Genomic DNA, 72,089 nt, shown 5'->3' with positions numbered 1-72,089 from the left:
CTGCTGCTGACGTCAAGAAATTTGTTCAACTGGACTCTACTGCCAAGAATATCATCTGTGGTCACCTGACCAAAGGACAGTATGGCCGTGTGAGTGCTTTGAAGACATCTAAGCTGGTCTGGGACTGGCTCTCCAAGGTCAATGAAGGCATCTCAACCCAGAGAGATCAGAGAATCAGTGTCCTTCGCAACCTCTTCAACCGCTTCAAGAGAAATGACAATGAGAATGTCCAGCACACTTTTGACCGACTCACTGACATCACAAATGAGCTTCAAGCCCTCGGCGCTACTGAGATCACCAAACATGAAGTCGTCAAGACACTACTAAGATCACTTGATAGTTTGTTTGACATCCTAGCCCTGATGATTCAAGAACGTCCTGATTTCAACACACTCGATCCATCTGACATACTTGAGAGGCTCAACACACATGAGTTTCAGCTTTCTGAGAAAAGAGATATCTACGGTCCAAACTATAGGCGAACTCGTGCCTTGAAGGCAAAAGCTGTCTCCTCATCTGAAGAAGAATCTGACAGCAGTTCTGATGATCCTGAAGATATTGGAAGAGAACTTGCTATGCTTGTGAAGAAGTTCCAAAAATTCACCAAGAAGAAAGGCTTTAGAAAGTCTTCGCAATCAAGCTCAAGGAATGACGAAGCTTCTGCTCACGACTACAAGAAGAAAACATGTCAGAAGTGCAAGAAACCTGGCCACTTCATCTCTGAGTGTCCACAGTGGGACAATGAGAACAAAAAGAAGAAGAAGAGCAAGGAATATGGCTCTAACGACAAGAAGAAGAAGAATAAATACTCAAAGTCTTCGTCCAAGTCTTCCTCAAAGTCTTCATCACACAAGAAGAGCTCATCTGGCAAGGCACGTGCGTTTGTTGGCAAGGAAATGGACTCGGAGGAGGAGTCCGCTTCTGAGGAGGCAGAGGTGGAGTCTGAGGAGGAGTCCGATTCAGGCGTCGCAAGTCTGGCTACAGCATACGTTGCCAAGTCCATCTTCAATACTGAAGACAATGACCTCGTCACCGACACCGATGCAAATGACAAGGACTACTCCGCTTCTACCTACTGCTTCATGGCTCGCGGTGCCAAGGTAAACACACGCACTACTCACTATCAAACATCTAGTGACGATGACTCTGATTGTGATTCAAAACCCAGCTACAAAACACTTGCTAAAATTGCAACTGAACAGCAGAAAGCTATGGAACATATTCAAAAACTGTTAGACAGAAGCGATGATCTATTAGGTGCTGAAATGACTCGATCTGAATCCTTAATTGAAGACATAAAAAATCTTCACGTTAAGTATCAGGAACTTGAAAGTCGTCATGAAACTCTCTCAACAACTCATGAAAAGCTTTCCTATGATTATCTTCAAAGGAAGCAAGATCTTGAGAAATTGAGAGCGGTTCATGAAGATCTTCAAAAGGAAAATGAGTCACTTCACTCCAAACAGATCAGTCCCGCTCAGGAAGGATTTGAACCACCATGTCTTAAATGAATTGAGCGTGATAATGCTACTTCTGTTGCTGAATGTTCTACTGCTACTACTGTTGCAATATCTTCAACTGTTGATGTGGTAACTAACCCCTCTGCTGAGGATACCTCTGCTATTGTTGATGAGAATGCTAGGTTGAAGACATTGCTTGAAACAGGGTTGTACAAAAGTCTTAAAGGGCATCAGACACTTTGTGATGTCCTCAAAAAGCAGATTCTGAACCGAAACCCGAGGAAAGAGGGTGTTGGGTTTGTAAGGAAAATGAATGCTGATGGCTCTTACTGGAAACCTGAGCAGTACCCCAAAACCATGTGGGTTGCTGCAAAGGAACCTTCAGCAGACCCATCCAATCTATCTGGCTTCACCTGTACTAACCCCATTATCATTGATGAATCCTTTGATGCAAACTATATACTGTTTAAGAATCAGAATGGTGAAGTGTTTGCCAGGTACATTGGTACTAACTGCAGGAATGGACCGCCTATGAAGAAGATCTGGGTTCCGAAAAGGTGTTTGGAGAATCTTCCTGTGAATGTCATGACACCTCACGTGAAGAAGACAAACCTCAGACCAAAGGCTTCATACGGTCCAAAGGCTTCATACAGACAGAGGACTCACCTGAGTCGCACTAACGCAAATGTTTTGCAGGGAAACCATACTCAGGCATATGAATATGAGAGCGGTTCATCAAACCGCCATGTTCATAAGACCAAGAACTATTCTGCTTATTCTTATGAGTACTATTGTCCACCTGCAAGACTGTTTGCTAGGGCTCCAAAGCCAAAATTCTCAGATGCTGCACTTAGACTTATTGCTTCTCAGCCACCCTTGAAGATGTGGGTGGCTAAGAAAGCTTAACTCTCTTTTGCAGGGAAAGGTCTCCAGCAGAAAACCAAAATCGTCTGACGCCATTGCTGGGGACCTTAAACATCTTGTAGGGCGCAAGATCAAATGCCCGAATGGTCTTACTATGTACTTCATTCCTGAATCGCTTGCTACTCTCCCTATTAGTCCTAATCTGGATCTAAGCTTTCATAACCCATTGGTTCGTCAAATGTTTTTGCTTCACAATGCTCTTGGTGAAGCCTATCCCCCTAATTGCACTATAGGGTACGACACCAGCGTCTTTAGAATGGATTATTGACAGTGGGTGTACAAATCACATGACTGGCAAAAGAAGTCTTCTTATGGACTCAACCTTACGTCCATCCGACAAGAGCCACATCACATTTGCTGACACTGGTAAAAGTAAGGTATTGGGTCTAGGTAGAGTTGCAATCTCAAGGGATCAACACATGGACAAAGTCATGCTTGTTGAATCCCTTGGCTTCAACTTAATGTCTGTCTCAATGCTTTGCGATCTGAACATGATCGTAATATTTGGAAAATATCATTGCCTTGTACTAATGGAATCTGACAAGTCTCTAGTGTTTGAAGGGTATCAAAAAGATGATCTGTACGTAGTAGATTTCTCAGCAGGACCACAGCTTGCCGTATGTCTTCTAGCAAAAGCTTCAGAATGCTGGCTCTGGCATCGGAGGCTTGGGCATGCTGGCATGAGGAACCTCCACACCCTTGCGAAGAAGAAGCATGTCATAGGCATCGAGGGCGTCAAGTTCAATAAAGACCACTTATGCGGTGCCTGTGAAGCAGGGAAGATGACAAGGGCCAAACATCCTTCGAAGACAATCATGACCACTACTCGACCCTTCGAACTACTTCACATGGATCTTTTCGGTCCCACTCATTACTCAACTCTTACTACTACTGCATGCCTCTATGGTTTCGTTATTGTTGATGATTACTTTAGATACACTTGGGTGCACATAATCCTTTACAAGACTGAAGTGCAGGATGTCTTCAGACGCTTCGTCAATCGAGCTATGAACAATTATGGCGCCAAGATAAAGCACATCAGAAGTGACAATGGCACTGAATTCAAGAACACTGGCCTTGATACATATCTTGATACCTTGGGCATAACACATGAATTCTCAGCCCCGTACACGCCACAGTAGAATGGCGTCGTCGAACGCAAGAACAGAACACTCATTGAGATGGCCAGAACGATGCTAGATGAATACAAGACCCCAAGAAAATTCTGTCCTGAAGCCATTGATACTGCATGCCATACAATCAATCGTGTTTATCTTCACAAGCTTCTGAACAAGACATCTTATGAGCTCCTTACTGGCAAGAAGCCAAATGTCAGTTACTTTAGAGTATTTGGCGCAAGGTGCTGGATCAAGGACCCACATCACACCTCAAAGTTTGCACCAAAAGCATATGAGGGTCTTATGCTTGGATATGGAAAGGATTCGCATTCCTACAGAGTCTTCAATCTCTTTCATTACAAAGTGGTTGAAATAGTGGATGTGCGGTTCGATGAGACCAATGGTTCACAAAGAGAGCAACTGCCAAATGTGCTAGATGAAGTTCCATCCAGTGAATCAATCAAGCTAATGGGAACTGGAGAAATTATACCTTCTGAAGCTCATCCTGAAGAAGAACTTATCATCTCAGCACCTGATCAACATGAAGACAATGCTCAGCCTGAAGACATTCCTTCTAACAACGACAATGAACAGCAAGAGCAAAGTCTTCGCCCTGTACATCCTCGCGTTGCCAATGAAGTGCAGATTGAAAGAATAATTGATAGCATCAATGCACCCGGTCCACTCACTCGTTCAAGGGCAACTCAGCTAGCAAATTTCTGTGGGCACTTCGCATTCATCTCAATAACAGAACCCAAGAAAGTTGAAGAAGCCTTCATGGAACCTGAATGGATTCAAGCTATGCAAGAAGAGCTTCAACAGTTTGAGCTGAATAATGTATGGGAACTAGTTAAGCGTCCTGATCCACGGAAGCACACTATAATAGGCACCAAATGGATATACCGCAACAAGCAAGATGAGCATGGTCAAGTTGTCAGAAACAAAGCTCGTCTCGTTGCTCAAGGATATACTCAAGTGGAAGGCACTGACTTCGATGAAACATTTGCTCCTGTGGCTAGACTTGAAGCCATACGCATACTGCTGGCCTATGCAAATCATCACAACATACTTCTATATCAAATGGATGTGAAGAGTGCTTTTCTCAATGGCAAGATTGAAGAAGAAGTGTATGTTGCACAACCGCCTGGCTTTGAAGATCCAAAACATCCTGACATGGTATACAAGCTCAACAAGGCACTGTATGGCCTCAAACAAGCCCCTAGGGCCTGGTATGACACACTCAAATACTTCCTGAAGAGCAAAGGCTTCATACCTGGTTCCCTAGACCCCACTCTCTTCACGAAGACATATGATGGTGAACTGTTTGTGTGCCAAATATATGTGGATGACATTATCTTCGGGTGCACCAATCAGAAGTACAGTGAAGAGTTTGGATATATGATGCAAGAGCAATATCAGACGTCCATGATGGGAGAGCTGAAGTTCTTCCTTGGTCTTCAAATACGACAACAACGCAACGGCATCTTCATATCTCAAGAGAAGTATCTCAAAGATTGCCTGAAGAAGTTCGGTATGCAAGACTGCAAAGGCTTCACAACACCAATGCCAGCCAAACATCATCTGGGTCCCGACGACAATGGTAAAGAGTTCGATCAAAAGGTATACCGCTCCATGATTGGTTCTTTACTTTATCTATGTGCATCTAGGCCAGATATTATGCTTAGTGTTTGCATGTGTGCTCGATTTCAAGCGACACCAAAGGAGTCGCATCACTTAGCTGTGAAGCGAATTCTTCGATATTTGGCTCACACCCCAACTCTAGGATTATGGTATCCAAAGGGCTCAGAGTTTGATCTGGTTGGATTCTCGGATGCTGATTATGCTGGTGACAAAGTTGATCGCAAGTCTACATCAGGCACATGTCACTTTCTGGGACGATCACTTGTATGTTGGTCTTCAAAGAAGCAGAACTGTGTATCTCTCTCCACTGCTGAATCTGAATACATTGATGCTGGATCTTGTTGCGCTCAGCTTCTGTGGATGAAGCAAACACTCAAGGACTATGGCATTCATCTGAAGCAAGTGCCACTTTACTGCGACAACGAAAGCGCCATCAAGATCGCCAACAACCTAGTTCAGCACTCGAAGACAAAGCACATTGAAATTCGTCATCACTTTCTCAGAGATCATGTTGTGAAGGAAGATATTGATATCATACACGTCAACACTGAAGAGCAATTGGCAGATATCTTCACCAAGCCCTTGGATGAGAAGAGATTTTGCAAGTTACGGTGTGAGCTAAATATCCTGGAATCCTCAAATGTCCTGTGATCAGGCACACATCCTAACCCTTATGCATATTGATGACTTAGATGTGCAACACACGAAGTAAAGTATATCTTCAATCAATGAAGACATACATTCTAAGTGTGAATACATTAATGTGGAATTTGACTTTGGAGCGCCACGATAATTGTGCGTCGTGTCTGGGTCTGATACTTCCTATACGGTGGGTAACGCCACCACCAAATGTTCTATTTTGAAGTGTTTCACTCATGGCGTTACCTTGCAATGTCTTCACATTTGGTTTGGCTTCGATCTCAACATATCTTCATGATTATCTTCACTATGTTGATTATATAGATATATATATATTAGTGTTATGTCCTCTACAGCATTCACTTATAGCTATGTCTTCATTGTTGAATCTTTTGAACTAAGTGAATGTGATCGGACCCTAACCTCTCTATGCTTTCTATCTCAAATTCTATCTCTCCAAATCATATGCATTCTATTGAAACTGTCGAATGTCTTCTCTGCGTCCTTGTCAGCAGAAGATACAGAGACAACCATTAAGTCCGTTTTCAATGCTCATTCCTCCACATGAAGTAGGAACGACCACCCGACAATCAAGGCATGCATGGGACGTGGAACAAACCCCAAAATTCCGCATAATGGCCACGTGTTTCTCAGATGTGAATCGCCAGGGGGCACCTGTGTAATAGCACAGTGCCGCCCATGTACCTATAAATACACACTTCACAGCGGTCATTATCTCTTCTTCCACTCTCGCACAAACCCTAGCGCCACCGCTAGCCCTCGACGACGCCGGCGACGAAGCGCTTCGCTGCCGCAACCTCTCCGACGCCGTCTTCACGCCGACCGCGGACATCGTCTTCTCCGTCGTCGCCGTAGGTGTCCTCCGTCGCCAAGTTAGGGCACGGAAGATCGAACTGCTCGGCCTCATCTTCCACTTCGTCTAGCAGTTCTTAGTGTGGTAAATAAAACTTCCTTTTTACATCACTGTTGATCCTATGGATTTGTCACTTTCTACCACAAGCAGTTTCTATTCACACAAGTTAGATCTCTCTCATATTGCATCTCATAACATGCCTAGTATATTCACTTATGCTTCACAAAGTAGTTAGATTCCTCACTTGTACTGATCTGTGGATTCGTACAAATCTGGAACCAACTCCTTATCTATGAGTGAATGTCTTCGCAAAATGAGGTCAATGTCTTCTAAATTGATTTATCTTCAAAATCTTCTGAGAATGCATATGACCTCTTCCCCTTCCCTCGCACCTTAATGCTGTCACAGGTACATGTCCGTGGGAGAATCCTTTGGTTCTCATAGTCTGCATTCATTTGCAGAATTCTTACAGCATCACATTAATTCTCCCGAAGCCAGTTCCTGTTGGTCCAGCAAGCGAAAACCTTTGAAGCCTTTGAACGTGTTGAAGCCTTTCAAGTTAAAGTTTATGGCTTCAGAGAAAGCAGCAAGGAAGGGTGGCAGAAAGAGTCGTGGAGAAACATCCAGAGATCTGCTAGATGAACTCTCAGAACTGTACAAGACAGATCCTGAAGAGGATTACAATCAGCGCAAGACCCGAATTCAATGGATTCAAAGATATTGGGCAGAACAATGGTTCAAATACCGATTTGTAACCCAAGAATATGCTGAGGAAAATGCCATCAAGAGACCGTGGGGAGACATCCAATACAAGAATCTTCTACCCAGGTCCAGAGATGAAGCCATTGCTCAAGGCTTCTATCCCTGCATGGTCCGTGGGCCACAGCCAGCTGATGCACACCCATCGTCACTACTATGGTGTCGTGACGACAATCTGTTCAAGCGCAACTTCCAGTTTGCCCAGAACTCAGCGAAGCAGAACAAGAAGACTTTGGGGCTAGACTTCAACCCTGGTCCCTCAGCACCAAGGGCAGATGGCACACGAGATGCAGAACCCAATGTCATCGGTCCTTTCAACAACCTTGAAGGCCTCATCACCCGCATCTTAGTTCAAGGGACTGTAGTGAATGAGCCTGCAGCTGACGCTGAATCAGAAGAAGCTCCTGCAGCGCCGAAGACAAAGAAGATGAAGAAGCCTAAAGCTTCAAAGCATGTCCCCTCACCAAAAATCTCAAGGGCGAAGCCACTGGCAACTGCACCTCCTGAAGACAGTGTGCAGTCCGAAGACTTATCTCGCATCTCCAAGCCCCAGAAAGTCAAGATGCCTCTACCTCACACCGGACAAGAGCTAACTGTTGCTGCCATTCTGCGCAATGACGACATTGATCTGTCAAGTGATGAAGATCTAGCAGATGACGCTCTTGAGCAACTCATCAAGAGCAAAGAAGAAGCAGAAATCTTCAATGATCTGCCTCTCTTTGATGTGACCATCATCCACAACTTCATTGACGAGTGGTTTGACACGCCAAACATCAGCTTTGAAGATCTGCAGCTACCAATTGGCCTCAGTGTCGCCTTCCAAGGCGCCATTGCTTCAGAACTTGCTATTGCCCAGCGCATTGTTGAACTGAAGCAAAAGATTGACTATGAAAAGGCTTAGTTCAAGAAGCATATGGCCAAGCTCAGCGTGCAGGAAGTGAAGAACTTCAAGAGTATGATGCATGAGCTCAAGGAAGCCTTTGTAAAGAAACGTGCAGAAGCTCAGGGTTCGCGTGAGCGCATGAAGACTCTGGCTGACAGATGTGTGCAAGCCTACAATGAGGCTGAGAAGCGCAAGGCCCTTGGGCGTCCTGGCATCGACCCCAGGATGGCAGAAGAAGAAGAAGCCTGCTACGGCTGAACCTGATGCACCAAGGCAGGAAGCAGTTCCTATTGTCTTCCCAACTAAAATGACTGGCTCGAAGCCAAAAAGCCGGTCAACAGCTTCAGAGCTCAAGAAGACAAGGACTGCTGAGGCTGAAGCTAGGAAGAGGAAACATTCTGAAGCCTCTCCAACTGCCCCCTCCAAGAAGAAGAGGAAGACCAAGAAAGATCGGGCATCTCCCACAGAGCCCTTGATAGTTGAACCCATTTCTATGGTCTATCCTGAAGCTGAACGCCAACTGACCATCCATGAGCCTGCTTCCACAGAGGCTCATGAAGCTGAAGACTTTCCAGTAGCTGATCCCATCGCTGCTGAAGACATTGGTCAACATGACAATGTAGAAGATGGTGCAGTCCTTCCTCAGAACAGTGAACTCATCAGCATTGGTCGTCCACTGATGCCAATTGCACAGGATGCTTCATGGGCAGATCGCCCACAAGAGGAAGAAGACTATGAGGCCCAACCCACTCCAACTCCACAAGCGTCGCCCGCGTTGCGCAGGCTTCGCAAAGGTCCAAGGCCTCAAGTCTCTGCTGAAGACAATCCGGCTGCATCAGCCGCGGAAGATGAAGTCCCACAAGTTGCCACTCCACTGTCCCACCAAGAAGCAGTTCTCAAGGAGAACGTGCTTGAAAATCTTGCGGCTGCCACAACCACCAATGAAGCTAATGTGGAGCCCTCCCCAATGGAAAAAGAAGACAGCGAAGCCACTGATCCCGTCACTTCTGTTCCTGAGTCTGCTGCTGGTCCACAGTTCGACTATCATGTTGAGCACAGGCCTCAGGTACAGAAGCCAATCCCAAGATTGCCAAGGTTCCCAGGTCCTGCATCAGCACCTGGCTCCTTCAATATCAATGGCTTCAGGGCAGACAACACATTCTTCGATAGCTCCAGAAACCCCTACTCAAGGGAAAGGATATCATCTGATCGGTTCTGGAGCTATCCTCAGCGAAGCTATTACTCATGCATTCTTTACAACCAAGGTCGCATCTTCCCACACAAGCGCCTTGACATTGAAGCCATAGCTGGTCTGCCCTGTCTGGAAGAAGCTTTGGATTGCTTCAAGGAAGTTGGACTGCTGCCGTTCGTTACTGACCAAGAGCATTGGAATGAAGAGATGCTGCTCCAATTCTATGCCACACTTCACATTCGCGGGTACAGCAGAGATCCGAAGACTTGGGTCCTGGAGTGGATGACTAGAAACGTTCATCACGAAGCCATTGCATTTGACATCATTGAGCTCACTGGTTTGCCCACTCCTGGCGATCTCTACGAGCATGGTTGTCAGCTGCATAGTGAAGCTATTGAGAGCATCTTTAAGAGGCCAGAACCTGATATGAGTCATATGCTCAGCATGATGAAGCCATTGCCCCAAGATGCTGCTTATCCAACAGAGTTCTTCGTTGAAGACCTTGAGTATCTGCCAAGAACCATCTATCACATCATCAGGCGAACTGTCTGGCCCATCAAAGGGCACTCTCCAAATGCCAAGCTTGAGGGTGCAATGAAGACTTTGGTCTTCTATATTCTTCATGGAAAATGCTTCAATGCACAAGACTTATTCATCCGCCAACTTGCTACATCAGGCTCTGATCTGTTTGGCTTGAAGTTCTACGCCCCATGGGTAATGCGGCTAATTAAACTTCACTCCGATATCTCATATCAGCCATCTGCTCGCAATCATAGGATTTTTCTGCCTGATGTGGATATCTCTACGGAAGCCATCTATCCTAAGCCTGCAAAGGAACCTCTAAGTCTTCAGAATGCAGAGCATCAGAGTTTCTCACAGAACATTGAAGGAGTTGAAGCAGTCACTCAGGTGTATCCTTTGGCTGGCACTACACGTGCACCACACCCTGCGTCTACTGAAGCCACTGATAGTACAACTGCTCCAAGACCCAAGAAGCGCACTCGTGTTCTCAATGACCGAGAGCTTCTTGTGGCTCTTCATCAGAAACAGGATAGGCATCATGACTGGCTGAAGCGTCAGATGAAAAGCCTCTTGGTGGAAGTTAATCGCATTCGCAATCTTGCCACCAAGAATGCTTTCGTTGCCCATGAAACCTGTCGCCGTACATGGAAAGGGCTAATGATGATGTGTTCTGAAGATGATCTCCAAGAGGATGGCTTCACTGAGCGATTCAAGTTTGACTCCACACCTCCTCGAAGAGCTGTGCTGCTAGGAACTCCACCCCTTGAAGACTCTGAGTTCTCTTCATCTGCTGCAACAGTGACTGCCAGAGTTATCGAGGATGAAGATGATGCTACTTCACCACCACCTCCTTCAGCACGCGTCAACTCTGCTCCAAGCTCTTCAGCACCGCCAAACACCACCAACGACCCTGCTACTTCACCTACTCCGCATGGGAACGAGTAGATGCTCTATGTCTTCAAACCTTTTTGGTCCTTACTGACAAAAGGGGGAGAAGCATATGAGGTTGATAGTCTTCAAGCGGGTCCATATGGGCGGGTGCTTTATATTTTGCTTCGTGCTTACAACTCTCGTTTTGCTACATTTGGTTCTTTGAGTTGTAACACTTAAACTCGATGGTCGTCTGCTACTTATCTGCCACTTTGTTTTGCGATGATAAATTCCGCATGAGCGACGATAAATTCCGCACTTAGATCATTCTGTAGACGTCCATTTTCCATTATGCATGTCATTATATTCATATACTTTCACATGCATAGTGGATTGTCATCATAAGTTGAAGTGGATCTCCACAAGTACAACCTGCCATGTGCATTTGCATTCCAAAAGCAAATTACCTATATGCACATCTTCAGGGGGAGCCCTTGCAACTTATGAAGACAATTCCTTATCCTTTACAATTTCACAGATTATATTTCCCGTTGAAAACTTCAACTAGTTTGTCATCAATCACCAAAAAGGGGGAGATTGTAAGTGCATCTAGTGCCACCCCTAGTTGGTTTTGGAGTATTGACGACAAACCTAGTTGAGGGACTAATGTGTTTGTGAGAATTGCAGGATAACACAGGTAGAAGTCCCTCATTGATTTGGTTTTCCTACCAGAGATGACCCCTAAAAATGTATGAAGACATTGAAGTCAAAGGTGGTATATGAAGATATTCACATTGAATACTATGACAAGAGAAGACACCACATGAAGCCTATGGAGCTCGAAGACTTAGATCTTTCGTAGTTCTTTTTCTTTTGTGTTGAGTCATAGGAACCACCGTACTGTTAAGTGGGGTCCAAGAGAACTAGTCAGACTGACTGAAGTGATGCCTAACCAAAAAACCTATGACTTCGAGTGAAGACTATGAGAGCGAATCTTGTCCAAAGTCGGACAAGTCAGCTTTGCTTGTAGCCCAAGTAAAGTTGTCGTGTGAGTTTGAAATCTGACCGTTGGAACACGTGTCAGTTCCTTAGTGACCCAGGGTCATTTCGGACAAATCAGGTCGGGTTGCCAAGTGGCTATAAATAGCCCACCCCCCACAACCATAAATGGTTGGCTGCTCAGATTGAGAATACGGCTTTTGTCGTTTGAGAGCAACCCACCTCGAAGCCTTTGAGAGAGAATTCCTTGTGAGGATAAAGCCCTAACCACCCAGAGCCAAAGAGAATTGGGCATCACTTATGTCTTCTTGTCTGTGTGATCTGAAGACTTATTACACTTGAGGACTGTGCATCCTCTAGCCGGTTAGGCGTCGCGTTCTGAGCATCCAAGAGACATTGTGGATTGCCGGTGAACGAAGTCTGTGAAGTTTTGGGAGTCTACCTTGAAGACTTACCAGAGTGATTGGGCGAGGTCTGTGTGACCTTAGCTCAAGGGGATTACGGTGAGGACTGGGTGTCCTGAGCTGCGTGTTCAGGACTGGGTGTCCGGGACTGTGTGTCCTAAGGTTTAAATACCTAGCCGCCCCAACCAGAGTACAGTTGTCACAGCAACTGGAACTGGTCCAACAAATCATTGTCTTCAACGAGTCACTGGTTTCATCTTCCCTTCCCTCTACTTACTGTTGCTCCTTGTGAAGTCATTGTATGTTTGCACTATCTTTTGTCTTCACTGAGTGACTGCATGCTCTGTATGGCTTCATAATATCTTCCTACCTGATCCTTACTACATTGCTTCTATTAAGTCATTGTGCTTTCACTTCATTGATGTAGGATCAAAAGTATGTCTAGAGGGGGGTGATTAGACTACTTGACCAATTAAAAACTTAACCTTTTCCCAATTTTAGTTCTTGGCAGATTTTAGCTATTGTAGGACAAGTCAAGCAATCATCACACAATTCAAGCAAGCATGCAAAGAGTATATTGGCAGCGGAAAGTAAAGCATGCAACTTGCAAGAATGTAAAGGGAAGGGTTTGAAGAATTCAAACGCAATTGGAGACAAGGATGTTTTTCCCGTGGTTCGGATAGGTGGTGCTATCCTACATCCACGTTGATGGAGACTTCAACCCACGAATGGTAACGGTTGCGCGAGTCCACGGAGGGCTCCACCCACGAAGGGTAATGGTTGTGCGAGTCCACGGAGGGCTCCACCCACGAAGGGTCCACGAAGAAGCAACCACCCACGAAGGGTCCACGAAGAAGCAACCTTGTCTATCCCACCATGGCCATCGCCCATGAAGGACTTGCCTCACTAGCGGTAGATCTTCACGAAGTAGGCGATCTCCTTGCCCTTACAAACTCCTTGGTTCAACTCCACAATCTTGTCGGAGGCTCCCAAGTGACACCTAGCCAATCTAGGAGACACCACTCTCCAAGAAGTAACAAATGGTGTGTTGATGATGAACTCCTTGCTCTTGTGCTTCAAATGATAGTCTCCCCAACACTCAACTCTCTCTCATAGGATTTGGATTTTGTGGAAAGAAGATTTGAGTGGAAAGCAACTTGGGGAAGGCTAGAGATCAAGATTCATATGGTAGGAATGGAATATCTTGGTCTCAACACATGAGTAGGTGGTTCTCTCTCAGAACATTTGAGTTGGAATTGTGTATGTGTTCTGATGGCTCTCTCCATGAATGAAGAGGAGGTGGAGGGGTATATATAGCCTCCACACAAAATCCAACCGTTACACACAGTTTTCCAATCTCGGTGGGACCGAATCAACAAACTCGGTCGGACCGAAAAGGTAAACCTAGTGACCGTTAGAGATTTTCGGTGGGACTGACATGCAACTCGGTAGGACCGATATGGTTAGGGTTTGGGCATAACGTAATCTCGGTGAGACCGATCACACAAACTCGGTGAGACCGAGTTTGGTAATAAGCTAACCAGAGAGTTGGTCAGGAAAACTCGGTGGGACCGATTTGCTCTTTCGGTGAGACCGAAAAGTTACAAAAGGGAAACAAAGAGTTTACATTGCAATCTCGGTGGGACCGATTCGCTCTTTCGGTGAGACCGAAAAGTTACGGAAGGGAAACAGAGAGTTTGCAATCCCATCTCGGTGAGACCGAGATCCCTATCGGTAGAACCGAATTGCTAGGGTTTGGCAGTGGCTTATGACAAGTGAAACTCGGTGGCGCCGGATAGAAAGAATCGGTAGGACCGAGTTTGGCTTAGGGTTTTGGTCATATGTGGATATGGGAAAGTAGTTGAGGGTTTTGGAGCATATCACTAAGCACATGAAGCAAGAGGCTCATTAAGCAACACCTCATCCCTCCTTGATAGTATTGGCTTTTCCTAAAGACTCAATGTGATCTTGGATCACTAAAATATAAAATGAAGAGTCTTGAGCTTTTGAGCTTGAGCCAATCCTTTGTCCTTAGCATTTTGAGGGTTCCACTTTCACATCCATGCCATGCCAATCATTGAGCTTTCCTGAAATAGTCATCTTGGAATAGCATTAGCTCAATGAGCTATATGTTGTTATGAATTACCAAAACCACCTAGGGATAGTTGCACTTTCAATCTCCCCCTTTTTGGTAATTGATGACAACATATAGATCAAAGCTTCGACAAATGATAATAAGCATGAAATATATTGTCGCTTTGAGAAGTATGTGACAAGTAAGAGCTCCCCCTAAATTTGTGCATATTTAAAATTTGCTTTGGACTGCAAATGCACAAAGAGTTAGAGTCATGGGTTACTCTTCCATGTCACATACATCTTGGTGGAGCGCTTAAAATGATAAGAATGAAATACATGCACTCATCACCAAGAATAGTGAATGATCACATAAGATAGATAAGATGATAATATTAAGCAAACATTAAGTGTAGCTTATGATCAAACACATGATCATCAATGTCTCACGAGCAATGACATAGTATCTCACACAAAAGCAAACAAAGTTCGAAAAACCACCAAATAAAACAAGAGAGAATAAAAGCAACACTCTCTCTCGAAGCCTATGATCTATACATTTTCTCCCCCTTTGGCAACAAGTTACCAAAAAGTTCCTAGAAAATGCATAGTGCTAAGTCGGCACTCAGGCTTGATCTTCAGGTGGTGGTAGAGTCCGGAGCACTCCAAGGACGAAGCCTTCTGTAGACGTGGTCGGAGTAGAGGCTGAAGTGGATGCTGGAGCTGGTGGAACTGAGGCTGTAGCTGGTGCAGACGTGGTGGCTCTGGGGTCAGCAACTGGCACTGCAGACGACCTCGGACCTCGTGGCACTCTGGCAAAGGCATCAGTTGTAGTCTTGCCTCTCCTCTCCTGCATGTCATCCTGGAGCTGCTCCACTGCAGTCTGAATCTCTGTCACTTTGACATCCAAGTCATAGAACTTTTGTTCCATGATCCTCTCTAAGCTTGCCTGGTTCTGAGTTAGGGTGGCTAGTCCTTGCTCAATCCGCAGGGTGGATGCAATCAAGTAACCAAGCTGCTCTTGTTTGGTTTTCAGGAAATATTCAGATGCCTCCTCTTGAGTAGGCATCTTGGCAGCTTTCTCCTTCCTCGCCTTCTCCTTCTTGGCTTGTGCTTGGGCAGATGATGGCTCATTCTCAGTCATGACCACTTGATTATCTTCAAAGTCTGGACGGATGGGCAGGTGTTCCTTGTCCAATAAGTATATGCCCGTGCCCATCTTAGAGTTGATGAGCTCCTGAATCTGTGGGGCATATCCACAGCTCCTCTTCTGGTCTGCTGCTGTCCTCTTGATTGTTTCAATCATAAGGCTCATGACTTTGAATTTCTGTGGCACGTCAAAGATATGAAGCAAGTTGATCGCGTGGCCCCTGATCATCTTGTGATCTCCAGACTTGGGCAATAGGGTGTGCCTAAGAATCCAGTTGATGGTTGGCAGCCCTGACAGAAGATAGTGTACTGAGCCAAACTTGAACGTATCAAGTGCTTCATTTGGAATCTCCTTGTACATGTTTGACATTGAGTTGTGGTCCATCTTTTTCTTGGCATAAACGTCCAAGTCATCGTCATGCTCTTCTGGGGCATTAATCAGCTGAGCCCATTCAGCAACTGTAGACTGGTACCTCGTACCCTCTGACATCCATACAATCCTGCCATCTGGATAGAAATGGGCTGTGGAGTAGAACTGCATGATGAGTTCCTCGTTCCACTTTGTGAGCTTCTGCCCAACAAAGTCCTCTACTCCACATGCCTTGAAGCTGTCCTGCACTCCAGGGTAGTACTCTTCGTTGTCCTTGATGTATTGCCAATCAACCCATCTCATATCACAGAAAATTGGCTTCTTGTCTAGCAGCATTGTCTCATAAAAGTCTTGCTGCTCCTTGGTGTGAAACCTGTAGTCAACTGCAGTCCTTCTCCTTGAAGCATACGGGTCTGCTTCTCTCCACTTCCGGAGCCCTGAATCTCTCCTGAGTTTCATATCCTCAGCCACAGGATGAGCATCGTTGTGGTCTGGGATCTTGGGCTTGAGTTTTCTAAGAACATCCTCTTCTTCTTCTTCTGCAGCTTCAGGCACTGGGGCCTTGTTCTTCTCAGTAGCTGGGATGTTTCTTGTGTTCCTCTTTGGCTTTGGCTTTGGAGCTGGCTTGGCCTTGGAAGCAGCTGCCCCTGTTCTTATGGCATCACCCATCAGCTTGGGTGCCTTAGGTGCTGGTGCAGCTACCTCTTCTTCTTCCTCCTCATCTTCCATGATGGAAGCCTTGCCAAGCACTCTGGCTATAGTTTTCTTCACCCTTTCTTTCCTCTTCTTGCCTTCAGCAGCAACTGGCTCAATGGGAGTGGGCTTCTCAGTTGAAGCTCTGGCCTTTGACATAGGCTGCCTGCCTGCTGGCCTTTTGATCTTCATCCCTGGTTTTATGCCCTGTGCTGGCTCAACTCTCTTGGAAGTTGCTTCCTCTTCTGCCACATAATCCTCATCTTCTGAGTCTGAGGTTCTCTTCTTTCTCTGTCTTGTGGCAGCTTTAGGCAGATTGCTAGGGGTGCTCCTGCTGCCATCATCTGAGGAAGTTGAGGGACTAGTGCCCTCACTCATCTGCACTTGCTGCTCTGACAAGTTCTGGCTATCACTTTGGTCTGACATGATGCAAACTCTGACTGCTGACCCTGTGAATAGGTTATAGATGAGATAGAGTGGATAAGCATCACAAAATGCAGAGATTTTTGCAAAAGAATAATTCAAAAACTTAGTTTTAGTTTCCCACTGAAAGCATCTCGGATCTACCGATTTCTAAACTCGGTGATACCGAAGCAGTTTTGGCACCTAAACTAGTGAACTCGGTCAGACCGAGTCACAGTTTGGTGGCACCGAGACTGCTAGGGTTTAACAGAGTTCCAAAATCGGTCACACCGATAAGTAATTCTCGGTCAGACCGACTCTCACTTGTGCAATGGCATAAGCCAAATCGGTGGGACCGAGTTTTTCAACTCGGTGGGTCCGAGATGGTTTCGGCGGAAACCTAACCCTAAAATTTTCGAATTAAACCTAATCTACGAGTTCATTGACTGGATAGAAGTTTAACAAACGTGGCAAGAATCATGATGATCACAATGTGCTAAGAATCGGATTGGGGAATAGCACAAAGATCGAGTCCATACCCTAGTTCGGCGGAGACTCGTTACGGCGGCAACGGCGGGGTTGAATATCCGTTGACGGCGACGGAGACCAGCGACTGGAGGCGGCTGGCGGCGAGGAGACGATCCGGAGACCAAGTTGGCAGAGCAGGCTATCGCGCGGGCGAAGGGGTTCGGAGAAATTTCCAAATTTTTTGCCCGTGACTATATATAGCCCGACCCTGTCGGTGTGACCAAATGGAACAACTCGGTGGCACCGAGATGCAAAACTGTATACAGTTGTTGCAACTCGGTGTGACCGAATGGTTCAAATCGGTTGCACCGAGATCGAAAACCTAGATCAACTTAATGATCTCGGTAGGACCGAAAGTAGGGTATCTGTCAGACCGAGAATCATAAAGAGGTTTTGGAAGTTTAAGTCTATGACGAATCGGGGACTCCGAGCGCTCCTCACACAGAGTGGTTCGAATCTGACTTGATCAAATTTTGTGATGCAGCATGAATAGAGTTTGAGACGAGAAAAACATAGATAGCTAGAGGAGGTTCTTAGGCATTCTTGTCCATCCACTTGGCAAAAGGAAATAAAACCAAACAATCAAAACAACAAGTGGATGTCCTCGAATGAGTAAAATATGCAACCAGCATGCTCACACAATAAGATGGCAAATGAAATATGTGACAAAGCATGCACAACCAATTCTAGCATCTATCAAGAAATTTGCGATGACAAGGTCATATATATATGAGTATATTGACTTAGGAGTCAAGTGAGAACACTTGATCATAGGTCATACTCATCGTTTAAGCTCAAGTGGGGTTACCACTTTTACATAAAGCATTGTTGTGTTCACATCTTTAGAGTTGCTTTAGCTCAAGTCTTAGAGTAAAGCTCCCCCTAGATGTGATATCCCCCCTTAGAGGGATGAACTAACCTCGGGTTTTGTCGATGATGACTTCATGTAGATGTTGAAGATGTGGATGCTCAATGTTGATGTAGATCACTTGGAGCTATCCATTTGAGTGAATTGCACTTTCAATACCTACATGGGTTAGTCCCACAAGGAACAAACAAGGATATCCATAGACATAGAGTGATGCACACACAAGATGATGTCCATGAAAACTTTTAGGTTACCTTGTCCCTTGTCTTACCAACAAGAGGGTTTGTGACTCCTTGAACTAGTGCAAGATGTGGAAGTTGATTGCACTTGTTCTTGCCAAAATGATAAGAGTGAAGTATGTTGGCGGAGTCACCCTCAAGAACTCTCTAGTTCTTCTTCTTTTGGATCCACACCATCTTGATGGGAATCCTTGGAGTTGTAGTCGTACTTGATGAAGTGGAACTTGAAGTAGTCTTGGGAATCCACTTGACTAAGGTCTTAGGATCTTCTTCAAATGCATCAATTTCCTCTTGAAGCTTGTCCTTGCCTTTTTGCTTGTAGTCTTGTGGTGGAAGATCATCTTGAGCTTGTGTCCCCTTGAAAGAAGTATCATACTTCTCTTGTTGAGGAACAAACTTTGTCTTGGGGTATTGATCTTCTTCCCACTCAACTCCATTGGCATTGAACTTTCGTTCAAAACCAACACCTTGATTCTTCCGGTGCATTCCTTTCTTGCGCACAATTTCCTCGAATTGCTTACTCCCGGCAAGGCTTTTGTACACTCCTTTCTCTATATATCCCTTCAATAAGCTATTTTCTTGCTCAAGTGTAACTTGGCTAAGAGAATCATTAGTGGAATCAAGAGAACTACTAGAAGCAACAATATTGGATTTAGCATGATCATTGTTACTGCTAGAGGAAGAATCTTTCTTGTTCTTGTTACTAGACTTGACTTGAGGCATGTAAGTGGATAAGAGTAAACGCTTGGCAATGTAAGAAGAACTTTTCTTGCGGAGATCATCATTGATTGCTTTTAAGAACTCATGCTCTTGCTCAAGATTGAGCTTTTCAAAGCGTAATTTCTCATGAGCTCTTAAAAGTTCTCAATGATCTTCGAAGATAGTTTCATGAGCTAACTTAAGAGTGTTTAGTTCTTTAGTTAGAGCCTCAATCTTCTCCTTATCATTGTCATTCGTTTTATCTTGATTAGCATGATTAATTGACGTTTCATCATAGTATTCATCACTAGAGTTGTCAACAAGCAAATCATCACCTAACAAGTCATCTTCATCACTATTGAAATCAACATACTCGGGGTGTGTTACCTTAGGACCTTTGGCCATGAAGCATCTTCCAATTCCTTCATTTGGTGAGTCAAATATGTCGTAGGAGTTGGTTGACTCAAGTGCTAGACCGGCAACACCTTCATCTTGAGTATCTTCGGAGTCGGAGTGATAACTTCTCTCGGAGTGGCTGTCGGAGTCGGAGCCGGATACCCATTCACCAACATGAGCTTGATGTCTTCGTTTTGTGTAGCTCCTTGATGATTTTTCCTTCCTTTCCGAATCCTTGCTTCTCCGTGAGTATCTTCGTTCATAACGATCATCTCTACTCCTTCTCTCTCTTGGTGGTGATTCTTTGCTTCTTCTTTTTGGAGAATCTTCTCTTCTCTTGTAGGGAGCCGTACACTCATTGGAATAGTGTCCGGGTCTTCCACAACTATAGCAGTTTCGCTCTCGACTAGAAGATCTTTTGTCATTGTAGGACCTTGACTTGAAGCTTCTATCTTTGCTTCTACTCTTGTAGAACTTGTTGAAGTTCTTCACCATTAAGCTCAATTCTTCATTGAAGTTTTGTTTCTCACTTGATGATGTAGGGGCTTCACATGAGGCTTTGTAGGCACCACTTGATTTGTTGTGAAGTTCCTCTTTATCCTTAAGTGACATCTCATGAGCAACAATTCTTCCAATCACCTCCGTTGGCTTGAGATCTTTGTAATTGGGCATCATTTGGATCAATGTGCACACGGTATCATATTTTCCATCCAAGGCTCTTAGAATCTTCTTGATGATGAATCTATCGGTCATCTCTTCACTTCCTAAGCCGGCAATCTCATTTGTGATGAGAGCAAGCCTAGAGTACATTTCAGCGACACCTTCACTATCCTTCATTTTGAACTTGTCAAGTTGACTTTGAAGCACATCCAACTTGGATTCCTTGACGAAGTCGGTACCTTCGTGCATATCAATCAAAGTGTCCCAAATTTCCTTTGCATTCTCAAGACGGCTGATTTTGTTGAATTCTTCGGGGCACAATCCGTTGAAGAGAATATCACAAGCTTGAGCATTGTATTGCAACATCTTCAACTCATCCGCGGTAGCTTCACGGTTTGGTTCTTTCCCATCAAACAAGTCACCTTGCAAACCAACACACACAATAGCCCAAACGGCGGGGTTATGTCCAAGAATATGCATTTTCATTTTATGCTTCCAACTAGCAAAATTAGTACCATCAAAGTAAGGACCTCTACGGTGATAATTTCCCTCGCTAGACGCCATACTCTCCTAGGTTGTGAAACCAAGGCTATGACCACCAAAAGCTATGGAGATCAAAGCAAATGGAGACCAAAGCTCTGATACCACTTGTAGGATCGAAAGTATGTCTAGAGGGGGGGTGATTAGACTACTTGACCAATTAAAAACTTAACCTTTTCCCAATTTTAGTTCTTGGCAGATTTTAGCTATTGTAGGACAAGTCAAGCAATCATCACACAATTCAAGCAAGCATGCAAAGAGTATATTGGCAGCGGAAAGTAAAGCATGCAACTTGCAAGAATGTAAAGGGAAGGGTTTGAAGAATTCAAACGCAATTGGAGACACGGATGTTTTTCCCATGGTTCGGATAGGTGGTGCTATCCTACATCCACATTGATGGAGACTTCAACCCACGAAGGGTAACGGTTGCGCGAGTCCACGGAGGGCTCCACCCACGAAGGGTAATGGTTGCGCGAGTCCACGGAGGGCTCCACCCACGAAGGGTCCACGAAGAAGCAATCTTGTCTATCCCACCATGGCCATCGCCCACGAAGGACTTGCCTCACTAGCGGTAGATCTTCACGAAGTACGCGATCTCCTTGCCCTTACAAACTCCTTGGTTCAACTCCACAATCTTGTCGGAGGCTCCCAAGTGACACCTAGCCAATCTAGGAGACACCACTCTCCAAGAAGTAACAAATGGTGTGTTGATGATGAACTCCTTGCTCTTGTGCTTCAAATGATAGTTTCCCGACACTCAACTCTCTCTCATAGGATTTGGATTTTGTGGAAAGAAGATTTGAGTGGAAAGCAACTTGGGGAAGGCTAGAGATCAAGATTCATATGGTAGGAATGGAATATCTTGGTCTAAACACATGAGTAGGTGGTTCTCTCTCAGAACATATGAGTTGGAATTGTGTATGTGTTCTGATGGCTCTCTCCACGAATGAAGAGGAGGTGGAGGGGTATATATAGCCTCCACACAAAATCCAACCGTTACACACAGTTTTCCAATCTCGGTGGGACTGAATCAACAAACTCGGTCGGACCGAAAAGGTAAACCTAGTGACCGTTAGAGATTTTCGGTGGGACTGACATGCAACTCGGTAGGACCGATATGGTTAGGGTTTGGGCATAACGTAATCTCGGTGAGACCGATCACACAAACTCGGTGAGACCGAGTTTGGTAATAAGCTAACCAGAGAGTTGGTCAGGCAAACTCGGTGGGACCGATTTGCTCTTTCGGTGAGACCGAAAAGTTACAAAAGGGAAACAAAGAGTTTACATTGCAATCTCGGTGGGACCGATTCGCTCTTTCGGTGAGACCGAAAAGTTACGAAAGGGAAACAGAGAGTTTGCAATCCCATCTCGGTGAGACCGAGATCCCTATCGGTAGAACCGAATTGCTAGGGTTTTGCAGTGGCTTATGACAAGTGAAACTCGGTGGCGCCGGATAGAAAGAATCGGTAGGACCGAGTTTGGCTTAGGGTTTAGGTCATATGTGGATATGGGAAAGTAGTTGAGGGTTTTGGAGCATATCACTAAGCACATGAAGCAAGAGGCTCATTAAGCAACACCTCATCCCTCCTTGATAGTATTGGCTTTTCCTAAAGACTCAATGTGATCTTGGATCACTAAAATATAAAATGAAGAGTCTTGAGCTTTTGAGCTTGAGCCAATCCTTTGTCCTTAGCATTTTGAGGGTTCCACTTTCACATCCATGCCATGCCAATCATTGAGCTTTCCTGAAATAGTCATCTTGGAATAGCATTAGCTCAATGAGCTATATGTTGTTATGAATTACCAAAACCACCTAGGGATAGTTGCACTTTCAATTGAACACTTGACTATGGCTTGCCTAGTGTAGTCTACCTTTCGCTGCATGGTAATAGGTTTATTTCTATCGTTTGTCTTCATAACTTCCACGTTTTGAGGACTTTCATAAAAATCGCCTATTCACCCCCCTGTAGTCGATATAACGCACTTTCAGAGGAGAATAAGAAGGAAAGGGGGGCCGGCCCCCTAGTCCAACTCGGTTTGGGCTAGGGGGCGCGCCCCTAGTTGGCCGCCTCTCCTCTTCCTCCACTTGGGCCCATAAGGCCCAATAACCCCTCGGGAGGTTCCGGTAACCGGGATCCGATAACCCTCGGAACTCATCCGGTGTCCGAATATAACCTTCCAATATATCGATCTTTACGTCTCGACCATTTCGAGACTCCTCGTCATGTCCATGATCATATCCGGGACTCCGAACTACCTTCGGTACATCAAAACACAAAAACTCATAATACCGATCGTCACAGAACTTTAAGCGTGCGGACCCTACGGGTTCGAGAACTATGTAGACATGACCGAGACACGTCTCCGGTCAATAACCAATAGCGGAACCTAGATGCTCATATTGGTTCCTACATATTCTACAAAGATCTTTATCGGTCAAACCGCATAACAACATACGTTGTTCCCTTTGTCATTGGTATGGTACTTGCCCGAGATTCGATCGTCGGTATCTCAATACCTAGTTCAATCTCGTTACCGGCAAGTCTCTTTACTCTTTCCGTAATGCAACATCCCGCAACTAACTCATTAGTCACATTTCTTGCAAGGCTTATAGTGATGTGCATTACCGAGAGGGCCCAGAGATACCTCTCCGACAATCGGAGTGACAAATCCTATTCTTGATCTATGCCAACTCCACGAACACCATCGGAGACACCTGTAGAGCACCTTTATAATCACCCAGTTACGTTGTGACATTTGGTAGCACAAAAAGTGTTCCTCCGGTATTCGGCAGTTGCATAATCTCATAATCTCATAATCAAATGACAACTCATGTCTAGGGTTAGGAAACTTAACCATCTTTGATCAATGAGCTAGTCAAGTAGAGGCATACTAGTGACAATATGTTTGTCTATGTATTCACACATGTATTATGTTTCCGGTTAATACAATTCTAGCATGAATAATAAACATTTATCATGAAATAAGGAAATAAATAATAACTTTATTATTGCCTCTAGGGCATATTTCCTTCAGTCTCCCACTTGCACTAGAGTCAATAATCTAGATTACACAGTAATGATTCTAACACCCATGGAGTCTTGGTGCTGATCATGTTTTGCCCGTGGAAGAGGCTTAGTCAGCGGGGCTGCAACATTCAGATCCGTATGTATCTTGCATATCTCTATGTCTCCCACCTAGACTTGATCCCGGATGGAATTGAAGCGTCTCTTGATGTGCTTGGTTCTCTTGTGAAATCTGGATTCCTTTGCCAAGGAAATTGCACCAGTATTGTCACAAAAGATTTCATTGGACCCGATGCACTAGGTATGACACCTAGATCGGATATGAACTCCTTCATCCAGACTCCTTCATTTGCTGCTTCCGAAGCAGCTATGTACTCCGCTTCACACGTAGATCCCGCCACGACGCTTTGTTTAGAACTGCTCCAACTGACAGCTCCACCGTTCAATATAAACACGTATCCGGTTTGCGGTTTAGAATCATCCGGATCAGTGTCAAAGCTTGCATCGACATAACCATTTACGACGAGCTCTTTGTCACCTCCATAAACGAGAAACATATTCTTAGTCCTTTTCAGGTATTTCAGGATGTTCTTGACCACTGTCCAGTGATCCACTCCTGGATTACTTTGGTACCTCCCTGCTAAACTAATAGCAAGGCACACATCAGATCTGGTACACAGCATTGCATACATGATAGAGCCTATGGCTGAAGCATAGGGAAAACTTTTCATTTTCTCTCTATCTTCTGCAGTGGTCGGGCATTGAATCTTACTCAACTTCACACCTTGTAACACCAGCAAGAACCCTTTCTTAGCTTGATCCATTTTGAACTTCTTCAAAACTTTATCAAGGTATGTGCTTTGTGAAAGTCCAATTAAGCGTCTTGATCTATCTCTATAAATCTTGATGCCCAATATATAAGTAGCTTCACCGAGGTCTTTCATTGAAAAACTCTTATTCAAGTATCCTTTTATGCTATCCAGAAATTCTATATCATTTCCAATCAACAATATGGCATCCACATATAATATTAGCAATGCTACAGAGCTCCCACTCACTTTCTTGTAAATACAGGCTTCTCCAAAAGTCTGTATAAAACCATATGCTTTGATCACACTATCAAAACGTTTATTCCAACTCCGAGAGGCTTGCACCAGTCCATAAATGGATCGCCGGAGCTTGCACACTTTGTTAGTACCCTTTGGATCGATAAAACCTTCAGGTTGCATCATATACAACTCTTCTTCCAGAAAACCATTCAGGAATGCAGTCTTTACATCCATTTTCCAAATTTCATAATAATAAAATGCGGCAATTGCTAACATGATTCGGGCGGACTTAAGCATCGCTACGGGTGAGAAGGTCTCTGAAGGAAATATGCGCTAGAGGCAATAATAAAGTTATTATTTATTTCCTTATATCATGATAAATGTTTATTATTCATGCTAGAATTGTATTAACTGGAAACATAATACATGTGTGAATACATAGACAAACAGAGTGTCACTAGTATGCCTCTACTTGACTAGCTCGTTAATCGAAGATGGTTATGTTTCCTAACCATGAACAAAAGAGTTGTTATTTGATTAATGGGATCACATCATTAGAAGAATGATGTGATTGACATGACCCATTCCATTAGCTTAGCACCCGATCGTTTAGTATGTTGCTATTGCTTTCTTCATGACTTATACATGTTCCTATGACTATGAGATTATGCAACTCCCGTTTGCCGGAGGAACACTTTGTGTGCTACCAAACGTCACAACGTAACTGGGTGATTATAAAGGAGCTCTACAGGTGTCTCCAAAGGTACATGTTGGGTTGGCGTATTTCGAGATTAGGATTTGTCACTCCGATTGTCAGAGAGGTATCTCTGGGCCCTCTTGGTAATGCACATCACATAAGCCTTGCAAGCACTGCAACTAATGAGTTAGTTGTGAGATGATGTATTACGGAACGAGTAAAGAGACTTGCCGGTAACGAGATTGAACTAGGTATTAAGATACCGACGATCGAATCTCGGGCAAGTAACATACCGATGACAAAGGGAACACCGTATGTTGTTATGCGGTCTGACCGATAAAGATCTTCGTAGAATATGTGGGAGCCAATATGAGCATCCAGGTTCCGCTTTGGTTATTGACCGGAGACATGTCTCAGTCATGTCTACATTGTTCTCGAACCCGTAGGGTCCGCACGCTTAAGGTTTCGATGATAGTTATATTATGAGTTTATAAGTTTTGATGTACCGAAGGAGTTTGGAGTCCTGGATGAGATCGGGGACATGACGAGGAGTCTCGAAATGGTCGAGACGTAAAGATCGATATATTGGACGACTATATTCGGACATCGGAAAGGTTCCGAGTGATTCGGGTATTTTCGGAGGTACCGGGGAGTTACGAGAATACGAGGAAGAAGCAATGGGCCTTAATGGGCCTTAGTGGGAAGGACCAGGAGGTGGCGCGCGCCCCTCCCAAGCCCGGTGCGAATTGGACAAGGGGTTTGGGGCGCGGCCCCTCTCTCCCTTCCTTCCCCTCTTCCCCCCTTTCCCCCCTTCTCCTAGTTGGACTAGGAAAGGAGGAAACCTACTCCAACTAGGAGTAGGAATCCTACTCCCTTGGCGCGCCACTCCTAGGGCCGGCCTCTTCTCCCCTTGCTCCTTTATATACGGAGGCAGGGGGCACCTCTACACACACAAGTTGATCCGCGTGATCGTTTTCTTAGCCGTGTGCGGTGCCCCCTTCCACCATACTCCTCGATAATATTGTAGCGGTGCTTAGGCAAAGCCCTGCAACGATAGAACATCAAGATCGTCACCACGCCGTCGTGCTGACGGAACTCTTCCCCGACACTTTGCTGGATCGGAGTCCGGGGATCGTCATCGAGCTGAACGTGTGCTAAAACTCGGAGGTGCCGTAGTTTCGGTGCTTGATCGGTCGGGCCGTGAAGACGTACGACTACATCAACCGCGTTGTCATAACGCTTCCGCTGTTGGTCTACGAGGGTACGTAGATTACACTCTCCCCTCTCGTTGCTATGCATCACCATGATCTTGCGTGTGCGTAGGAAAGTTTTTGAATTACTACGTTTCCCAACAGTGGCATCCGAGCCTAGGTTTTATGTGTTGATGTTGTGCACGAGTAGAACACAAGTGAGTTGTGGGCGATATAAGTCATACTGCTTACCAGCATGTCATACTTTGGTTCGGCGGTATTGTTGGATGAAGTGGCCCGGACCGACATTACGCGTACGCTTACGCGAGACTGGTTCTACCGACGTGCTTTGCACACAGGTGGCTGGCGGGTGTCAGTTTCTCCAACTTTAGTTGAACCGAGTGTGGCTACACCCGGTCCTTGCGAAGGTTAAAACAGCACCAACTTGACAAACTATCGTTGTGGTTTTGATGCGTAGGTAAGAACATTTCTTGCTGAGCCCGTAGCAGCCACGTAAAACTTGCAACAACAAAGTAGAGGATGTCTAACTTGTTTTTGCAGGGCATGTTGTGATGTGATATGGTCAAGACGTGATGAGATATAAGTTGTTGTATAAGATGATCATGTTTTGTTGAAATTATCGGCAACTGGCAGAAGCCTTATGGTTGTCTCTTTATTGCATAAGATGCAAGCGCCAAATAATTGCTTTACTTTATCGCTATGCGATAGCAATAGTTACAAGAGCAGTAGTTGGCGAGACGACCATGTGACGACACATTGATATAGATCAAGATGATGGAGATCATGGTGTCATGCCGGTGACGATGGAAATCATGACGATACTTTGGAGATAGAGATCAAAGGCGCAAGATGATGATGGCCATATCATGTCACATATTTTGATTGCATATGATGTTTATCTTTTATACATCTTATTTTTGCTTAGTTTGACAGTAGCATTTTAAGATGATCTCTCACTAATTATCAAGAAGTGTTCTCCCTGAGTATGCACCATTGCGAAAGTTCTTCGTGCTGAGACACCACGTGATGATCGGGTGTGATATGCTCTACGTTCAAATACAACGGGTGCAAAACAGTTGCACACGCGGAATACTCAGGTTATACTTGACGTGCCAAGCATATACAGATATGGCCTCGAAACACGGAGATCGAAAGGTCGAGCGTGAATCATATAGTAGATATGATCAACATAGTGATGTTAACCAATGAAACTACTCCATCTCACGTGATGATCGGACATGGTTTAGTTGATTTGGATCACGTGATCACTTAGATGACTAGAGAGATGTCTGTCTAAGTGGGAGTTCTTAAGTAATATGGTTAATTGAACTTAAATTTATCATGAACTTAGTCCTGGTAGTATTTTGCAAATCATGTTGTAGATCAATAGCTCGCGTTGTTGCTTCCCTGTGTTTATTTTGATATGTTCCTAGAGAAAATTAAGTTGAAAGATGTTAGTAGCAATGATGCGGATTGGATCCGTGATCTGAGGTTTATCCTCATTGCTGCACAGAAGAATTATGTCCTTGATGCACCGCTAGGTGACATACCTATTGCAGGAGCAGATGCAGACGTTATGAACGTTTGGCTAGCTCAATATGATGACTACTTGATAGTTTAGTGCACCATGCTTAACGGCTTAGAATCGGGACTTCAAAGACGTTTTGAACGTCATGGACCATATGAGATGTTCCAGGAGTTGAAGTTAATATTTCAAGCAAATACCCGAGTTGAGAGATATGAAGTTTCCAACAAGTTCTATAGCTAAAAGATGGAGGAGAATCGCTCAACTAGTGAGCATGTGCTCAGATTGACTGGGTACTACAATCGCTTGAATCAAGTGGGAGTTAATCTTCTAGATAAGATAGTGATTGACAGAATTCTCTAGTCACCATCACCAAGTTAGTAGAACTTCGTGATGAACTATAGTATGCAAGGGATGACGAAAACGACTCCCGAGCTTTTCATGATGATGAAATCGATGAAGGTAGAAATCAAGAAAGAGCATCAAGTGTTGATGGTTGACAAGACCACTAGTTTCAAGTAAAGGGCAAAGGAAGAAGGGGAACTTCAAGAAGAACAGCAAGCAAGTTGCTGCTCAAGTGAAGAAGCCCAAGTCTGGTCCTAAGCCTGAGACTAAGTGCTTCTACTGCAAAGGGACTGGTCACTGGAAGTGGAACTACCCCAAGTGATTGGCGGATAAGAAGGATGGCAAAGTGAACATAAGTATATTTGATATACATGTTATTGATGTGTACTTTACTAGTGTTTATAGCAACCCCTCAGTATTTGATACTAGTTCAGTTGCTAAGATTAGTAACTCGAAACGGGAGTTGCAGAATAAACAGAGACTAGTTAAGGGCGAGGTGACGATGTGTGTTGGAAGTAGTTCCAAGATTGATATGATCATCATCGCACACTCCCTATACTTTCGGGATTAGTGTTGAACCTAAATAAGTGTTATTTGGTGTTTGCATTGAGCATGAATATGATTTGATCATGTTTATTGCAATACGGTTATTCATTTAAGTAAGAGAATAAATTGTTGTTCTGTTTACATGAATGAAACCTTATATGGTTACACACCCAATGAAAATGGTTCGTTGGATATCGATAGTAGTGATACACATATTCATAATGTTGAAGCCAAAAGATGCAGAGTTGATAATGATAGTGCGACTTATTTGTGGCACTGCCGTTTAGGTCATATCGGTGTAAAGCGCATGAAGAAACTCCATACTAATGGACTTTTGGAACCACTTGATTATGAATCACTTGGTACTTGCGAACCGTGCCTCATGGGCAAGATGACTAAAACGCCGTTCTCCGGAACAATGGAGCAAGCAACTGACTTATTGGAAATAATACATACTGATGTATGCGATCCGATGAGTGTTGGAGCTTGCGGCGGGTATCGTTATTTTCTGACCTTCACAGATGATTTGAGCAGATATGGGTATATCTACTTGATGAAACATAAGTCTGAAACATTTGAAAAGTTCATATAATTTCAGAGTGAAGTGGAAAATCATCGTAACAAGAAAATAAAGTTTCTACAGTCTGATCGTGGAGAAGAGTATTTGAGTTACGAGTTTGGTCTTCAGTTAAAACAATGTGAAATAGTTTCACTACTCACGCCACCTGGAACACCACAGCATAATGGTGTGTCCGAACGTCATAACCGTACTTTATTAGATATGGTGCGATCTATGATGTCTCTTACCGATCTACCACTATCGTTTTGGGGTTATGCATTAGAGATAGTTGCATTCATGTTAAATAGGGCACCATCTAAATCTGTTGAGACGACACAATCTGAACTGTGGTTTGGCAAGAAACCAAAGTTGTCGTTTCTTAAAGTTTGGGGTTGCGATGCTTATATGAAAAAGTTTCATCCTGATAAGCTCAAACCCAAATCGGAGAAGTGCGTCTTCATAGGATACCCAAAAGAAAATGTTGGGTACACCTTCTATCACAGATCCGAAGGCAAAATATTCGTTGCTGAGAATGGATCCTTTCCAGAGAAGGAGTTTCTCTCGAAAGAAGTGAGTGGGAGGAAAGTAGAAAACTTGATAAGGTAATTGTACCTTCTCCCTTATTGGAAAGTAGTTCATCATAGAAATCTGTTCTTGTGACTACTACACCAATTAGTGAGGAAGCTAATGATGATGATCGTGTAACTTCAGATCAAGTTACTACCGAATCTCGTAGGTAAACCAGAGTGAGATCTGCACCAGAGTGGTACGGTAATCCTGTTCTGGAAGTCATGTTACTATACCATGACGAACTTGCGAACTATGAGGAAGCGATGATGAGCCTAGATTCCGCGAAATGGTTTGAGGCCATGAAATCTGAGATATGATCCATGTATGAGAACAAAGTATGGACTTTGATGGATTTCCCTGATGATCGGCAAGCCATAGAAAATAAATGGATCTTCAAGAGGAAGATGGACGTTGATAGTAGTGTTACTATCTACAAAGCTAGAATTGTCGCAAAAGGTTTTCGACAAGTTCAAGGTGTTGACTACAATGAGAGTTTCTCACTTGTATCTATGCTTATGTCTGTCCCAATCATGTTAGCAATTGCCGCATTTTATGAAGAAGAGTTGTATACGATGCAATTAGAAGGTTTTGTCGATCCTAAAGGTGTTAACTAAATATGCAAGCTCCAGCGATCCATCTATGGACTGGTGCAAGCATCTCGGAGTTGGAATATGCGCTTTGATGAGATGATCAAAGCATATAGTTTTATACAGACTTGCGGTGAAGCCTGTATTTACAAGAAAGTGAGTGGGAGCACTACAGCATTTCTGATAAGTATATGTGAATGACATATTGTTGATCGGAAATAATGTAGAATTATTCTGCAAAGCATAAAGGAGTGTTTTGAAAGAAGTTTTTCAAAGAAAGACCTCGGTGAAGCTGCTTACATATTAAGCATCAAGATCTATAGAGATAGATCAAGACGCTTGATAAGTTTTTTCAATGAGTACATACCTTGACAATATTTTGAAGTAGTTCAAAAATGGAACAGTCAAAGAAAGAGTTCTTGGCTGTGTTACAAGGTGTGAAATTGAGTAAGACTCAAAGCCCGACCACGGCAGAAGATAGAAAGAGAATGAAAGTCATTCCCTATGCCTCAGCCATAAGTTATATAAAGTATGCCATGCTGTGTACCAGATCTATTGTATATCCTACACTATGTTAAGCAAGGGAGTACAATAGTGATCTAAGAGTAGATCACTGGATAGCGGTCAAAATTATCCTTAGTGGAATAAGGAAATATTTCTCAATTATGGAGGTGACAAAAGGTTCGTCGTAAAAAGTTACGTCGATGCAAGTTTTGACACAGATCTGGATGACTCTAAGTCTCGATCTAGATATATATTGAAAGTGGGAGCAATTAGCTAGAGTAGCTCCGTGCAGAGCATTGTAGACATAGAATTCACAAAATACTTACGGATCTGCATGTGACAGACCCGTTGACTAAAATTATCTCACAAGCAAAACATGATCACACCTTAGTACTCTTTGGGTGTTAATCACATAAACGATGTGAACTAGATTACTGACTCTAGTAAACCCTTTGGGTATAGGTCACATGACGATGTGAACTATGGGTGTTAATCACATGGTGATGTGAACTATTAGTGTTGAATCACATGGCGATGTGAACTAGATTATTGACTCTAGTGCAAGTGGGAGACTGAAGGAAATATGCCCTAGAGGCAATAATAAAGTTATTATTTATTTCCTTATATCATGATAAATGTTTATTATTCATGCTAGAATTGTATTAACCGGAAACATAATACATGTGTGAATACATAGACAAACAGAGTGTCACTAGTATGCCTCTACTTGACTAGCTCGTTAATCGAAGATGGTTATGTTTCCTAACCATGAACAAAAGAGTTATTATTTGATTAATGGGATCACGTCATTAGAAGAATGATGTGATTGACATGACCCATTCCATTAGCTTAGCACCCGATCGTTTAGTATGTTGCTATTGCTTTCTTCATGACTTATACATGTTCCTATGACTATGAGATTATGCAACTCCCGTTTGCCGGAGGAACACTTTGTGTGCTACCAAACGTCACAATGTAACTAGGTGATTATAAAGGAGCTCTAAGGTGTCTCCAAAGGTACATGTTGGGTTGGCGTATTTCGAGATTAGGATTTCTCACTCCGATTGTCGGAGAGGTATCTCTGGGCCCTCTCGGTAATGCACATCACATAAGCCTTACAAGCATTGCAACTAATGAGTTAGTTGTGAGATGATGTATTACGGAACGAGTAAAGAGACTTGCCGGTAACGAGATTGAACTAGGTATTAAGATACCGACGATCGAATCTCGGGCAAGTAACATACCGATGACAAAGGAACACCGTATGTTGTTATGCGGTCTGACCGATAAAGATCTTCGTAGAATATGTGGGAGCCAATATGAGCATCCAGGTTCCACTATTGGTTATTGACCGGAGACATGTCTCGGTCATGTCTACATTGTTCTCGAACCCGTAGGGTCCGCATGCTTAAGGTTTCGATGATAGTTATATTATGAGTTTATAAGTTTTGATGTACCGAAGGAGTTCGGAGTCCCAGATGAGATCGGGGACATGACGAGGAGTCTCGAAATGGTCGAGACGTAAAGATCGATATATTGGACGACTATATTCGGACATCGGAAAGATTCCGAGTGATTCGGGTATTTTCGGAGGTACCGGGGAGTTACGGGAATACGAGGAAGAAGCAATGGGCCTTAATGGGCCTTAGTGGGAAGGACCAGGAGGTGGCGCGCGCCCCTCCCAAGCCCAGTCCGAATTGGACAACGGGTTTGGGGCGCGGCCCCTCTCTCCCTTCCTTCCCCTCTTCCCCCCTTTCCCCCTTCTCCTAGTTAGACTAGGAAAGGAGGAAACCTACTCCAACTAGGAGTAGGAATCCTACTCCCCTGGCGCGCCCCTCCTACGGCCGGCCTCCTCCCCCCTTGATCCTTTATATACGGAGGCAGGGCACCTCTACACACACAAGTTGATCCGCGTGATCGTTTTCTTAGCCGTGTGCGGTGCCCCCTTCCACCATACTCCTCGATAATATTGTAACGGTGCTTAGGCGAAGCCCTGCGATGGTAGAACATCAAGATCGTCACCACACCGTCGTGCTGACGGAACTCTTCCCCGACACTTTGCTGGATCGGAGTCCGGGGATCATCATCGAGCTGAACGTGTGCTAAAACTCGGAGGTGCCGTAGTTTCGGTGCTTGATCGGTCGGGCCGTGAAGACGTATGACTACATCAACCGCGTTGTCATAACGCTTCTGTTGTTGGTCTACGAGGGTACGTAGATTACACTCTCCCCTCTCGTTGCTATGCATCACCATGATCTTGCGTGTGCGTAGGAATTTTTTTGAATTACTACGTTTCCCAACAGTCTCATCGTAGTCAACTCCTTGAACTTGTCAAAAACCTTTTGCAACAAGTCGAGCTTTGTAGACAGTAACGTTACCGTCAGCGTCAGTCTTCTTCTTGAAGATCCATTTGTTCTCGATGGCTTGCCGATCATCAGGCAAGTCAACCAAAGTCCACACTTTGTTCTCATACATGGATCCCATCTCAGATTTCATGGCTTCAAGCCATTTTGCGGAATCTGGGCTCATCATCGCTTCCTCATAGTTCGTAGGCTCGTCATGGTCAAGTAACATGACCTCCAGAACAGGATTACCGTACCACTCTGGCGCGGATCTTACTCTGGTTGACCTACGAGGTTCAGTAGTAACTTGATCTGAAGTTTCATGATCATCATCATTAGCTTCCTCACTAATTGGTGTAGGTGTCACAGGAACCGGTTTCTGTGATGAACTACTCTCCAATAAGGGAGCAGGTACAATTACCTCATCAAGTTCTACTTTCCTCCCACTCACTTCTTTCGAGAGAAACTCCTTCTCTAGAAAGGATCAATTCTTAGCAACAAATGTCTTGCCTTCGGATCTGTGCTAGAAGGTGTACCCAACAGTCTCCTTTGGGTATCCTATGAAGACACATTTCTCCGATTTGGGTTCGAGCTTATCAGGTTGAAGCTTTTCACATAAGCATTGCAGCCCCAAACTTTAAGAAACGACAACTTTGGTTTCTTGTCAAACCACAGTTCATAAGGCGTCGTCTTAACGGATTTTGATGGTGCCCTATTTAACGTGAATGCGGCTGTCTCTAAAGCATAACCCCAAAACGATAGTGATAAATCAATAAGAGACATCATAGATCGCACCATATCTAGTAAAGTACGATTACGACATTCGGACACACCATTACGCTGTGGTGTTCCAGGTGGCGTGAGTTGCGAAACTATTCCACATTGTTTGAAATGTAGACCAAACTCGTAACTCAAATATTCTCCTCCACGATCAGATCGTAGAAACTTTATTTTCTTGTTACGATGATTTTCCACTTCACTCTGACATTCTTTGAACTTTTCAAATGTTTCATTAAGTAGATATACCCATATCTGCTTAAATCATCTGTGAAGGTGAGAAAATAACGATACCCGCCGAGAGCCTCAACATTCATCAGACCACATACATCAGTATGTATGATTTCCAACAAGTTTGTTGCTCGCTCCATTGTTCTGGAGAACGGCATTTTAGTCATCTTGCCCATGAGGCATGGTTTGCAAGTACCAAGTGATTCATAATCAAGTGATTCCATAAGTCCATCAGTATGGAGTTTCTTCATGTGCTTTACACCAATATGACCCAAGCGGCAGTGCCACCAATAAGTTGCACCATCATTATCAACTCTGCGTCTTTTGGCTTCAACATTATGAATATGTGTATCACTACTATCGAGATTCAACACAAATAGACCACTCTTTAAGGGTGCATGACCATAAAAGATATTACTCATATACATAGAACAACCATTATTCTCAGATTTAAATGAATAACCGTCTCGCATCAAACAAGATCCAGATATAATGTTCATGCTTAACGCTGGCACCAAATAACAATTATTTAGGTCTAAAACTAATCCCGAAGGTAGATGTAGAGGTAGCGTGCCGACGGCGATCACATCGACTTTGGAACCATTTCCCACGCACATCGTCACCTCGTCCTTAGCCAGTCTTCGCTTAATCCGTAGTCCCTGTTTCGAGTTGCAAATATTAGCAACATAACCAGTATCAAATACCCAGGTGCTACTGCGAGCTCTAGTAAGGTACACATCAATAACATGTATATCACATATACCTTTGTTCACCTTGCCATCCTTCTTATCCGCCAAATACTTGGGGCAGTTCTGCTTCCAGTGACCAGTCCCTTTGCAGTAGAAGCACTCAGTCTCAAGCTTAGGTCCAAACTTGGGTTTCTTCTCTTGAGCAGCAACTTGTTTGCCATTCTTCTTGAAGTTCACTTTCTTCTTCCCTTTACCCTTTTTCTTGAAACTGGTGGTCTTGTTGACCATCAACACTTGATGCTCCTTCTTGATTTCTACCTCCGCAGCCTTTAGCATTGCGAAGAGCTCGGGAATTGTCTTATCCATCCCTTGCATATTATAGTTCATCCCGAAGCTCTTGTAGCTTGGCGGCAGTGATTGAAGAACTCTATCAATGACACTATCAACCGGAAGATTAACTCCCAGCCGAGTCAAGTGATTATGGTACCCAGACATTCTGAGTATATGTTCACTGACAGAACTATTCTCCTCCATCTTGCAACTGTAGAACTTATTGGAGACTTCATATCTCTCAATCCGGGCATTTTCTTGAAATATTAACTTCAACTCCTGGAACATCTCATATGCTCCATGACGTTCAAAACATCGTTGAAGTCCCAGTTCTAAGCTGTAAAGTATGGCACACTGAACTATTGAGTAGTCATCAGCTTTGCTCTGACAGACGTTCATAACATCTGGTGTTGCTCCTGCAGCGGGTTGGGCAGCCAGCGGTGCTTCCATGACGTAATTCTTCTGTGCAGCAATGAGGATAATCCTCAAGTTACGGACCCAGTCCGTGTAATTGCTACCATCATCTTTCAACTTTGCTTTCTCAAGGAACGCATTAAAATTCAACGGAACAACAACACGGGCCATCTATCTGCAATAACATAGACAAGCAAAATACTATCAGGTACTAAGTTCATGATAAATTTAAGTTCAATTAATCATATTACTTAAGAACTCCCACTTAGATAGACATCCCTCTAATCATCTAAGTGATCACGTGATCCATATCAACTAAACCATAACTGATCATCACGTGAAATGGAGTAGTTTTCAATGGTGAACATCACTATGTTGATCATATCTACTATATGATTCATGCTCGACCTTTCGGACTCAGTGTTCCGAGGCCATATCTGCATATTCTAGGCTCGTCAAGTTTAACCCGAGTATTCTGCGTGTGTAAAACTGTCTTACACCCGTTGTAGATGAACGTTGAGCTTATCACACCCGATCATCACGTGGTGTCTCGGCACGAGGAACTTTGGCAACGGTGCATACTCAGGGAGAACACTTTTACCTTGAAATTTAGTGAGAGATCATCTTATAATGCTACCGTCAAACAAAGCAGAATAAGATGCATAAAGGACAAACATCACATGCAATCAATATAAGTGATATGATATGGCCATCATCATCTTGTTGTTCCTTTGATCTCCATCTCCAAAGCACCGTCATGATCACCATCGTCACCGGCGCGACACCTTGATCTCCATCGTAGCATCGTTGTCGTCTCGCCAACTATTGCTTCTACGACTATCGCTACCGCTTAGTGATAAAGTAAAGCAATTACAGGGCGATTGCATTGCATACAATAAAGAGGCAACCATATGGCTCCTGCCAGTTGCCGATAACTCTGTTACAAAACATGATCATCTCATACAATAAATATAACATCATGTCTTGACCATATCACATCACAACATGCCATGCAAAAACAAGTTAGACGACCTCTACTTTGTTGTTGCAAGTTTTACGTGGCTGCATCAAAACCACAATGATAGTTCGTCAAGTTAGTGTTGTTTTAACCTTCTCAAGGACCGGGCGTAGCCACACTCGGCTCAACTAAAGTTGGAGAAACTGACACTCGCCAGCCACCTGTGTGCAAAGCACGTCAGTAGAACCAGTCTCGTGTAAGCATACGCGTAATGTCGGTTCGGGCCGCTTAATCCAACAATACCGCCGAACCAAAGTATTACATGCTGGTAAGCAGTATGACTTGTATCGCCCACAACTCACTTGTGTTCTACTCGTGCATATAACATCTACGCATAAACCTGGCTCGGATGCCACTGTTGTGGAACATAGTAATTTCAAAATTTTCCTACGCACACGCAAGATCATGGTGTCGTCCATGTACCCTCATAGACCGTTAAGCGGAAGCGTTATAACAACACGGTTGATGTAGTCGTACGTCTTCACGATCGACCGGTCCTCAGCACCGAACATACGGCACCTCCGTGTTCAGCACACGTTCAGCTCGGTGACGTCCCGTGAACTCACGATCCAGTAGAGCTCGGGGAAGGGTTTTGTCAGCACGACGGTGTGGTGAAGATGTTGATGAAGCTACCGGCGTAGGGCTTCGCCTAAGCACCGCTATGATATAACCGAGGTGGATTATGGTGGAGGGGGCACCACACATGGCTAAGAGATCAACAGATCAATTGTTGTGTCTCCAAGGGGTGCCCCTCCCCGTATATAAAAGAGGGAGAGGAGGAGGGGCGGCCAAGGAGGAGGAGGCGCGCCCAAGGGGGGCAATCCTACTCCAAGTAGGATTCCCCCTCTTTCCTAGTCCTAGTAGGAGAGGGGAAGGAAGGGGAGGAGAAGAAGAAGAAGGAAAGGGGGGCCGCCCCCCTAGTCCAATTCGGTTTGGGCTAGGGGGGCCGCACGCCCCTAGCTGGCCGCCTCTCCTCTTCCTCCACTTGGGCCCATAAGGCCCGATAACCCCCCGGGAGGTTCCGGTAACCTCCCGGTTCTCCGGTATTTATTCAATAACCCCCAAAACTCATCCGGTGTCCGAATATAACCTTCCAATATATCGATCTTTACGTCTCGGCCATTTAGAGACTCCTCGTCATGTCCGTGATCATATCCGGGACTCCGAACTACCTTCGGTACATCAAAACACAAAAACTCATAATATCGATCGTCACAGAACTTTAAGCGTGCAGACCCTACGGGTTCGAGAACTATGTAGACATGACCGAGACACGTCTCCAGTCAATAACCAATAGCGGAACCTGGATGCTCATATTGGTTCCTACATATTCTACGAAGATCTTTATCGGTCAAACCACATAACAACATGCGTTGTTCCCTTTGTCATCAGTATGTTACTTGCCCGAGATTTGATCGTCGGTATCTCAATACCTAGTTCAATCTCGTTACCGGCAAGTCTCTTTACTCGTTCCGTAATGCAACATCCCACAACTAACTCATTAGTCACATTGCTTGCAAGGCTTATAGTGATGTGCATTACCGAGAGGGCCTAGAGATACCTCTCCGACAATCGGAGTGACAAATCCTGTTCTTGATCTATGCCAACTCCACGAACACCATCGGAGACACCTGTAGAGCACCTTTATAAGCACCCAGTTACGCTGTGACGTTTGGTAGCACACAAAGTGTTCCTCCGGTATTCGGGAGTTGCATAATCTCATAGTCATAGGAACATGTATAAGTCATGAAGAAAGCAATAGCAGTAAACTTAAATGATCAAGTGCTAAGCTAACAAAATGGGTCAAGTCAATCACATCATTCTCCTAATGATGTGATCCCGTTGATCAAATAACAACTCATGTCAATGGCTAGGAAACTTAACCATCTTTGATCAATGAGCTAGTCAAGTAGAGGCATACTAGTGACACTATGTTTGTCTGTGTATTCACACATGTATTATGTTTCTGGTTAATACAATTCTAGCATGAATAATAAACATTTATCATGAAATAAGGAAATAAATAATAACTTTATTATTGCCTCTAGGGCATATTTCCTTCAGACGGGCGGTAGTACCGGTTGTGGGGAACAACCGGAACAACCGCCCAGCCACCGCTCAACCACCGCTTTGAAACAGTAGGGTGTCACCCCTGTGTGCGGTGATCGAGCGGTATAGCACCGGTGCAACCGCCTGGTCCTGGTCACTTGGGTGGCTAAGTCCCAAGCGGTAGAACCGCTTGGGGAACCGGTGTGCGGGGCACAATCGGACCAACCGGGCCACTACCCAAGTACCGCATCAAAACAGGAACCGGACCGGTTGTTGGGCGGTACTTGGCCGGTACAACCACCAGAGACACACCCCAGTCAAATTTAAGCACGGTGGCGGTACCACCGCCCGGGAGTAGCGGTACAACCGCTTGGTCATGACTGGGCTGTTCAACCCCAGGGTATCCCCCCTGGGGTGGTGGTTGGGTTCGTGCCAAGTGCCAGCGGTACAACCGCTCGCACGAGCGGAACAACCGCTGGGAGAACACATCAAGCAGTTGGATAAGAAAGGGAGCTCTCTCTCACACAAAACAAGGAAGGCCAAGGAGGGTGTGGCAGAAGTGTACGTGCAAAGATTCCCCCAACTCCTTCCAATGCGTATCCCCTCTTAATAGTACGGGTTCTCTACGACCAAAGAGATAAACACGTAGAAAAACACCGTCTTTGATCTTTTCCTTCCAGAGAGAATAGTAAGCCGATGTAAGCCTAATCACCGAGAACCTGAAGCACTTAGCACAAGATTGGACCAACAAAGGGTTGTCATCATCATCCAAAACACAAAGTAGGGAAATGCCCTTACAAAGGGTCGGCTTTTGCAAAGGTTACTCTCACCTTCTATGATGATGTAGTGCACCACTTTCCGTAAAATGGGAGCTTTTTTGCGTAGATTCATTTTTTTCAAAACATTTTATCTATTTAACGTGGGTCCAAATCACGAACCCTTTTCATCATCAGATTTCTCATGCCGAGATCTTTGAAACTAGATTCCGTGTTAATGGATTCTGGCGATTTTTTTACAAAAAGAAACTGAGAATAAAGAAACCAAAAAAAATTAAAAAGATTGAAAACGGAAAAAGACCGAAATCGGAACCCGGAAGCACAATTCTCCTTTGCACTTTTTAAGCTGTGCTTTTGCCTTTTTGGGAAACAGACTCTGCTTACAGATCGTGGTTCTCTCTTTTTCTCGGGAAGCACACGGTGCTTTTCCCTTTCAAGATGCATAGGCTATGCTTCTCACGGAAGCAAATCGGTGATTTTCCCTCTCGCGAAGCACAGGTGGTGCTTCTCAAGGAAGCGCATCGGTGCCTTTTTTCTTTTAGGAAGCACATGATGTGCTTCTCATGGAAGCACACTGCGCTTTCATCTTTCGTGTGGAAGCACATGATGTGCTTTTTTATTTTCGTAAACGCAAATGTGCTTTTCACATAAGCACGACTCTAAAAAAATAGGCAAAAACCTAGGGAAACCAAGCAAAAATCAAAAGGCCAAAAAAAACAAAAAATCCGAAAGCACATGCAAAAAAGAAAAAACCCCCAAATCCCGAGGATACCACTAGTGCGTGACACGTGGCAACTGCTGAGCGCATCACTTGGCTCGCTCTCTTGCATGACCTCTGTGAGAGCCCTTCAAGCGATACAAATTAGTTTTTTTAGGAGCCTCTTAATTAGTTGCTCCATTATAGCAACAACTATGTTTCGCCTATACCTATTTCTAATAAGAATCACCTACTGGCCACAAAGTAGTGGGCTAACCCCATTTAGCTGTGGCGATCAATGACTTCGCTCGCGCCACGTCTGGTCACTTCGTTCGTCGCTTCAGTACGATTTTCTTCCTTTTTCTCTTTTCATTTTCTGTTTTTATTCGGTTTTCTTTGATTTTATTTTTTCTTCATTATATGTTTTGGTTTTTTCTTTCTTTTTGCAATGGGATCATTTTTACGATTTTTTGCTAGTTTTCTTCTGCTATTTTCCATTTTTTGCGAAAGGTTATTTTCCATTTTTCCGCACCATTTTCTCAGTTTTCTTTCTATTTCGATGGCATTCTTTGGTTTTTCTTTTCCTTCTTTGCACTTTGATTTTCTTTGTTTATTTCTTGCCCTTTTGTTTCTCTGCCTTTCTTTTTTGTCGGTTTTTTATTTTTTATTTTTAAACATGTCTAATTTTATTTCAACACATGTTTATTTTCGTTTATTTTTTGTCTACATGTAAAACAATTTTTATACACCTTTAACATTTTTCAAATGCAACTTTAATCTTTTTTGCAAAAATATGTTCTGAATATATTTTTTAAATACATGTTAATCAATTTTCCAAATACACGTTGAAACATTTTTCAAATGTAAAATATATTTTTTAAGTATGCAAACATTTTTTGTACATTGTATAGACATTTTTTTTGGAAATCTTACGACCATTGTTTTGAAACTTGTGAAGATTATGTTAGATATGTTGTACATTTTTTTTCTGAATGTACGCAAAATTTTGTTTCTTTTACAAACATATTTTCTGCATTTTATAAAAATTCTTTTTAAATGTCATGTACATTTTTTTAAAATGTGTGAAATTTTTTAATTATAAAAAATATTTCTCTCACACATGATTAATATTTGTTCTGTAGATCATTAACATTTTTCGTGCATATGAGTAACATTTTTGTACACATGATTAACATTTTTCGTGAACATGATTAACATTTTTTGTTCACATGAGTACCATTTTATGTATACATGATAAACATTCCGTTTCTTATTCATGTAATGCATTTTTTGTATACATCAGAAACATTTTTATATACACATTTAACATTTTTCAGTGCAGGATTACATTTTCTAAAATTTTATGTAAATTGTTTTTAGTATAATATATATATATGTATATAGAATGAGAATATTTCGTATATATATTAAATTAAAAATAAAAATAAAAATATGAAGGGAAAACGAAAATAAATGTTAAAAAACACGCAGGACGTCATCTTGACGTCAGCGTGACGCTGCAAGTAGTTACCGGGCCGTCCCTGTTTGGGTTCCTGTAGGCGAGCTGTGCGTCGGCGCCGCTGCGTGCGGCACAGAGCCACGCCCCTCCCTAGTACCATGGGAAATTAGCGATGGGCCGGCTGAAAAAAAAAGGCCTATCCCGACCCATGAAACAACGCACGGAGCCTCCCGAATCACGACTCTGCCGCTCCTCCCGATCTCGCCGGCTCGCTACCTGCTCGTCGGACGCCGTCGCCGCCTGGCTCGCTGGCAGACGCCCAAGATCCGCCCCTGCCGGCCCCGCCCGCCCAGCGCCCGGAGCCACCTCGCCCGCCGCCCAGTCCACACTCGGCAGCCCAAGATTACCGTACGCTGATTTCTTTTGTTTCTTGTTTGATGTTGGAGTCCCGCGTCTTGTTCACTACTCTGTCTCACAGGTCCCACCCAAATGCTTTCCCGTCTCCTCCCACGCCGCCACCACCGTCGCCTCCTCCAAACCCTACAACCGGCAGCCACCGCCGCGGGTGAACTCCACCAGAGGTTGTGCTCTACCGCGGCGGCATCGAGCCCAAGCCTTTCGATATGGCGGCGGAAGAAGGAGATGGGGAAGGAAGGCCTCATGGCGGTCGCGCAGCTCAAGCGGCTCGCGGCGCTACCCCCTGCCGGAGGCCACCAGAGGCTGGTGGAGTACATGAAATTGCATGTGTCTCGGCTCCTCCGCACCGACCTCCTCGCCGTCCTCGCTGAACTGCTCCGCCAGGACCACGTCATCCTCTCCATGAAGGTACTGCTTCCACCCCCGACGAGTCTGCTCGCGTTTCTGTTTCTTTTGCGAATATATCTAGCTTGCTATTGCTTTTTCTCTAGTACTCTCGCCCTAATTGAGAGTAAAACAGATGATTATGCTGCTGTTTGAGGCAAATGGGTCCTATATGGGGTTGCAGTGGTATTGACTGTCAAGTCATGTGCATATCGATGTACTCCCTCCTTCCATCTATATAGGGCCTAATGCATTTTTTAAGACCGCCTTTGACTATTGACAAGATTAATAGTACATGACATGCACAATGTGAACATTATATCATTGAAAGCTCCTTTCACACACGAATTTAACGGTGTGCTTTGTGTAAGTTGCATGTCATATATTATTGCTCCAATATTTGGTCAAAGTTAGCCTTGAAAAACGCATTAGGCCCTATATATATGGAAGGAGGGAGTAGGAAATTAGTGGTTCAGAACTTCAGATATGTTATCAACACCGAAATGGCTTCCAGTCTACAGTCATGAATGGGAATATGCGATTTTTTATCACGGACCATGATTCATAAAGCTGTTGTATGCAGAAATATATCATGCATATGTTTTATGTAGGATTATTTTTGCTGTTGGAGTTAGTAAGTGCTGAAATTCAATAGCTGTGATTCACCTCATAGGCTTTTAGTACTCTTGCCTGTCGCCAGGCGCTATTTGTGATATATGCTATCCAATGTAGTGAATTGGACCTCTGAAGTGTGGTCTTCATTTGAACATGCTTCTGCAGCATTGATGATTTTTAGGTTCTTTGTGCTTGTCTGTACCTGAACACTTAAACTCTTACCACTACCCCTCCCCCTCTCCCCCTGGTTCTGCCTAATGTAATGCCTACATGGAAGTTCACATTGAGATGATATCATAATCAATAGCAGAACAATTTGCATGACTGGGAAGTTCACATTAGTCTTGAGATGCCTAATGTGGCGTGTACATGGAGGTTTAGATTCAGGGGGTATCCTATCGATAACAAGACAATTCGAAGTAAACAGCATATTCAGGCCATGTGGTCTTAAATGGCATACACATCTGAGTGCGTCCTGTCAGTGGCAGAGCCAGGATTGAAACAAAGCCCGGGCCCTATTTTTTTTTCTTCTGACCAATAATAACGCTTCAAATATTTAGTTTGGTAACTCTTCCAAATATTTAGATTGGTTATATTAGTAGATTCGCAGAAAATTAATATAAAAGAATGTACAAATTATCAATCATTACCTTTGCCCATGGAGGGAGACCAACATGCCTAAAGGTTCACCGTCCCGCTTTACCCCAAAGTGTTATGAATTTAAATTTACAAGAAACTCCATGTACAAGAATTCAGGTGTAGTAAGCTCCTTGCGTCACTTGTATTTGATAGGCAGTTCCTATATTTGCTCTCAATGCTCTGAAAGAGGCGGTCTGCATGGTCAAATTTACCACCCTGGATAAACATATAAACTAATGTAGTACTTAGCTAATTTCGGGGTTTAAGAACATTGCACTCCCTCTGTTCCTAAATATAAGTATTTTTAGAGATTCCAATATGAACTACATACGGATGTATATAGACATATAGACATAATTTAGAGTGTAGATTCACTCATTTTTCTCCGTTTGTAGTCCATATTGGAATCTCTAAAAAGACTTATATTTAGGAACGGAGGGATTAATTGAGTTTGTGGTTGTGGTGCTGGAGGTAGCTCCTTTTGGTAGCTGGTCTCGTAGCTAGAGCTGTTTGTTCTAGCGTTATGATCTATCTAGTTTAGCAGGTGATGTAAGGAGACTTTGTATGCACTGCTCATGGTTTCTGCTAATGGAAATCGGAGGAGACCCCTTTTGCTAAAGAAAAACTTAGCTAATTGGCTATAGTAGTATTTGTTGTTCAATGAAAAGATATGCCATGAAAGAGTATACACACATCCTAAGACAAACCAAGTTCATTAAGGATGATGATTTACACCCATTTTGATAGTTGAGGATGTGATGTGAATGGTTTAGAGTTGAAAAGGGTGTTTTGTGGACCGGGGCTAAAATTGAGGCACACAAAATGCCGTGTTCCTTCCTTTTCTTCCCTACATCCTTTGAGGCATGCTACAATGCAGTTACAAAGTGATTGATGCTGTTTATTTAGATTGCACGTTTAGTAATTTCTTTTGAGAAATCAAAACACGCGCGCGCGCCGGGGGGGGGGGGTACCACCTGAATATATTACTCAAAGTGTCCATTATGCCAAGAGAGTGATCTAGCTTATAAGGAAAACCGGATAAATGTTTTGAACAAGTTGACCCCATTTATGAGGGAAACCGGGTTGAAAACCATACAAGTAAGAAGGGAAAAAAGAAATACGAGAGAGAAAAATGGGAGTCCATGACTAGGCACAACCCAGCCAACAGATATCACCAAAAGACACAAGAGATGTGGGGTGTCGTCTAGGGTAACACAATACCAAGACTTTGCAAGTTGCCGAGAGCACTTGCTTGCGTTATCCACACGCCGTGATACATGAGCATCCACAATCAGTGAGCGCCATAGCATGGCCGCAGGCTCCGCCACAAAGGGCAAGAATTGGAGTAATGCAAGCCGAGAGAACGCCAGCGAACATGAACCTTGGCTGGGAGCTCTGCCACAGGAAATCAAAATGATTAGCAAGTTGGAGAGGCACGTTGCGCCAACTTTTAACAAAGATTAACCGATAGTACACCAAGAGCACGAAGCTCGCCGGAACACACAGTCGCCATTGGAGGGAACTGCGCAAGCACATCAACATGGAGTCGACGTCGAGGCACCACAAAGAGAAGTGGGCAAGGGGAGCAGTCCTCGTCGTACAAGCGGAGGCAAGATGAGTAAAGGTGCACTCTAGACCACACCTCCAGGGAGGTTACGACACAGGGGAGCGACCCTGTGGTCGCTCAAATACAAGATCCGAGCAGGGATTTCTCCCAGAGTCCACCTAAACTCCGCCAGATCGGGATCAATAAAGTGCCATCAGGATGGAAAATGGCACGAAGTTTCGCCACTGTCTCGGCCAACAACAGCCAACCGACCATCGATTTCTCCCAATCCAGCTCAGCTGCCAATTGCATAGCATCTTGGCGTTGAGGGCGCCGACGAGGACCATCGGCAAAGCGTCCTTGGCTGGCAGGTAGGGCCATGAACGGCGATAGCCCACCGAGAGAGCTGGAAGGCGGGGGCCACGACGCCACCTTCGTTGGCGTGCCACGAAGAGGCACGACGTCGACCGGATGTTGGGGTGATGGAGGTGGGGAGCTTTCGGAGGCGTATGTGGCTTTTGGATCTGCGGGGAGGGTGAAGCTGAAGCATCTGAAGCGTCACCGTGGCCATAAGGGGGTGCGCAGAGGTAGAGGAGGTCTTGAGCGGGGAGGGGAGGTAGAGCCACACCATCAATGGTGACCGCACAATTGACGGTGGTCAGGTGTTGGGGGAGGGTGTCGATGCAGGAAGCGTGGTGCTTTGCACGGGGTCATGAGGCAAATCAGCACATCTGGCATGGGAACTGCCAAAGCAAGGGGATTCGCTGTCGGCTGAGATGTCACACGGGGACGACTAACAGAACCAGCGGTCCGCGGCGAGCGCGGATAGGAGACGAAGGGACTGACACAATTAACACGGGATCTGGAGGCGATAGAGCTCGCCGCGCGCCGATGGAAGCAACGGGCACCAGCAGGTCGCTGAGGATGCAAGATGCGGACCTTGCAAAGATCTGCCTGCCAGCGACGGTGCAGGCGAGCAGGGGCCCTGTTAGGCCAGGGCACTCTAGCAGCAAGGGAGGAGGTCGTAGGGCTCCCCCCCGACAGGGAGCCAGCAGGCGCGAAATCCTAGGATGGGGGTTGAAGGACATGGCCGAGGTTTGGATCTGAGGGGAGCGGTAGAATCTCTGTGAGCAGTGCTTCGCGAGGAAAATGAGTTCCGCCGGCCGCTATCGGGCTTTGCCCCGTGGCCGTGTGCCTACGGCAACGATGGGAGGTAGTGGACGATGGGGGCGGCGACGGCGGTTAGAGATGGGATTTCCACCCCGAGCCGCCTCAGGGAGATGACCGCCCGCGCGGGGGGGGGGGGGGGGGGGGCTCTCGTCAGCTTCAAGCGATATTGTTCAGTATCTTCTTAATTAACCCAATGGGGAGCTACCATTTATATCATGCATGTCTTGGTGTGGTGATCTCGCCTCTCACTTGAACTTTGGGTTTTCATGGCCAATGCTATGATATTGTACATCTAATGAAAACATATTCATCATTCCTTCACACTAAATTGTATTGGCTTTTGACATCCCAAACTTTGAATTTATTGGGGTTACGACTTTCGATTGTATATTTACATCTCACATAATTCAAGGATTTGGTGTTTTATTTTGGCAAACTAGTTTTTGTAATGGCCCAGGTTCCAAACTAGCGTAGACCTAACCCTACTAGGGTTGGCGACATACTATGGAAGTAACCTTTTTTTTTGTCAATTCAACAAATGGTTAACTCATGGTTAGTTTCCATGGAGCTCTTGCCCTTATATGTTGGTGGTGTTCTATTTCCCTAAGCAATATGAGATTATTGTCCTACACATGTCTTATTTAAAAGTGTCGGGTTATCACACCCACCCACCTTCAAAGGAACCGACGCCCGGTGCACCACCAACATACCCACCCTGGGAAAATGACCATCTTCTTTCCCTCTTGGTACACAATCATGCATCCATGTGCCATATGCCGGTGCCCTAGATGTGCACGTGCCTGTGTAACCGTGAGTGTCCACTGTGATACAACTTCTGTAAATTCCTGGAAACATACGAATGAAAGATTTGGTGCCTCCTAAGGTTGTTCGGCAATGATGTGGCTTACTCGGCCATGTTCTCTTTTTCCTGGTGCAGGACATGCATTCACTGTTGTCTGTCCCTTTCCCACCTATGGCGTCTTGGTTGCAGACCCTAGATTTAACTTTGCCGGTGTGGGCTCGGTGTTTCACTTGTTGAGGGCAAGCATTAGTTAGTGTCCCTCTACCCCGCAGCTGTAGCATGCCTTCAGTTCTTGGAGTCCTATATTAATTGTGCGGAGGGTTGTTATTGTGCCTCGGCAATCTAGTATTCTACACTTGGTAGTCTGGACACTGGTTGGTATTCTATGAGGAGCTACCCACCCATGGTGACCCTGCCACGGTGCTCTGCGCTTGCGGTACTCAAGCCATCTCCTAGAATCTCTCTTGGAATGGCCTTGTTGACGAGGTGCTGGAAGGTGGCGACATAGTCGGACGCCTGTGTGTCCGTAAGTCCGGGATTCAGTCCCTTCAAGAATCTTGCGTTATTGTCTGCCTCAGTTGGGATGTCAGCTCTCCCATGGCCGCCACTTTAGTAGTGGCTCAAGTACTCTGGAGTAACATCTTTCTCTGGGTCAGAGCCTGGAACTCATCCCTCTCTGATTCCTTGTCTAGATTGGCTGAGTTCAGGAGGACCTAGCCTTAAACCTTTGAAGGATTGAAAGCCCCTTTGGATGCTGACAATTGGCCAAAGGACATACAAAGGAAGCTTAATGTAGCCAACTGCAATGGGCCAGGCTGTGTTCAAACTCAAATTAGCGGCACACCAGCTCAAAGGTGTGGCCTAAGACTAGTGGGGAACTTGCTGAATTTCACATACTGACGCAAAAGGCATCCTGTGGAATGAGTTCGCCAGTGCCTTGCATACCACACAGTTCCCTGCATGCATGCTGGATCTAAAGAGGGATGAGTTTCAGGCTGTAACCCGGGGGAAAGATGTCTGTATCGGAGTATGTGAGCTGCTTTACTCAACTGGTGCGCTATGAGGGAGCTCTCATCGCAACTGTCAGGGATAAGACAACAAGGTTCTTGAAGGGGTGGATCCCAGACTAAAGGAACGATTTGTCTCCTGTGATTTCCCTACCTTCCAGCACCTCGTTAACAAGGTCATCCTCAAGATTAAGCTGGAGGAGCACCACAGAAGGGTCACCATGGGGTGGGTAGCTCCCAACAGAAGACCAAATAACATCCAAGCTTCTAATTCGGAACATTAGACAACTGAGGCCCAACAACAATGCGCAGTCTCCTAGAGCTAAAGCGGGAGGTCATCACTCCAACACTACAGGGAAGGTGTGCTAGAGAGGCACTTTGCTAGTGCCGACCACAACAAGAGAAACGCAGGGCTCACGCCAGTGAAGTTCAATTTGGGCCTGCAAGCAGAAGGCCGCAGGCGGGACTAGGACGCGGCATACTCTCCAGACACCAAGAAATGCAGATTGCACACCAGGACAGACAAGGCGTGGCCGAGTCAACCAAGCTATTGCTGAAGAACCTCAGGAGGCACAAGATGTTGCCCTTCGTATGTTTGTGGGACTCCACGTCTCCAGAGTCATTGAGCCTCAGGAAGCATTTTTGTCATTAAAAACCAAATCATTGCTACATAGCCAAAGCGACCAAAGTAAGGCATACATGACCAAATCATTTACTGATAGATGTTAAAATGCATATTTGATGCCTTGGCAATAGAATTATTATATTATCTATTCAGATCCTAATTCCTCAATCATAGAGAAGCTCAGCCCCTTTATTTCCATTTCTGGGGACCGGCTGAGCTATTTCAGTTGTGCAGCGTGCATTTGTGTTGCAAGAAGTGCCGTGTACATTTGTTGGGCATGGTCTCGTCTCATTATTTACCTTGGTTAATAGGTGGATGTACCTGCAACCTAGAGCAGATTAGTGTAGAAGAAACAATTTATATTTGAACTTGCGTAGGCTCGTGTAAGCTTAAACATTTTTGTGTTTTGCAGATATATGGCGTTGTGAGGAGAGAGATCTGGTATCGGCCAGATATGTACTTGTACCGAGACATGCTACATATGCTAGCTAGAAACAAGAAGGTTGACGAGACAAGGCAGGTCTGGGCAGATCTGAAGTCTGAAGGAGTGCTGTTTGATCAGCACACTTACGGTGATATCGTGCGAGTCTTCTGCGATGCCGGCTTGATTGACCTGGCAATGGAATTCTACGAAGACATGAGGAGCTCCCCGGAGCCACCTCTGTCCTTGCCATTCCGGGTTATACTGAAAGGCCTGATCCCATACCCGGAGCTGAGGGAGAAGATAAAACAAGATTTTCTGGAACTTTTCCCTGATATGATTGTGTATGATCCCCCGGATAGCTTGTCCGATATAGATGATGAATTCAGATTTTGATTCAGTATAAATATTTGCATACTTTTATGCTTGAAGCTACTATCAAAGATCTACTGGAATGCTCACCTGCTCAGCTAGTGTTTGCCCTCTGCCTGCGTTGTAGCCGGGCCTTCATCTCTCTTGCCTTTTGATGGATCATATCATTCGTAAGTCCTGTCGGTTCCCTATTTGATCCAAGAGCTGTGAAGCTACGGAGCGCAATAAGAACCTAAGAAGCCATTGGTTAGTCATGATATCATTGGTTAGAACGAAGCTGTGATATTCTTTGGAGATGTAAACTTGTGATAGTGGCTAACGGCCATGGCCATTTCAACGTCCTAGTAGTAGTACTAGAATTAGAAGGAATCTCATCCAGCTCCGGCGTTCCCATCGAAACCGGGGGATGTGACTTGCTTGTCCTATCATTCTTCCTTTTCCGTTTCTGCCCAGAGCCAGTCCCAGAGGAGCTCTTTGCAGTGCAGTGAGGCGCCGCTTTCAGTTACCCTTTCTACTCATCTTTTGAACCCGTTGGATGCTGCGTGCATAGGTATCAGCACCTGGCCGTTGGGAAGCACCGGCAGGGTCAAAGGCGCACAGTAAAGTGAAGGATGGCCACGGGACAGCGGGCACCAACCCCACGGCCATGGCCTCCTCCTGAGCCGTGCTCGTGCTGCGCACATTCCTCCAGTAGTGTACCACATGATGGTCCATCATGTGGCTTGGTGCACCACCAGCCACCAGGGAGCAGTTGACAAAGCCTGGGCGCAAAGATCCAGCAAAATCTCTCCGGGCACGAAATGAATAGAATGATGGTGTCTCCCGGTCTCGCCAAACCCGCCGTGCCGCGCGGCCGCTGACGCGGCGGGCCATGGCGGCCGTGGGGATCCACGTCCAGCGGCACGTCGCCGGCCGACACCCCGAGTGCCCCTTCCCCATGCACCCGTTTGCTGTCTGCCCCTCCCTCCCAAATCCCTCTTTACTGCCAATAAATTCACCCGCTGCTCTCGATGTATTAAAACCCCCGACGCACGTGATCGCTGCTGCTGACATAGCCGTTGGCGTCGCAGGCAGGGTACGGCCCTGCGGCTGCACTGAATGGCATAGAGATTGGATTCTTTCCGGGCCCGCACGCACCGTAGCGCCGGTCTGCCCTTGAGCCTTCAACGTAGGAGCCCAACCACTACGTAGCCGTAGGAGTACAAGCTAATTTAAATTAGTCTTGGTCGCTGCCGTGGCAGCGGCACGAGCACGACGAGCTAGCCGTTGCTTAGCGCATCGCATCTGGATGCTTGAATCCCTTCGGCTAATTATATTCCCTCCTTTCTTTCCTCTCACCTGCCGGCTTTGCATATATAGAGTCCAGCACTATTGCTTTTCCCACCGCACCAACAACTCGTCAAAAACAGCGCCTAGCTACCGAGCTAGGTACGAGGATACACATATTGCAGCTGCATTGCGTTTGTTTTGGATTAGATCCTAGAGCTAGTAGTGGCAGAGCTTGCTTAGCTAGCTGTTAGTCCCAATGGGTGTGTGGAGGAGCAACCGGTGCAGTGTTGGGCCAAGAGGCGTCATGCTCGCGCTGCCACTGCTGGTCCTCCTGCTGCACGCGGCGTCACCGGCGCGCGGGCAGGCGTCGCCGGACTCGGACGGCGTGGTGATCGCGCAGGCGGACCTGCAGGGGCTGCAGGCGATCCGGCAGGCGCTGGTCGACCCGCGGGGGTTCCTGCGCGGCTGGAACGGCACGGGCCTCGGCGCCTGCTCCGGGGAGTGGGCAGGCGTCAAGTGCGCGCGTGGCAAGGTCGTCGCGCTGCAGCTGCCGTTCAAGGCCCTCGCCGGCGCGCTCTCCGACAAGGTCGGCCAGCTCACCGCGCTGCGCAAGCTCAGCCTCCACGACAACGCGCTCGGCGGCCAGGTGCCGGCCGCCATCGGCTTCCTCCGCGACCTCCGCGGCCTCTACCTCTTCAACAACCGCTTCGCGGGCGCCGTGCCGCCGGCGCTCGGCGGGTGCGCCTTCCTCCAGACGCTCGACCTCAGCGGCAACTCGCTCTCCGGGACCATCCCTTCCTCTCTCGCCAATGCAACCAGGCTCTACAGGCTCGACCTCGCGCACAACAACCTCTCCGGTGCTGTGCCGGCCAGTCTCACCTCTCTCCGTTTCCTCGAGTCCCTTAGCCTCAACAATAACAATCTCACTGGCGAGATGCCATCCACCATTGGCAATCTCAGGATGCTCCGTGGTCTGTCTCTAAGCAGCAATCTGATCAGTGGCAGCATCCCTGATGGGATTGGGAACCTCTCAAGGCTCCAATTTCTGGACCTTTCTGACAATCTTTTAGGTGGTAGCCTCCCTGTCTCACTCTTCAACGTTACCTCGTTAGTAGAGATCAAGCTCGATGGCAATGGCATTGGAGGTCACATTCCTGAAGCCATTGACGGGCTCAAGAACCTAACCAAGCTGTCCATGAGGAGAAATGCCCTCGTCGGGGAAATTCCGGCGGCCACCGGGAACCTCTCAAGGCTGTCGTTGCTCGACGTCTCCGAGAACAACCTCACGGGAGGGATTCCAGGGTCCTTGAGCAGCCTTGCCAATCTCAACTCTTTCAATGTGTCTTACAACAACCTCTCAGGCCCTGTGCCTGTGGTTCTTTCCAACAGGTTCAATTCGAGCTCCTTCGTAGGAAACCTTCAGCTGTGTGGGTTCAATGGCTCCGATATCTGCACCTCCGCTTCTTCTCCGGCGACCATGGCGTCTCCGCCGCTCCCTTTGTCACAGCGGCCGACCCGGAGGCTCAACAGAAAGGAGCTCATCATTGCAGTCGGAGGCATCTGCTTGCTCTTCGGTCTCCTCTTCTGCTGCGTCTTCATCTTCTGGAGGAAAGATAAGAAGGACAGCGCACCTTCCCAGAAGGGCACCAAGGGCACGGCAACCAAGGATGCCGGGAAGCCTGGCACGGTCGCCGGCAAGGGAAGTGACGCCAACGGGGACGGCGGTGGCAAGCTAGTCCACTTTGACGGCCCCCTCTCGTTCACGGCGGATGACCTGCTTTGCGCGACCGCGGAGATCCTGGGGAAGAGCACGTACGGGACAGTGTACAAGGCGACCATGGAGGACGGCAGCTACGTGGCGGTGAAGCGGCTCCGGGAGAAGATCGCCAAGAGCAGCAAGGAGTTCGAGGGGGAGGTGAACGCGCTCGGCAAGCTCCGGCACCCCAACCTCCTCTCCCTCAGGGCCTACTACCATGGCCCTAAGGGCGAGAAGCTCCTGGTGTTCGACTTCATGACCAAAGGCAACCTCGCCTCTTTCCTCCATGGTAACCACATTTCTTCGGTGCTCTCTTACTACACCATTAGCTTTGCCTTGTTTCATTCTGTGTTCTGACCACAACTCTGCCATGCCCACTGTTCTTGCACTGCAGCTCGCGCGCCGGACAGCGCACCAGTGAGCTGGTCGACGAGGATGAACATCGCCGTGGGCGTGGCCCGGGGGCTGCACCACCTGCACACCGATGCAAGCATGGTGCACGGCAACCTGACGAGCAGCAACATCCTCCTGGACGAGGACAACAACGCCAAGATCGCCGACTGCGGCCTGCCGCGCCTCATGAGCGCCGCGGCCAACAACAACGTGGTCGCCGCGGCCGGCGCGCTCGGCTACCGCGCGCCCGAGCTCTCCAAGCTGAAGAAGGCCAACACCAAGACCGACATCTACAGCCTGGGCATGATCATGCTCGAGCTCCTCACCGGCAAGTCGCCAGGGGACACGACCAACGGGCTCGACTTGCCGCAGTGGGTGGCCTCCGTCGTCGAGGAGGAGTGGACCAACGAGGTGTTCGACCTTGAGCTAATGAAGGACGCGGCCACGGGCTCGGAGACCGGCGAGGAGCTCGTGAAGACGCTGAAGCTCGCGTTGCATTGCGTCGATCCTTCGTCCGTGGCACGGCCCGAGGCGCAGCAGGTACTGCGGCAGCTCGAGCAGATCAAGCCCTCGATCGCGGTCTCCGCCACCTCGTCCTTCACTGGCGAGCCGAGCCATACTACTGCGACCGCCACTACCATCACCGATGACACAAGATCCACCACCACAGAGTAGTCAGCCCCTTGCAGACTGAAAGAAAATTCCAGCTCTTAGTTACTTCAGACTATTAATAAGTAGACTTCAGAGTCTATTTTTCAGTCTGTATATAGAGTTCTTAGAGGGCAGGAGAATTTTGGTACCCGTGTCATTCTTTGATTCCTAAATTCATTTGTATCTGGCAGAAGCACTCCTTGTTATCAGAAGATGATTTGGGAGTGCTGGCCTTTCTTTACATGTTTCAACGAACCTTTACTGCTTCAGTACTTGTCTGAACTCTGAAAGGGATGCCATTCGACTCCTTGAAAGCAATACATCGTTTGATTTACTTACTGTGGATTCTTTTAACAGTGGCGCTCTAGTCATGAAGAGCAAGGTAACATGGCATGCCTTGGTACTCCTACCTTTTTCCGTTACAGGATCAGAAAATAAGCCCTGGTGATAGACACACTTTGTTGTTAGCTTACATATGCAAATCTGAACGCACGACAGGTAAAAGATTCTGCATCACTTTCTACCCAAGTTACACAACGTTTATCATCTGCCTGATGCGCAATCGTAAATGAGGACGCTAGAGGTACTACCTCCGTAACAAAATGTAAGATGTTTTTTGGTTTTGCATAGGGCGTAGAAAACGTCTTACATTTTGCAATGGAGGGAGTGAAATCTAAGGCGGCAAAACGTGTTTGGTAAGTGGCAGATTGTATTCTTTCACGGGATTGCGGCAGATAGTTTCCTACTTTCTGCTACTTACTCTGAACTGTAGGTTTCTTGCTGGTATGGGCAGTGATGTACCAACCTTTGTCTCCAATCTCTTGGACAGTTGGACTCTTCTCCCATCCAACCTGTAGTTCCGTGCTGCTCCCATCTGCTGGGTTTGGCAAGGAAGGAAGTAGCAAGACGGCGTTAACCAATTTTGGTTGGTCGGTAACGTGAATCAAACCCCCAAGCGTGCAGTCCCTGTCACCTTTTAACTCCTTGGATTAGGTCTGAATCGTACCTGCACTGCATATCTGCTGATTTGCTCTGTTCTTCTGCCTCAACTGCTAGTCAAGGCGAGCCACATCACTGTCACATGTTCAATGCTTGCAGATCGCTTGCCACCATAATCTTTTGTCCAAAGAGCAGAGCCTATCTGAAGTTGAAGTGTAGGGCTTGCCTACTGAAAGTCAGAAGTATATTTTTTTTAAAGGAAGTAAAAAAAAAAAATATCACACTCCTGGTCAATTTGCAGTTTGTTTACAGTAAAAACCAGACAGAGTGAATAAGCATTTGAGTCCTTCATAGTGTAGAGAAAATTAAGGATCTCACTGATAGGATCGCCTGGGACACTTTTAGCTGGACTTGCTCTAACGAACACAGGTACGTTTTTCTTCTCCAGGTGCGGCGATGAGACAGGCGATGGATTAGTTAACAGTTTCCGAAAAAGCACGCGATTAGTTAATGGTCACCAGCGAGAAAATAGTACGCAAGCTGCTGAATGACCCTAACTAATCACATCGCACCTGCGTCGCCTCCTGCCCACCTAATCGCTGAAACTTGAGGAATCGCTGGGTTGGAGTGGGGAAAAGAGGGCCACACCATTTGACCTCGCTTTGTCAAACAGCCTATGCAGGCTGCAGCGTGGCTCCGGCGTTGAGAGATTCTCCACCTCAAACTCAAAGTGATCCATCTACTTTGCAGGTCTGTACTACTAGTGTCAAGTTGTTGTGCCCTTTCCAGCTGAACTGGTGTCCAATCTTGAATTCAAGTCCAGTCCAATCGGCTTTGTGATGCACCTAACATGTTTTTGATTCTTTTACTGGAAATGTGTTTCCATACATGTTTCTGAATGCTATATGAGTCGGGTGAAATTGGCACTAGATAACTGCTAGTTGACTTAGAGCATCTCTAGCCGATCTCTTATAATTTATAATTTAGCCCCCAAATGGCTCTTATATCTTAACTCTTCATATTTAAGGAGTTAAATAAAAAAGACTCCTAGCCAAACTCCTAAAACTTAACTCCCTAAAACATATTTCTTTGTCAACTCTTCTATGTTTTTGTTTACGTGCTACTTTCAATTACATAATATTTGCACACATATTAAATTCAAACTTAATAAAACAAAAATTCACACAATTCATGAATATTACAAATTTAAAATTTACAAATCAAATTATTCAAATTCAAACACACAAAAGGGTCCAATGAAGTAAAGAGCATGATAAAAGCACAACAATCAAGTTTTAACAAGATCACCTTGGAGCTGAGTATGAGTTTCTCGGTTCTGGATGCTTCAGTGCACTGCGAGGAATTTCAGTGCACTGCGAGGAATCTCTGTGCTCCGATTCAATAGGATCCTCATTGGTTATGTACCGAAAGTTCTCTGTCATGCCTCTCTCATCTTCAGTGATCATATTATACAAAATGATGCAACATGTCATTATTAGCCATAAGACTTGTAGGTTCAAATACTCGACATGGCCACAAATAATGGCTAAGCGCTTCTGAAGCACATCGAAAGCACTCTCAACATCCTTCCTTGCTGACTCTTGACGCATTACAAAGTGGGATCTCTTGTTGCCTTGAGGACACATGATTGTCTTCACAAATATGGCCCATGAAGGATAGATGACATCTGCGAGGTAGTAACCCATCATGTATTGCTGACCACTGACAATGTAGTTGCAAGGATTGCAACAAGCCTATTGAAGAGTGGTGATCTCAACAGCACATTCAGGTCACTACGGGAGCCAGGCAATCCAAAATATGAATGTCAAATTCACTGACCCTCTGTTGCAACAGCCTCGAAGGATTGTTGGATCTTTGGAGTGTCCTATGTACCGATCTTTTCATCGCTGGACAATTCTTCCATGTCCAGTGCATGCAATCGATTGTACAAGGATCCCATGCCATCCTCGGTTTACACTCAAAACCAATAGTCTCTCGGTGTCTTCATCATTGGTTTCCCTCAAGTACTCTGCCCCATAGATCTCAATAATGCACGGCTTGTGTGTATCTCCGAGCGGCCTACACGATTAAATCATCCCCAATGTGGACATAGTCAGCAATGGTGTTGGCCGAACAACCATAGGCAAGCACTCGAATAGCCACGCCACACTTCATCAATGGGCTCGCCCTTTATCTACCCCGACGCATCCTTCGTCAGTTTAAACTATTTATCATGCTTCTCCACTACTGTGTCAATGGTGAGGAAGAGACTTCGGTGCATCCGAGATCGCCAACAAAAATGCTTCTCCAGATAGGTTGCATTGGGGTTGAAGCAATCCTTCATAAGCTTCGCGTGGCCTTCTGTTCTATCTCGATTGATGTACAAGCGGTGAAATTGTCATTCTAGTGTTGACCGCCGAAAGTCCTCATCGACGATCACAACAATGGCCATTTTGAAATCATAGTCGTCTTCTTCCTCCTTGCCCGACAAAAAGTCATCAAAGAACATCTCCCTCAACCTCTTCATCTATAATATGCAATATTCTAGGTTGAATTTGTTTTTAAAAACAACAAAACGTAATAAAAATAGCTAAAAACACACACGTAAGTAATTCATCGAAGCTAGAGGTGGACGACGAGCGCGCGAGACGACCGATAATAAACGGTAGGGCAGTAGACAACCGGTAGTAGACGATGAGCCTCAAAGTGAACTTGTCGATCGTTAACGAAGCTCATAGGTCTTGCCACGATAACGACACCGCCAAGCTCCTCAGTAGGTGCTCGTCATCTCGTTCGTCCGCCGGCTTCATTTTGGAACAAATGAAGTTCCTCCTATGGTTTTTTCGGCCATGGGATCAAGGTTGCAGCAGTGGAGATATGTGTCAATTTCGACGACGACGGTAGATGGCGACTTGTGGGGCAGGAGGAGCGGCTCAGGCTGCTTGGGTGTCAGCGCGGGGGGGGGGGGGGGGGGGGGGCGTGGACGCCGGAGGCAACACCGATGTCGATGCAGTGTGAGCGGATCAAAGGGCCTAAATTATTCCGAGAATTGACATCGGACAAATATATTTAAGGGCAAGCCGAGCCGGCGCTTAAAACTTTGAAGGAGTTATAAGCAAGATAAGTGTTGGACCAGGTCCGATTTAACTCCTCAAAGCGAAAAAAAAGAGTTATAAATCCTTTTAAAGGACCGACCGGCTAGAGAGAAACTCTTAGTCAGAAAAGAAGTGATCACTGCTTTTCAACGTTTGCTCGATGGTCTATCTATCTACCTTGTCGATTGACCGATTTAATGCGGTCAGAAAAGCACCGGCCGATCTACCATTCTGCACAGCATGGAGCAGGAAGAATTCCATGAGCAAAGTGAAACGCAACAACGCATGGCGCCAGTGGCCAGTGGGTGCAACAACTCCCCGTCACCATTTCTGAACCATGGGCAGACCGTCCTTAAAGGGCAGGAATTAAAAGAGCAGGCGCAATCGAATCGCACGGAATCGTAACCTAATCTTCCAAACCTCAAACAACCGCACTGACCTGACCTCCCCCAGACGCGCGCCTCGGCTTACTCGGCCGATCGGCGAGAGGACCTCTATATATACTCAGTCTCGCACTTGGTTTTGTCATCAAGGCAACAACAACATCTTCACCTGGCAGAATTAAGTGAGCAGCTAGCCAGCTAGCCCGCCCATTGGAAGGAGCTAGTGTTAGCAATGGAGGCGACCGCGGCGACGAGACGCCTCATGGGGCTCTGCTGCTGCCTCTCTGGTGTTATCCTGCTCTCCTTCCTGCTCCCCGGCGCACTGGCAGAGGAGCGATTCTACGAGTTCGTTGTACGTCTCTATCTCTCTCTTCTCGTATATAGAGTATATTCTTAGTTCGTGATAGCAATGCTTAATCGATCTGCTTGTACGTTGTTGGCAATGAATATATGGCATGCAGGTCCAGGAGACGGTGGTGAAGCGGCTGTGCCAGACGAACCGGATCATCACGGTGAACGGGCAGTTCCCGGGGCCGACCATCGAGGTGCACAACGGCGACACGCTGGCGATCAGGGCGGTGAACATGGCGCAGTACAACGTGACCCTCCACTGGCACGGCCTCCGGCAGCTGCGGAACGGGTGGGCGGACGGGCCGGAGTTCGTGACGCAGTGCCCCATCCGCCCGGGGTCCAGCTACACGTACCGCTACACCATCCAGGAGCAGGAGGGTACCCTGTGGTGGCACGCGCACAGCTCCTGGCTCCGCGCCACCGTGCACGGCGCGCTCATCATCCTCCCCAAGCGCGGCATGCCCTACCCCTTCCCCAAGCCCAACAAGGAGTTCCCAGTCGTCCTGGGTACGTAGCACGCATGTCGATTGATACTGTCTGAGAGAGACGATCACTTGGTTTGTTTCGTTTCTGAATTCTGATCGGATCATCGATGGATGTGCAGCGGAGTGGTGGAGGAGGGACCCGATCGCGGTGCTCAGGCAGTCCATGGTCACCGGTGCGCCGCCCAACGTCTCTGACACCATCCTCATCAACGGCCAGCCCGGGGATTTCCTTCCGTGCTCCAGCCAAGGTGAGCGTCGCTTCGGTTGTCTTGTGCGGGAGATCGATTCATTATTGCGGTTGTTGAAAAAAACAGTGTTCTTTTGAGTTCCCCATTCTCTTGCAGTGCAAATTTCCAGATATGGTTAAACCGACCAAAAGAACTTTATTTTTGTTTGGAAAAAAAACCATCTCAGCACGTGAAAGTTGTTTGGAAAAAACTGATAGCTTGGCATAGGTCTTGTCTAACACTACGACCTACAGTACAATACAATATTGAAATGGGGAAAATGGCGCTGTGCGTGTACAATTACAATATATATAGTAACTAATCATTTGCGCGCTGTGCATGTACATCACCACACAGAGACGAGCATCATTCCGGTGGTCGCTGGCGAGACGAACCTGCTGCGCATCATCAACGCGGCCATGAACTCGGAGCTCTTCGTCTCCCTCGCCGGCCACAAGATGACGGTGGTCGCCGCCGACGCCGTGTACACCAAGCCCTTCGAGACCACCGTCGTGCTCCTTGGTCCCGGACAGACCACCGACGTCCTCGTCACCGCCCACGCCGCCCCTGGCCGCTACTACCTCGGCGCCCGCGTCTACGCCTCTGCGCAGAACGTCCCCTTCGACAACACCACCGCCACCGCCGTCTTCCAGTACAAGAACGCGGCCGGCTGCCCGCCCACAGGGGCAGGCGCTGGCCTTGGAGGCCACACCGGCCTAGGCCGTCCCCGATCCTCTGGCAATCCCGGCCGCGCAGGGCCGGCGCCAATGTTCCCAATGCTGCCAGCGAACAACGACACGAACACGGCGACCGGGTTCTCGAACCTCATCCGGAGCCCGAGGCCGGTGAAGGTGCCTGGACCGGTGACACAGGAGGTGTTCACCACGATTGGCTTCGGTCTGTTCAACTGCCAGCCGGGCCCGTTCTGCCAGGGCCCCAACAACACCCGGTTCGGCGCGAGCATGAACAACGTGTCCTTCCAGCTCCCCAACACCGTCTCCCTGCTGCAGGCGCACTACCACCGCATCCCCGGCGTCTTCACCGAGGACTTCCCGGCTCGCCCGCCGGTGGTCTTCGACTACACCTCGCAGAACGTCCCCCGCGCGCTGTGGCAGCCCGTGAAGGGCACGCGGCTGTACCGCGTCAAGTACGGCGCCGTGGTGCAGATGGTGTTCCAGGACACGGGCATCTTCGCCGCGGAGGAGCACCCCATGCACATCCACGGCTACCACTTCTACGTGCTCGCCACCGGGTTCGGCAACTACAACCCCAGGCGGGACGAGGCCAAGTTCAACATGGTCGACCCGCCCAGCCGGAACACCATCGGCGTGCCTGTCGGCGGGTGGGCCGTGGTGCGCTTCCTGGCAGACAACCCGGGCGTGTGGCTCGTGCACTGCCACATCGACGCGCATCTCACCGGCGGGCTCGCCATGGCGTTGGTGGTGGAGGACGGCAAGACCGAGCTCCAGACCACGATGCCGCCGCCGCTCGACCTGCCCGTCTGCGGCCCGTAGAGGTTTCCTGGTGACTTTCTGTACATGGCGGGGAACGTGAGTCTGTGTGCGTCTTACGTGTTGTGAATTGTGATGCTATCTGTTTGCCATTCCAATTTGGTATTGTAATTTGGATTTTCGATTTGAAATTGTAAAGAAAAGGCAAGTTTTTCGTTACGGGCCTCCTTTTTCTTTATCGATATAAGTGTTTACACAGTGGGCCTCATTAACTAGTAACGGGCTTTATGAAGCGGCCTCCTTACAATTAACTAAATGCATGACCCCTAAAAAAAAACCTAAATGCATGTCCTAAGCTATGGCCAGGGGATATCCTATCTGCCGCTCTCTGCGGCAGAATGTCGACCGCACGCACAGGCGGATTTCCCGACTGGCCGGCCCATGTGGCTAGCGACCAGTACAGAACCGAAAATGCAGGGCTCGAAAAAAAAAGCGCTATAAGAAGGGATGGAACCAGCGAGCGCATGCGCATCCTTCTGAGAAAATGCTGCTGCTAGCGAGCTTAGCTTGTGTACGATGCAGCGCATATTAAGAACCAAACCGACTGCGGATCCGAACACTTTTTAAACTTTGAACGCAAAACAATTTTCTTGAAAAAAAGGTGAATGTTTTATGAAACCGCGAACACTTTGAAAAATTGTGAATAAAATTTGAAAAAACTAAAACATTTCAAAAAATGCAAACAATTTTAGGAAACGGGAACATTTTTTAAAACTCCCCCAAAAATTGAAATCGTGGACATTTTTCTGAAAACTGGAACATTTTTCAAATTCAAAAACAATTTTTAGATACGCAAACATTTTCGAAACATGGAAACATTTTTATGAACTACTAAAAAAAATTTTAAACATATTTTTTTAACATTTCTGAACCTTTTTTAAACTCCCGAATAAAATTTGAAACACAAACATTATTTGAAATTTTTGAACAATTTTTGAAACTACCAGACAACAATTGAAAATATGAAAATTTCTTGAAATTTGCGAACAATATTTGGAATGGGAACAATTGTTGAAACTCCCGAACAAAATTTGAAAACACGAACAATTTTTCTAAAATTTGTGAATTTTTTTTAAAATGGAACATTCTTTTGAAATCCTGAACAAATTTGGAAAAGTTGTGAAATTTTGAAAAAAAAACATAAAGAAAATAAAACAAAAACGAAAAAAGAATAGAAACAGAAAAATAAATAGAAAAAAGAAAAAAAATAGTAGAAAGAGACCAGAAAACCAGTCCAAAAATGCTCCAGGAACTGCTAGAAGGTTCCCAAAACTGGTAGAAACCAGGGCTGGAACCTTCCAGAAGGTCCCAAAACCAGATGCGATCTACTCGTTATCTATCTTAAATGGGTCGGCCTAGTCGTTCGCTTACTGTCATCGCCGTGTGCGTTACCTCGACAGTTAGACGCAGAGAGTGTCAAATAGGACATTCCATGGCCAGGGCCGGTTGACAAGTCAAGGCCCTAATTCAAGTTGATAAACCGGAGACTCTGCACACAAATATTTGTATTGACTAAAAGAACACAAATATTTGTAGACTTCTCTAGAAAAAATATTTTTAGACGCGCTTGCTTATTTTTCAACGGCTAATAGCTTTATGATGACGTTTAATTCTACTCTCCCAACGAGCATTAGACAAAGATTTCAAAGTGAATTTTTGAAGATGGTAAGGAGAACATTAAATCTTATTGCTTAACTTATAAACACGTATATTCATTGTACAACACCAAAAATAGCACATACCTTTCTTTTAGAGAACAAAACATATTTGTTTATTGACATCTTAGCACACAAATATGGAAAACAAACATTACACGAATTATACCATGAAGTTGAAGAAAGGGACCTGGGGTTTCATTGCTTGTTTCATGGATGAAATCAAATCGAACGGAGAGCATGGAGAGAACATGATAAACCAAGTAATATGTAGCTGGACAATTGCAAATTAAGGTGTTAGAAATAAAAAGAAAATGTGATCTTCATCTCCATTAACCTGAGCCAAACGGTTAAAAATCGAAACGGCATGGCGGCACACCATTGTTAGGTGACTGGGTAAGAAGAGGAACAAGCTTGAGCGGAGAGAAGACGCCTAGAGACTGTGGACGATACATCACTCCTAATTTTTGATTGTTCTGATGTGCTGCCTAGCCTATTTTTTAGGCAATGCGATGCCTAGCTGCTGGCAGTTCGGATGCCTACATGTTGTATTAGTAAGCCTCTAAGGCCTTAGTGCTGGGTGCTTAAAGAAAGAGAGTATTGTTGCATCTCAAAGAAATTCTATCACACGAATGAAGAGTGCTCCAGATCACTGTTTAGTTATTTTAAACCTGTAGAACCCGTGAGGGAAGGAGTGCAGTTTTCTCCCCTAAGCACCGGCTGGCTTCGGAAGCCAACGTTTGATTTTGTTCCACTTATAAGCACATGTGTAAGCACCAACATTTTCTCTCTCTCTCTGAGGCACCTGTGTAAGCACCTGTGATGTAGAGGGCCTAATGGCTGAATTAGTCTAGCCATTCAGGTTTATTTCGCCTATGGGGACAGGCCTATGCACTACTTATAAATACAAGAGTAAAGTGTATCATAAGTCCTAAAACTATTGGAGATGTGTCACTTTAGTTCTATAACTTCGAAACTGCAGTTTTGGGTCCTAAAACTATTGAAGGTGTGTCAATTTAGTCCTATAACTTTAAAACTGCAGTTTTGGGTCTTAAAACTATTGAAGGTGTGTCACTTAGTCCTATAATTTTGAAGCTGCAGTTTTTGGTCCCAAAACTATGTAAGTTGGTTCCTCTTAGGTCCTAAGCTTTAATGGCTAGAATTGACCCGCCGACGTGTCGCTTGGAAATGCTTGGATTGTTGCCACGTTGATCCAATGGACCCACCAGGTTAACTTACGAAAGATAAATATGCAAGAAAACCCCTAGAGCGTTGTCTCGCCTCATTCTCACGCCCTCGTCTTCTCTCACACATAGAATGCCCAGAGGCGACAATACGGAGGCCATCAGTGGCATGATGGCTTGAGCTCCAACGAGGAGAGTAGAGCGGTCATCTCATCCTCCACCCAACAATAGCTGAATGACACGTCGCACAACGTCCAATTGCTACCCACCTATGGTTGTTGTTGGGGCTGCGTCACTCTCGTCGACCATCGTGCCAACTTCGCGATTTCTGCGCACTCCTGCGTGTCGTCCGACAATAGCGACAATTCCCCACTTGTGGCCATGCTCGTGCCCAAACAACAACCTGCACGACCGGCTCTATGACAATGGTGTTAGGGCAACGAGGATGTCATGAGAGAGAGGGGAGAGAGAGACGTGGGATGGCGTCCTCCACCCGGATTGGCTCGGGATCTCCCTGGCGGCTGCGCCGAGGGAGAGGGATGTCATCTTCCATGCTGACTGGCTCGGGGTCTCCCCGGCGGTCACGCCAAACCTCTCAATAAGGCTACCATGCAACTCATGGTCATGCAGGTTGGAGCACACACTGCAACGTGGAAGCGTATGGACAACTTTTGGGAAAGTAAACACATATAAAGGGCTCATTTGAAAAATGCACCATAGATGCTGGTCATGCAAGCTTAGGACCTTAGATGAACAAACTTACATAGTTTTGAGACCCAAAACTGCAATTTTGAAGTTATAGGAGTAAAATGACACACCTTCAGTAGTTTTAGGACCCGAAACTGCAGTTTCAAATACTGACATATCTCCTATAATTTTAGGACCAAAAAGTGCAGCTTCAAAGTTATAGGACTAAACTGACATGCCTCTGATAGTTTTAGGACTTGTGATGCATTTTACTCTAAATACAAACCTCAGCTTAGGGCCATGTTCGGCTACACCTGATGCACATGCTCAGGATATAGCCTAGTTATGGTATGCAATGAAGCTCTTTCTTTAGCTACGGACATCGCTTGCCAGCGCAACAAGGGATTGTGCAGCAACAACAAAGCATGTTCAAGGTTCTCCTAGCGAGGGAGACCCTTTTTTGGTAGGGAAGCAACGATGACCTTTCCTTCTGGTATTGATGGATCAACCCTTATAAATCAGAACGAGTTGCTTCTATTGTTAGGTTTTATATGTACTCAGTGACAACATTTCAAAGTTGAAAACAACATATATTATAGTAGAATCTCCAAAGTCCCAACCCCCCAATGATGTGATTGTTGTAACTGAGATCTACCGGTCTATGATGTATTGGTCCCATGGATGGCGAGCTTTGATCTGATGGATTATCGTCCGGTGCTTTAGTTGGCGATGAAGGAAATATGCCCTAGAGGCAATAATAAAGTTATTAGTTATATTTTCTTATATCATGATAAATGTTTATTATTCATGCTAGAATTGTATTAACTGGAAACTTAGTACATGTGTGAATACACAGACAAACAGAGTGTCACTAGTTTGCCTCTACTTGACTAGTTCGTTGAATCAATGATGGTTATGTTTTCTAACCATAGACATGAGTTGTTATTTGATTAACGGGATCACATTATTAGAGAATGATGTGATTGACTTGACCCATCCGTTAGCTTAGCACGATGATCGTTTAGTTTGTTGCTATTGCTTTCTTCATGACTTATACATGTTCCTATGACCATGAGATTATGCAACTCCCGAATACCAGAAGAACACTTTGTGTGCTACCAAATGTCACAACGTAACTGGGTGATTATAAAGGTGCTCTGCAGGTGTCTCTGATGGTGTTAGTTGAGTTGGCATAGATCGATATTAGGATTTGTCACTCCGGTTGTCGGAGAAGTATCTCTGGGCCCTCTCGGTAATGCACATCACTATAAGCCTTGCAAGCAATGCGACTAATGAGTTAGTTACGGGATGATGCATTGAGGAACGAGTAAAGAGACTTGCCGGTAACGAGATTGAACTAGGTATTTATAACACCCTCGATGCGACTATATCTCCCACGTGTCGAGGCACGACTTAGAGGCATAATCGCATTGAAGGCATATGTCGCAAGTTAGGCAATCTTCACAACATCCCATGTAATAAGATAATAAAAGGGGAGATAACATAGTTGGCTTACACTCGCCACGTCAATCAAGTACATAAATAACATTACATCATCCAAACACTCATGGCCCGACTACGGCGCCAAAATAAAAGAGAACCCAACGTGCGACACGGTCCCGATCACCCCCAACTGGGCACCACTACTGATCATCAGGAAAGGAAACATAGTAACGTTGAGAGTCTTCGTCGAACTCCCACTTGAGCTCAAATGCGTCTCCTGGAGCAGAATCATCAGGCCCTGCATCTGGTGTAATAGTAATCTGTGAGCCACAGGGACTCAGCAATCTCGCACCCTCGCGATCAAGACTATTTAAGCTTATAGGTAAGGCAAGGTAAAGTATATGTGGAGCTGCAGCAAGCGACTAGCAAATATGGTGGCTAACTTATTCGCAAAAGAGAGTGAGAAGAGGAGGCAAAGCGCAAGCGAGAAACTAGAGAACAACCTGCGCAAACATTACTCCAACACCGTGTCCACTTCCCGGACTCCGCCGAGAAGAGGCCGTCACAGTAACGCACTCAGTTGATTCATTTTAGTTAAGTTAAGGTTCAAGTTACCTACAACCGGACATTAACAAATTCCCATCTGCCCATAACCGCGGGCATGGCTTTTCGAAAGTTCAAATCCCTGCAGGGGAGTCCCAACTTAGCCCATGACAAGCTCTCACGGTCAACGAAGGAATAGACCTCCTCCCAAGACGTTCCGATCAGACTCGGTATCTCGGTTCTTCAAGACACTCCGACAGGTTAAAACAAGACCAGCAACACCGCCCGAATGTGCCGACAAATCCCGATAGGAGCTGCACATATCTCTTTCTCAGGGCACACTCAGATTGTCCAAACTTCCGGTAGGCCAGCCCAGAGTTTCCCCTGGTAGCCACCGGCGGCTGACATTTTGGACCAACACTCAGAGCAGCACTGGCCCGGGGGGGGGGGTTAAAATAAGATGACCCTCGGGCTCTGGAAACCCAAGGAAAAAATAGGCTAGGCGGCAAATGGTAAAACCAAGGTTGGGCATTGCTGGAAAAGCTTTAATCAAGGCGAACTATCAAGGGGTTCCCATTATAACCCAACCGCGTAAGGAACGCAAAATCCGGGAACATAACACCGATATGACGGAAACTAGGGCGGCAAGAGTGGAACAAAACACTAGGCGAGAGGCCGAGCCTTCCACCCTTTACCAAGTGTATAGATGCATTAAGATAACAAGATAATATAATGATAACCCAACAAGTAAATAAATGTCCCAACAAGGAACGGCCTTCAATCTTCACCTGCAACTAGCAACGCTATAAGAGGGGCTGAGCAAAGCGGTAACATAGCCAATCAACGATTTGCTAGGACAAGGTGGGTTAGAGGTTTGACATGGCAATTTGGGAGGCTTGAAAGCAAGTGGTAGGCATCGTAGCATTGGCATAGCAAAAGAGCGAGCAAACTAGCATAGCAAAGATAGTAGTGAGTTCGAGGGTATGATCATCTTGCCTGCACAGTTGTCAGAGTTGACTGGATCCTCGAAAGCAAACTCAACGGGCTCCTCGTTAGCGAACTCGTCTCCCGGCTCCACCCAAACAAGACAAACAAGCAACAAGGACACAAATCAACCACGTGCAACTCAAACAACATGATGCAAAGATGATATGCTATGCGGGATGCGATGCGGGATGCATATGCAAGATGTGACAAGGAATGCATGAACCTGGCCTCAACTTGGAAAACCAATTGTGCCACTGGAAAGATGAGATTAAATCGCTTGAAAACGATATAAAGAACACCGGAATCGGAGTTACGGTTTGGAAATGGCAAGCAATTCAAATATGACACCGGTCTATTATTTACAGCAAGTAGCCATCTAAATGCAATGAGATGAACATGCTACAGTACCCAAACATGACAACAAAATACATGGCAGGGATGCATTCAAGATGCTTAACAAAAGTCTAGCACTGAGCTACGGCCAAATCATCCTTTAACAGGTTCAAACAAGCATGGCAAAAATGCATATGACAAACAGATTTTAGACTTAGTGAAATTAACACTTGTCTGGAATTTCAGATCAGGTAGCCCTCTTCGGAGCAACAAAACTACATGCTACAGGGCCTGAACATGGCAAAATAAAGCATGGCACGGAGCTACTCAAAGAGCTTAACAAAAGTCTCTTAGTGACCTTGAGCCAAAAGGGATCAGAAAATACAATTGCAAGCATGTAAACATAGCAAAAATATAATCAGTTTTCAGACTTAGTGAAAACTGGCACATGCTGAAACATATCTCAAGTAGGCATGTTTACGAGCTCGATGTACTCACTACGGTGCAAGTCATGATAAGCTAAGCATACATCCATCAAGAATACACAAAATTCAAGCTAGACATGGCAAGAACAATAGCATAGCATGCACGGATCAATTACAACATCATCGGCAAAATTGCAAACAAGTTGACAATCTGCCCAGATTCACAAAGTAGCAAAAGTAGAGCTCGATTGACTCAAGCTAGGATGTTCCATAATTGCAAACAAAGACATGGATGGATAGAGCATTACAAGATTAACAAAACATCCTTACTGATCATCCTCAAAAGAGGCACGGATCACTAGGAAATAGCATGAACATATGGCCATATGAAATAAATAACTCAAGGACTTAGTGGAAATGCTAAGTCCCTGAAAACAGAATTACCAAGTGCACCACTTTGCAAGCTTGTGCAAGTCACCAAACACATCACAAAAATACATGGGTTGCACCTCTGGAAAGATGACAAAACCCTTAACAAAACATATGTATAGCATCAGGGCATATCATGCACACATTAATAATGGCAAAAATGACAAAAAGCTAAAATGGAGTAGCAGATCTGACAATAATCTCAAGTAGCCCTCTTCTAACAGCATTTCGGGCATCAAGATGAACTCAAATGAAAATGATGCAATGGAATGAAATGATGTACTCTCTGAGATGAACATTTTGATATGCTATATGCCCAAATCGGAGCTACGGATGCAAAGTTACGAGGCTATGAACAGGAGCACATGGACTAGAAAATTCCGGGGACTTAGTGAAAAAAACCACCTCTCTCAGATCTAGGGTTGGCACGGAATCCGAGGCACGGTCGGGGCACTGTTCACAACGGAGCGGGACGTCATCGGACTTGCCGGGGCGGCGCGGAGGGACGCGGGCGCCGGTGAGGGGCGGTGGCGGCGCGGCGTCGCAGGGCCCGTGGTGACCGGATCTTGCGGCCGCGGAGGTGCGCGTCGCCGGTGGGTGGCGGAGCGGCGTCGGAGGCACCGGGCGGCGGGCGGAGGCGAGGTCCGGCGGCTCCCGGCGCGGCGGCGCGGTGGAGAAGCAACGACGGCGGGGCGCGGTAGGTGGCGGCGGGCGGAAGCGGGCCGCGGGGGCCGGATCTGGGCTCCCCGGGCCTCGGGCGGCGGCGGGTTGGCGGCGGTGACGTGGCAGGCGGCGGTTGGCTGGGGCGCGGCGGCGGACGCGTCCGATTAGGCTGCGGACATGTCCATCGGTGGCGGGCGATTTTTAGGGTTTCAGGGGGAGAAGGAGATCCGAATTCGGAGGGTTCTATTTATAGCCCTAGAGGGAGCTAGGAGAGTCCAAATAAGGTGCGGCTTTCGGCCACGCGATCGTGATCGAACGCTCTAGGTGATGGAGAAGGCTTAGGTGGGTTTTGGGCCAAATTGGAGGGGTGTTGGGCTGCAACACACACGAGGCCTTTTCGGTCCCTCGGTTAACCGTAGGAGTATCAAACGAAGTCCAAATGATACGAAACTTGACAGGCGGTCTACCGGTAGTAAACCAAGGCCGCTTGGCAAGTCTCGGTCCAATCCGGAAATGTTTAATCCCCACACACGAAAGAAAGGTAGAAATGACCACCGGAGGAGAACGAAGCGCCGGAATGCAAAACGGACAACGGGGAAAATGCTCGGATGCATGAGATGAACACGTATGCAAATGCAATGCACATGATGACATGATATGGGATGCATGACAACGACAACAACACACGGAGACAAAGACCCAAACCCGAGAAAATAAAATAACTTAACGCCGGAAACGGCAAGAGTTGGAGTACAAATTGGGAAAGTTACATCCGGGGTGTTACAGTATTGAGATACCAACGATCGAATCTCGGGCAAGTAACATACCGATGACAAATGGAACAACATATGTTGTTATGCGGTTTGACCGATAAAGATCTTCATAGAATATGTAGGAGCCAATATGAACATCTAGGTTCCGCTATCGGTTATTTACCGGAGACGTGTCTCGGTCATGTCTACATAGTTCTCGAACCCGTAGGGTCCGCACGCTTAACCTTCGGTGATGATTGGTATTATGAGTTTATGTGATTTGATGTACCGAAGGTAGTTCGGAGTCCCAGATGAGATCGGGACATGACGAGGAGTCTCGAAATTGTCGAGTGGTAAAGATCGATATATTGGACGACTATATTCGAACATCGGAAAGGTTCCAAGTGATTTGGGTATTTTTCGGAGTACCGGGTGTTGGGGAACGTAGTAATTTAAAAAAAATTCCTACGCACACACAGGATCATGGTGATGCATAGCAATGAGAGGGGAGAATGTGTCTACGTACCCTCGTAGACTGAATTCGGAAGCGTTAGCACAACGCGATTGATGTAGTCGTACGTTTTCACGATCCGACCGATCCAAGTACCGAACGCACGACACCTCCGAGTTCTGCACACGTTCAACTCGATGACATCCCACGAGCTCCGATCCAGCAAAGCTTCACAGGAGAGTTTCGTCAGCATGACGGCATGGTGATGGTGATTATGATGCTACCGACGCAGGGCTTCGCCTAAGCACCCCTACGATATGATCGAGGTGGATTATGGTGGATGGGGGCACCGCACACGGCTAAGAGATCAGTGATCAATTGTTGTGTCTATGGGGTGCCCCCTGCCCCCGTATATAAAGGAGTAAGGGGAGGAGGCGGCCGGCCAGGGAGAGGCACGCCAAGAGGGGAGTCCTACTCCCACTAGGAGTAGGACTCCTCCTTTTCCTAGTAGGAGTAGGAGAGGGGGAAGGAAAGGGAGAGGAGGAGAAGGAAAGAGGGGGCCGACCCCCCTTTCCCTAAACCAATTCGGTTTGGGCCTTGGGGGGCGCTCCCCACACTCCCCTTGCTGCCCTCTATTCCCACTAAGGCCCATGTAGGCCCATTAGGCCCCCCGAGGGGTTCCGGTAACTCCCTGGTACTCTGGTATATGTCCGAAACCTTTCGGAACCTTTCCGGTGTCCGAACATAGTCGTCCAATATATCGATCCTTACGTCTCAACCATTTCAATACTCCTCGTCATGTCCGTGATCATATCTAGGACTCCGAACTACCTTCGGTACATCAAAACACAAAAACTCATAATACCGATTGTCACCAAACTTTAAGCGTGCGGACCCTACGGGTTTGAGAACTATGTAGACATGACCGAGACACGTCTCCAGTCAATAACCAATAGCAGAACCTGGATGCTCATATTGGCTCCCACATATTCTACAAAGATCTTTATCGGTCAAATCGCATAACAACATACATTGTTCCGTTTGTCATCGGTATGTTACTTGCCCGAGATTCGATCGTCGGTATCTCAATACCTAGTTCAACCTCGTTACCAGCAAGTCTCTTTACTCGTTCCGTAATACATGATCCTGCAACTAAATCATTAGTTACAATGCTTA

At 46.0% G+C, this 72,089-nt stretch overlaps 3 protein-coding genes across 3 annotated transcripts; all 3 read left to right on the top strand.

The window, feature by feature from the left end:
* Positions 1-42,501: 42,501 nt before the first annotated feature.
* Positions 42,502-50,398, top strand: LOC125551958 (Pentatricopeptide repeat (PPR) superfamily protein). Its single transcript, XM_048715381.2, has 3 exons — positions 42,502-42,711; positions 42,782-43,128; positions 49,921-50,398. Exons 2-3 carry the CDS (start codon positions 42,793-42,795, stop codon positions 50,323-50,325), a joined length of 741 nt encoding a protein of 246 aa, XP_048571338.1. The 5' UTR covers positions 42,502-42,711; positions 42,782-42,792; the 3' UTR covers positions 50,326-50,398.
* Positions 50,399-50,527: 129 nt separating this feature from the next.
* On the top strand, positions 50,528-54,708 carry LOC125551957 (putative leucine-rich repeat receptor-like protein kinase IMK3). Its single transcript, XM_048715380.2, has 2 exons — positions 50,528-53,615; positions 53,721-54,708. Exons 1-2 carry the CDS (start codon positions 51,827-51,829, stop codon positions 54,392-54,394), a joined length of 2,463 nt encoding a protein of 820 aa, XP_048571337.1. The 5' UTR covers positions 50,528-51,826; the 3' UTR covers positions 54,395-54,708.
* Positions 54,709-58,898: 4,190 nt separating this feature from the next.
* Positions 58,899-61,520, top strand: LOC125551959 (laccase-3). The gene is made up of 4 exons (XM_048715382.2): positions 58,899-59,139; positions 59,249-59,645; positions 59,743-59,871; positions 60,208-61,520. Exons 1-4 carry the CDS (start codon positions 59,020-59,022, stop codon positions 61,362-61,364), a joined length of 1,803 nt encoding a protein of 600 aa, XP_048571339.2. The 5' UTR covers positions 58,899-59,019; the 3' UTR covers positions 61,365-61,520.
* The last annotated feature ends 10,569 nt before the right edge of the window (positions 61,521-72,089 follow it).

Source organism: Triticum urartu, chromosome 4A (assembly GCF_056163025.1).
Source record: "Triticum urartu cultivar PI428250 chromosome 4A, HENAU_Tu73, whole genome shotgun sequence".
Taxonomy (NCBI): Eukaryota; Viridiplantae; Streptophyta; class Magnoliopsida; order Poales; family Poaceae; genus Triticum; species Triticum urartu.
This window is presented reverse-complemented; position numbering and strand designations above follow the sequence as displayed.

Bases quoted from the DNA above. Each gene is read 5' to 3' on its own strand.
- LOC125551958 (XM_048715381.2), top strand. From the start codon at position 42,793: ATGCTTTCCCGTCTCCTCCCACGCCGCCACCACCGTCGCCTCCTCCAA. The intron at 43,129-49,920 runs GTACTGCTTCCA...TGTGTTTTGCAG, and splicing joins ACGTCATCCTCTCCATGAAG to ATATATGGCGTTGTGAGGAG.
- LOC125551957 (XM_048715380.2), top strand. From the start codon at position 51,827: ATGGGTGTGTGGAGGAGCAACCGGTGCAGTGTTGGGCCAAGAGGCGTC. The intron at 53,616-53,720 runs GTAACCACATTT...CTTGCACTGCAG, and splicing joins CCTCGCCTCTTTCCTCCATG to CTCGCGCGCCGGACAGCGCA.
- LOC125551959 (XM_048715382.2), top strand. From the start codon at position 59,020: ATGGAGGCGACCGCGGCGACGAGACGCCTCATGGGGCTCTGCTGCTGC. The intron at 59,140-59,248 runs GTACGTCTCTAT...TATGGCATGCAG, and splicing joins AGCGATTCTACGAGTTCGTT to GTCCAGGAGACGGTGGTGAA. The intron at 59,872-60,207 runs GTGAGCGTCGCT...ATCACCACACAG, and splicing joins CCTTCCGTGCTCCAGCCAAG to AGACGAGCATCATTCCGGTG.